General features: G+C 35.6%; 1 long non-coding RNA gene across 1 annotated transcript in view; it reads left to right on the forward strand.

Moving 5' to 3' along the window:
* LOC139362522 (uncharacterized) overlaps nucleotides 1-492 on the forward strand; it is a 12,448-nt gene extending 11,956 nt beyond the window's left edge. Inside the window, exon 3 of the long non-coding RNA XR_011621632.1 lies at nucleotides 331-492. This is a non-coding gene — a long non-coding RNA (uncharacterized lncRNA). The remainder of the gene's footprint in view (nucleotides 1-330) is intronic.
* The last annotated feature ends 71,597 nt before the right edge of the window (nucleotides 493-72,089 follow it).

The raw sequence follows: 72,089 nt of genomic DNA on the forward strand, positions 1-72,089 counted from the left end.
AGTGTGTCATGTATTTTTAGATATTTCTCAACATGAAGTTTTACATAACTGTCTGCAAATAGCTAATTTTACTATGAGCTATAGAATTTATTAAATATTAGATAAGTAAATATTTGGAAAAAATATCTACTTTGTAGTAGAGAAAAAAAATAAATATGCTCTGCTTACTCTGGTCATTTATGTTTTCCTCCTCCTAAAGTTAAAGAATAGCTCCAGCCAATTAACATACATATATGTGTTCATTCACTGGACAGATTTTATGTGTTTTTATGTTTTAGCACATAGACATGGTAACTAGTAATCCATAATTCTTGACTTCTTCCCTAATAGGTTTCTGAATCAGTTGCCGGAGTAGGAGTCTTACTTTCACCCTTCTACCACTTTCAGCCTTACCAGATGGCCTGGCTGACAGCAACAGCCATGCTTTTGTCTCATAAACAGCATGATGTCTAAGGTGCAACCAAATAAGATAAGGTTCTTAGAACACGTCGTATGGGGGTGAGTCTCAGTGAAACTTATAACATAAAATGATAAAATTTCTGTTTTTGTGTGTGTGCATGTTTGTGTGCATATGTATGTGATAGAAAACGCAGTGGAAGTGCTTAAAATACAAAAATCAGATTTACATTCTTCCAGCTTTTCCAGAGAAGGCAAGTATCTAAAACAAGCAAGTCATTTAAATTCTTTGGCTTTATCACCCCAGAATTCTGTATACTTTCAAACCATTCCTTATTTAACTTAAGCCCCAGGGATTAGAAGACTGCCAAAAAGCACTATATTTCTGGCACATGGACCTAGGATAATTCCCCAAATGTAGAATGCATTTCAAATTGTTTATTGTAAACATGAAGATATCGAAACTCAATTCACTGTAAAACAAATTGAAATCCAGTGCATTTGAAGGTAAGCATTGTAGTTTCCGCTGTAGCAGTCAACTGGTTGGAGTGAACAAAATTATAATGAGCATATCAGAAACAGTAGATTCTTCCTCTTTTCTATTGGCCATCAACAGCACATATTCAACAGAGCCTTCTGTTCTAGTGAAAAGGTCAATCATTTCCATTTGTTGAATATTCAAATGAATACATTATCGTAAGTCCTCTCTGAAAGTTAAATAAAGATGAATATAGATATAGTCTTCCCTCAGAACTCATTCTAGGTAATAAGGAGAGAGCAAAACATAATTGTGACTTTTACAATGTCATAGAGAGTTAATATATTATATATTTTGGGGAGCTTTAGCTTTTGGTTGTTCACTAGTGATGGGTTAGATCATAGGTAAATGAGAATATTTCTGGAAAATTATTGTAATACCTTGCTCCTTAGAAGTCTCATGACTACAGAGATTAATCACCAACAAAGCAACCAAACGCACACCAAATCATTTTTTCACTGTTTTAATGCTTTGTTGTATCTCTGTAGTTGCTAGTGAGAGTACATCCAATTCACACAAGCTAGGTTAATAACAAGATTCACTTTCCTACTTACCTAAGAAGTGTAGATGTTAAAATTTTTTAAAAGTAGAGCTGATTCTTTGCTCAAGTAATAAGTGGGGTCGTTTTTTTTATTTGTACTAATTTATGGGGTACATGTGAAATTTTGTTACCTCCATATGATGCATGGTGATCAAGTCCGGGTATTTAGGGTATCTGTCACCTGAGCACAAGACATTTTTGTTAACTGTAATCACCTTACTTTGTTATCCATCACTGAATTTATTCCTTCTATCTAACTGTATGTTTGTATCTTTAACACATTTCTCTTCCTCATTCTCACCACTCACCCTTCCAGTCTCTGTTCTTTACCTTTCTACTCTCTTAACTCCATGTGATCAAAGTTTTTAGCTCCCACATATAAATGAGAACATGCAATATTTGTCTTTTCGAAGGTGGCTTATTTCATTTAACATAACGACCTCCAGTGTGGCCGGGCACAGTGACTCACGCCTATAATCCCAACACTTTCAGAGGCTGAGGTGGGCGGATCACTTGAGGTTGGGAGTTCGTGATCAGCCTGACCAACATAAAGAAACACCGTCTCCACTAAAAATACAAAATTAGGCAGGCATGGTGGTGCATGCCTGTAATCCCAGCTACTCGGGAAGCTGAGGCAGCAGAATTGCTTGAACCTGGGAGGAGGAGGTTGTAATGAGCCGAGATCGCGCCATTGCACTCCAGCCTGGTCAACAAGAGTAAAACTCTGTCTCAAAACAAACAAACAAACAAATAAAAAAACCAAAAACCACAATGACCTCTAGTCTCATGCATGTTGCTGCAAATGACATAACTGGAATCAGTTTTCCTGATCTCCTAACATTTCTGTTCAACTGATTTTGTTCTCAGATTCTATAAGATAGCCTCCATTTTATATACCTTAGTGTATCCAGTAAAACAAACAAACAATACAAACAAACAAAAACCTTTCTTTTCTTTTCTGGAAGCTTCAAGAAAGGTTTTTAGATTCATTTTGATTGGAACAACTTCGGCCACATGTCCTTCTGAATGTTTCTTTAGCAGAAAGCCAAAGTCATGTTGGCCCAGGCTTGCAATGATGGCCCATCCCTGGAGCCTTTTCCCTTTAACCACATGGACTGAAAGTGAGAGAGAAAGACACAAACCATCAAATGAAAATTAGATATTTTCATTATAAGAAAGTAGATATTGGGTAGTTAACTATTGGGTAGAAAACCGGTATGTACACTTATAATAATAAAAGTAAAGAATCACTTTAAACCCACACTTTTTGGCTGACCACATTAACATATACCCTCCTATATATAAAACTGAAACTTCAGTCCAAAAGGATTTACAATAATAACATCTAGTCATAATGTCCAGCTTCAAATCCAGGCTGTATGGGTAATATTCAACTGATATGTAAATCTTCAATATCTGATAACTTACACTTAAATTATATATTTATTCAGCTATAAAATGTCATAGCCCAACGTTTAAAAAAAACAAAGAATAACTTTTAGGTAACTTTGAGAGAAGACATTGAAAAGCATCACATTATTGTTATTAATTCATAGCACACAATATCCTAGAATATAGAAGAGAAGGGTCTTTCTATGTAGCAATGAACTAAGTTTTATTTCAGTGCTGTTGTTTTGTTTTGTATTTTGTATCACCTGCACTTTCCTATTTGTGTTTGCCAATCTTGAACATATTTGAGATAAAAATACAGAAGGGACTTGGCGCAGTGGCTTACACTTGGAATCCTAGCATTCATGAGGCCAAAGTGGGTGGATTGCTTGAACTCAAGAGTTCAAGATCAGCCTGGGCAGCACGGCAAAACCTTGTCCCTACAAATAATACAAAAATTATTTGGGCATCGTGCTGTGTACCTGTAGTGCCAGTTACTCAGAAGGCTGAGGTGGGAGAATCACTTGAGCCGGAGAGGTGGAGGTTGCAGTGAGCCATGATTGTGCCATTACACTCCAGCAGGGGTGACAGGGTGAGAACTTTTCTCAAAATAATAATAATAATAATAATAATATTAAAAATACAGGTCTTCCATTATGCAAAGTGCAATCCTTTGCAGTGGATACCTTATAAGCACTGTGGAGGTGGGCAGATAAAGAGTAGCCTAAGGATTTTTCAGTATAGATATTTTGTAGGCAACAAATATGACTTCATTAAGCATTTGTCAAAAATGTTTTTAATAACTTTTAAGACAATTTTTAAAAGTTGTTCTTTATAATTTTCCTACTCTATTTGTGTTTATTTATATTCAAAGTCTGTTAAGCAATGTGGGAGAACTTGCCTACTTGTGCTTACTCCTTGGGTCAAGTTTTGTCTTAAAAGTTGTGTCTCTGGGCCGGGCGCGGTGGCTCAAGCCTGTAATCCCAGCACTTTGGGAGGCCGAGACGGGCGGATCACGAGGTCAGGAAATCGAGACCATCCTGGCTAACACGGTGAAACCCCGTCTCTACTAAAAACTACAGAAAACTAGCCGGGCGAGGTGGCGGGCGCCTGTAGTCCCAGCTACTCGGGAGGCTGAGGCAGGAGAATGGCGCGAACCCGGGAGGTGGAGCTTGCAGTGAGCCGAGATCCGGCCACTGCACTCCAGCCCGGGCAACAGAGCGAGACTCCGTCTCAAAAAAAAAAAAAAAAAAAAAAAAAAAAGTTCTGTCTCTGATCAACAGGCCTCTGTGCTCTGTTTATCCCCTTAGGATCCTAAGTGGATCTGCTTAGCCACAGTCTCATAGAGAATTCAAGAAAATAACTTGACAGGGAAGGCACTAACTGTATCCTTCCTACAAAGTGAAGCACAGAATATGTAATTTCCCATGGCTTGTCCTTTAATAAAATTAGCTTGGTTGCCAGTATTGGTCTTCTCCAACCCCACCAGTTTCCAGGTTAGCTGAATTAAAATAATCTTGAATTAAAGAATACAGGACGAAATGGCCTCTTCTTGTTTAATTTTCTCTAGACTTTGAGAAAGGTTTTTTTTTTTTTTTTTTTTTTTTTTTTTTTTTTTTTTTTTTTTAGCTCCGTTCATGTAGAAAACTGAATTTGAGACAAAAATTAAGATGAAAATATTTAATTGTAGAAGTGCAAGTCCAAAACAGTAAGAATGATGAAAATCAGGGGGAAGGCAAAAGAAGGAAAATTACACTCTTTCTCCAACACTACCCCCACCCCTTTTTCCTGTAAATTACTTTTAGTTTTTATACTTCAACAAGATGATTTCAAAAACTGAATTTTTTCCTTTTTTTTTTTTTTTTGAGACAGAGTCTTGCTCTGTCTCCCAGGCTGGCGTGTAATGGTGGAATATCTGCTCACCGCAACCTCTGCCTCCTGGTTTCAAGCAATTCTCCTGCCTCAGCCTCCTGAATAGCTAGGATTACAGGTGCCCGCCCCCATGCCTGGCTAATTTTGTTTTGTATTTTCAGTAGAGACGGGATTTCACCGTGTTGGCCAGGCTGATCTCATAACTTCACCCTCCTCAGCCTCCCAAGGTGCTGGGATAACAGGGGTGAGCCACCACACCTGGCCTAAAAATGAAATTTTTCCTAAGGCCATTTTATAGAAGATTCATTTTTTATGTATATAGTTATTATGTTATTTTAATTATTACTTATTTTATTATGTGTATACGCAAAGTCTATAACAAATCAAAAATTATTTTAATGATGATAATGACAAGAATAAACAGTTCATTTTTAGAAAGAACAGCTTAATAATAACTTACAAGTTTAAAATATAAAGGCTAGAAGATGGTTTAGAGTGGTCTTTTATTTCATTTTCGATTTGGTTATCATCAGTGCTACCTTAGGTGGTCCTTTCCTCGCTTTCTCAATGCTTTATGCTACTTTATTTCTTTTTAGTTCTGCTTCCTCCATTGATGAGGGGAGTTGCAAGAATCTGTGGTCATCTGAATATTTACCTTCCACAGTCTCAAACTAAAATACTCTAAGAAATCTTTTGATCTATAAATATTAACTACCTCTTAAAACATTACTCCTGTGTTCTGTTCTGTTTAAACACTTTTTTTTTTTTTTCCTGAATTATGAAGACTTTTATAATCAATCCTTGGGTTATTTCAGATTTTTGCAAGACTGTTTTAATAGTTTGTTATAGATGATGGTTGATTTTATAGGGGTAGTGACAGTGTAGAGGAAAACAAGTTGAAAATTTAAGATTGATTTGAGGTGTAGAATTGATAGGACTACATAATAAAATAGGCAATTTTAATGAATGAAGAAAAAATAATTTAACCACAGATAATGGTACTTCATGTAATTTCCTATGATTAATCTAACACACACACACACACACACACACACACACACACACACACACAGATCCATTATTCAAATTCTTGATTCTAAAATGTTCAGGTTAAATTAATATAGCTTTGAGTATTTCATGTTTATTAATATTATCCTACAATTTCACAATTATTTATTAACATTTTGAAATTTATTAAGAAATGAATGTTTTAGATGTTTTAGAGAATGACATTATCCAGTTTGACCAAAAATTCATATATTAGGGGATAATGATAAACCTCTAAATTAATACTTATAAGGAAGATATATGATTTGTTTCTCTAAACAGTTAACTTTAAAAAAAATTCTCAATAATATTTTCAATCTGTACAACCTCTATTGTACAACCTACATTTTTGTTGCTTTTTATAAAATTGGTGTCCAAAGTAAATTCTTTAATATATTATTACTAGTATAAGGAAAGATAGTAACTGTATGCATTCATATTTATAGAAATTCTTGTACTTTTGTGTTACTTTTCTTCCAATAGATATTCTTCTTTTATTTTCATCATTTATTTGTCTTATTATAATTTCTAAAAACATTACATGGTAACTCTAGTAATAGTAGGCTTTTTATCTATATTTTTCTGTTTAATAAGAATACTTCAGGCATTTTCTTATTTTTTGCTATAATCCCTCTCTATGTCATGACAACTCTTAGGTGAGCTTTGTATAAACAATATGGCTCCCCAAAGCACAAACTACTATTTTGAAGAACATTATTCAAATAAATTTCCTCTCATTCGAATGCAGGCATTTGAAATAATTCTAAATATTCTCTCTCAGAAATAGTCCCTGCTATTTCTTAGTCTCACTTCCCAAGTGTAGTTTGGCCAATGTTTCCAAAGCATTTAACACAACAGATTCTGTATCTGATGACACCAGAACGTAGAGCAATTTGTCTAGAAGTCCAGTCCATTTCAGGCCACACAGATCCTTCAGATTACTGTCTGGGAAGGAAAAAAAAAAATAAGGGAGGAGAATGGAGACTATAAACCACCCAAGTGTGGTAATTTATGTGATAGAGAAGAGTATGTTTACAGACTCCATGAGATATATTTCGAGATGTGTTGACGGAACATGGTTTGGCTGAGGGGATTGAAGGAATAGTAGCAGAGCAAACGGAATTATTTATGAGATCACAGAAAGTGGTTGTTCATTTACAAAGTCCAAAAACCTAAAGCAAATAATACAAAATCTCAGATGTAATAATAATGATGCCTTTGAGTGGAACAAGAGAAATGTCTGGTGACTAATTTACAGAAATGTAAACTTCAACTTTATCAAAATCATCAGAAATTATTGAAATAATCACTTATGGGATACACATAATTCGTAGGGAGAAGATTCTTTCCATGTATGAAGGCACCTAGATAGAGAAAAGGTTGATTTTATGCTTAGCAATATTATTTTTGTTGTTTAAAAATGACATGATTAGTGAATTTCTATAGAAATCATGAAAGAATTGCAAAAAGGTATTCCCTTTTTTATAAGTAAAATCCTTATACTATTTAATTTCATATCTTTGTGAATTTTGTTATTTTTAACCGCTATGTGCCAAGCTCCTATTTTTGTTTAGTCTATAATAAGAAAAATATTTTTCTTTTATTATTTAAAAGAAGAGGATGTTTAAATGGAGAGAAGTAATATGTTCAAGGTGCTATTGCACCAGTAACATTTTCAAGATCATGGAACAAGATGTACAAATAAGAGAAAATACTTTGAAAATTTTCTGAGGTTTAAAAGACAATGGGAACATATGAAAACAAATCAAGTGTGATACAATTTTAATTGAAGAAAGATACCAAATTCAAAACAATTAGAATTACTGCACAATTAAAATTTTCTTTCAGTGTTTATTTTTGTACTCCATATAATGACAATGGTGAATCCATTTTTTTTTGAAGCTTAAACTTACACAATTTGTTGAACATATTCAGGTTAAAATGAAAGAAAAAACAGAAAAAATGCATACAGTATGGAATATTTATTTAGACAGAGAAAATAGGCCATAGTCATAAATTTCAAAAGCTGACACAGCACAAACAATAAAATAGAGAAAAATAAGAAAATATATTATCTGATATAGTATACAATAATTTTCTATATTTTTTTCTATTATTCTTTTATTGTCTTTGAGGTAATATTTTATAATAATATTTCTATAGAGAAAATAGTAAGCCTTTTTTCATCTTCTGTTAGTTGTTCAAAAGTTGTTTTATTATTGATAACTTTTAAACATGTCATTCATCTTCAAACTTACTTTATTTGTACTGATTTATTATTTTTAGAGAGGAGTCTCATTCTATCACTCATCCAGGGTGGAGTACAAAAGTCCAGTGATAATTTACTGCAGCATCAATCTCTCCTGGGCTCCAGTGATCCTCCCACTTCAGCCTCCTGAGTAGCTGTGATCACAGGTGCACACCAGTATGCCTGACTTTCTCTCTCTCCCTTCCTTCCTTCCTTCCTTCCTTCCTTCCTTCCTTCCTTCCTTCCTTCCTTCCTTCCTTCCTTCCTTCCTTCCTTCCTTCCTTTCTTCTTTCTTTCTTTCTTTCTTTCTTTCTTTTTCTTTCTTTCTTTCTTTCTTTCTTTCTTTCTTTCTTTCTTTCTTTCTTTCTTTCTTTCTTTCTTTCTTTCTCTCTCTCTCTCTTTCTTTCTCTCTCTCTCTCTCTTTCTTTCTTTGTCTCTCTCTCTCTCTCTCTTTCTTTCTTTCAGACAGGGTCTTTCTCTATTGCTAAGGCTGGTCTTGAATTCCTGGCCTCAAGCAATCTTTAAACTTGCTGTTAATGAACAGGTGACATAAACATCTGTTTATAATGATGTGACAGATTTACTCTGCCACCTTATACAACTAAAAATAGCAGAAAAATATATGAAATAAGAGTTTTCAGACACTTCAAATCAGGTAGTAAAAATAAATCCTGAAAGTAGAAAAGTGCATGAGGTTAGCTCTGAAGTATAACCAGTGCATTACTTGGAGAGAATGTTTAGCCTCAGCAAAGGAAACCTCCTGAGTTGTGGAGACAATTCAAAATTGGGAAGAATAGTGAAGAGAGAAAGTATACACAGAGAACGTGGATTGATTCTTTTGGTGAATACTGAGCAATGTATACTTGTAAATACAAAACACAACAAAAAATACCTAAGTTTAAGGCAGTCACTCCCACAAACAGTAGAACAAAATTTCAAAAGCTCAGCAAGACTTGAAATAGAGCAGAAAAACCTTCTAATATACTCCAAATCATGACACGTATACAGAAGCATTCTGCCATGGTAATGAGGCCGATTTATACCCAATCCAAATGTCCCTGGGATTTTAAGAATAACAGTGGTTAAAAATATACATAGAAAGGATCAAGTTGTTTTCAAGTAAATTAACTGTATCACAGAAAAATGTAAAAAATACTTAAAGAAATACTAGCCTCATTCATATACCTAGCATCTATGTAGAGTTTACAACATATAATGTTCAATCATCAAACATGCAAAGAAGCAGAAAAATTATGCCTATCTGGGATGTAAATCAGCATATAATCCTAGACCCAGAAATAATACAGAAAACAGAATTATTTGGCAAGGTAATTATACCAGATATTTTAAAAGAATTCAATATTAAAGAAGGTATAGAAGATAATTAGAATGTCAAGGAAACATCTGGAAGCACAGAAAATGACATACCAAACGTGGATAAAAATATAATGTTAGAGAATTTTTTAAAACCCAGAATGGTATTTACAGCAATTTATATATCACCTACAGATAGAAAGAATTCAAAATGAAGTAAGGAAAATAAGACAGAATAAATTGAACTGTGTTCTGTCAATGTACTGTAGGTCAATATCAAGTACTTCTAATGTTTTTGGGATTCAAATCTCAGAAAGAGAAGTTCAGGGAGTGGGGGCAGTGGAAATCTATAATAAGAAATGATGGCAAATAATTTTCTTTTTTTTAACTTTTCTTTATTTTTAAACTTTTAAGTCCAGGAGTAAAAGTGCAGATTTGTTACATAGGTAAACATGTGTCATGGGCAGTTTGTTGTACAGATTAGTCCATCACTCAGGTATTAAGCCTAGTACCCATTAGTTTTCCTGATCCTCCCCCTCCTCCCACTCTTCACCCTCCAAAGGCGCCAGAGTGTGTTGTTCCCTTCTATGTTTCCAGCCATTATGGAAGATAGTGTGGTGATTCCTCAAAGACCTAAAGACCAAAATACCATTCAACTCAGTTGGGTATATACCCAAAGGAATACAAATCATTCTCTTATAAAGGCACATGAACATGTATGTTTATTGCGACACTATTCACAATAGCAAAGACATGGAATCAACCCGAATGCCCATCAATGATAGACTGAAAAAGTAATTTTCAAAATTTGATAAAAACTCTAAACCCACAGAACCAAAAACTTCAATAAACAACAAACACAAGAAACATGACAAAAATCCCAAGAACATTAGATTAAAACAATTTAAAACTAATGATAGAAATCTTACAAAAGAGAGAATTCACAAATTTAAAAGAACAGAGATAAGAAAGAGACATTATATAGAATAAAGATACATATTCAAAAGAACAAAGAATGATGATGGAAATATTTTTGGAAATGATGAATCATAATGCTGCAGAGCAACATCCTTATAATTCTGGAAGAAAAATGCCAACCTAGAATGTTATACTCAGTATAGTATCTTCCCTACAAATAACAACTGAAAAAAAAATCATTACCAGCAAACCAGCATTCTGAGGAAAATTATAGGAATTGCTTCAGGTAAAAAAAAATTGATACTAGATTAAAATCTGGATCTACATAAAAAATGAAGATTACTGAATATAAAAAATATATGAGTAAATATAACCTAACCAAGGAGGTAAAAGACTTCCACAAGGAAATCTACAAAACACTGCTGAAAGAAATCAGCCAACAGAAACAAATAGAAACACATCTCATGCTCATGGATGAGTAGAATCAATATTGTGAAAATGACCATACTGCCAAAAGCAATCTACAAATTTAATGCAATTTCCATCAAAATGCCACCATCATTCTTCACAGAACTGGTAAAAACAATCCTAAAACGTATGTGGAATAAAAAAGAGCCCACATAGCCAAAGCAAGAATAAGCAAAAAGAAGAAATCTGGAGGCATTACATTACCTGATTTCAAATAATACTGTAAGACCATAGTCACTAAAACAAGGTACTGGCATAAAAATAGACACATAGGACAATGGAACAGATTAGAGAATCCAGAAATAAACCCTAATAACTACAGTCAACTGATCTTCGACAAGGCAAACAAAAACATAAAAGTGGGAAAAAGACACCCTATTCAACAAATGGTGTTGGGATAATTGGCAAGCCACGTGCAGAAGAATAAAACTGTGTCCTTATCTCTCACTTTATGCAAAAATCACCTCAAGAGGGATCAGAATTTAAATCCAAGACCTGAAACTATAAAAATTCTAGAAGATAACATTGGAAAAATCCTTGTGGACATTGGATTAGTCAAGGATTTCATGACCAAGAACCCAAAAAGCAAATGCAATAAAAACCAATGATAAATAGCTGGGACTTAACTTAAGAGCTTTTGCATGGCAAAAAGAACAGTCAGCAGAGTGAGCAGATAAGCCACAGAGTGGGAGAAAATCTTCACAATCTCTACATCTTACAAAGGACTAATATCCAGAATCTACAATGATTTCAAACAAACTAGAAAAAAAAAAATTCCATCCAAAAGTGGGTTAAGGACATGAATAGACAATTCTCAAAAGAAGATATACAAATGGCCAACAAACATGAAAAAATGCTAATGATCAGGGAAGTGAAAATCAAAACCACAATGCCAGACCGCTTTACTCCTGCAAGAATGGCCATAGTTAAAAAAAATAAAAAAATAATAGATGTTGGCATAGATGTGGTGAACACAGAACAATTCTGCACTGCTGGTGGGAATGTCAATTAGTCCAACCACTATGGAAAACAGTTTGGAAATTCCTTAAAGAACTAAAGTAGAACTACCATTTGATCCAGCAATCCTACTACTGGGTATCTAACCAGAGGAAAACAAGTCACTATACATAAAGGGTAGTTGTATACACGTTTATAGCAGCGAAATTTGCAATTGCAAAAATGTGGAACTAACCCAAATGCCCATCAATCAATGCATGGATAAAGAAACTGTGGTATATATACACAATGGAATACTACTTACCCATAAAAAGGAATGAATTAATGGCATTCACCGCAACCTGGATGAGATTGGAGACTACTGTTCTAATTGAAGTACCTCAGAAATGGAAAACCAAACATTATGTTCTCACTCAGAAGTGAGAGCTCAGCTATGAGGATGTAAAGGCATAAGAATGACACAATGGACTTTTGAGACTCATGGGAAATAGGTGAGAAGGGGTTGAGGGATAAAAGACTACAAATTGAGTACAGTGTATACTGCTTAGGTGATGGGTGCACTGAAATCTCACATATCACCGCTAAAGAACTTATGTAACCAAATACCACCAGATCCCCAATAACCTATGGAAATAAAAAACAAAAGAGTGATCCATATCATAAAAATAATTATAAATATGAATATGTTCATCAGCGTTTATAAATAACAGTAAAAATGAAAAAAACTCAATTTTTAAATTATACTTTAAGTTTTGGGTTACATGTGTAGAATGTGCAGTTTTGTTACATAGGTATACATGTGCCATGGTGGTTTGCTGCACCCATCAACCTGTCACCTACATTAGGTATTTCTTCTAATGTTATCCCTCCACTACCCTCCCAACCCCCAGCAGGCACCAGTGTGTGATGTTCCCCTCCCTGCGTCCATGTGTTCTCATTGTTCAACTCCCACTTATGAGTGAGGACATGTGGTGTTAGGTTTTCTGATCTTGTGATAGTTTGCTGAGAATGATGGTTTCCAGCTTCATCTATGTCCCTGCGAAGGACATGAACTCATCCTTTCTTATGGCTGCATAGTATTCCATGGTGTATATGTGCCAAATTTTCTGTCTAGTTCATCTGTCTAATATTGACAGTGGGGTATTAAAACCTCCCACTATTATTGTGTGGGAGTATAAGTCTCTTTGTACGTCTCTAAGAACTTGCTTTATGAATCTGAGTGCTCCTGTATTGGGTGCAAATATATTTAGGATAATTAGTTCTTCTTGCTGCATTGATCCCTTTACCATTACATAATGCCCTTTTTTGTCTTTTTTGATCTTCGTTGGTTTAAAGTCTGAAAAAAACCTCAATTTTTAACAATAAAAAGATAACATTACCCATTAAATCTAAACTGTATAGAGACATGGAAAAGTATATATAAATTTAAAACAAAGAACAGAAAATTATAGGTGTGAAATTATAACTTTTTTAAAATGTAAAAGTGCATATGAATTAAAAAGCAGTAGGTTCAAAAAAAAAAAAAAAGAATAAATACCAGAATAGAAGATTTAAATTCAAACATATCAATACACAGAGATAGTAAATGGTTTAAACACTCAGATTAAAAGGCAGGGACTGTCAGTTTGGATTAAAAGAATTTAAAAAATAACAACAAAAGATGCACAGCCATATCCTGTCTAGAAATAAAGTATCTTTTATTTTCCCATAGAAAGAGCCAACCAGTTTAAAAGTAAAATAATGGAAAATATTATACCATGCTAATTCTAATTGAAATAAAAGTTTGGCTACATACAAGGCAAATTCCAGATCAAGAAATGGAGATAACAAAGGTCATTTTGGCTGGGCGCTGTGGCTCACGCCTGTAATCTCAGCACTTTGTGAGGCCGAGGCCAGCAGATGATGAGGTCAGGAGTTTAAGACCAGCCTGGCTAACGTAGTAAAACCCCATCTCTACTAAAAATACAGAAAATTAGCCAGTTGTAATGGTGGGTGCCTGTAATCTCAGGTACTTAGCAGGAGGCAGGAAAATCGCTTGAACCCGGGAGGTGGAGGTTGCAGTGAGCTGAGATCACACCATTGCACTCCAGCCTGGGTGACAGTGCGAGACTCTGTCTTTTTTTTTTTAAAAAAAAAAAAGGAAGAAAGCTCATTTTATACTGAACTAGGGGTCAATTTACCAAGTGAACATGCAATTATAACAATTGATGCATCTAATCATGAAGTTTCAAACCATATGAAGAAAAAGTGAATCAAAAGGAAGGATAGGATACAAAAGAAATCCCAAATTTATAGTTGTGTAGGTTTCAGCACCTCCTTTCAATAATTGATAGAGCAAGTACATATAAAAATTAAGGATATAAAAGATTTGAAAGAATTATATTTAGAAAGTGGGCTATAGATGCTCCTGGACTTATGATGGGGTTATGTCTTGATTAATCCATCATAAGTGAAAAATATTGTAAGTCAAAAAATGCATTTAATACATCTAACCTGTATAACATCATGGCCAACTGTATCATAAATATCCTCAGAAAAATTACATCAGCTTACAGTTGGGCAAAATTATCTAACAAAAAGCCTATTTATAATAAAATATTGACTGTCTCATGTAATTTACTGAATGTTGCACTGAAGTTTGGTTTCTACTGATGCATTTCACTTTCACACTCTCATAAAGTCAAAAAGTTGAACCATTGTAAGTCTGAGGTCATCTGTAAAAGATCTTTAGAAAATGTTCATCTAAACACAGCCAAATATTTATTACTTTTCAAGTGCATACAAAGCATTAACCAAAATAGATCATAATCTGGATGAGAAAATACATGACAATAATTATAGAAGTTTTTATACTATTACAAATGTGTTTCTTGGCTATGATTAAATTATAAATCTAGAAGAGAAAGAGATAAGACATCTCGTAAACATTTTGAAATAAACTAACACCTTTGTGTACAGCCTATGTGTTATAGAAGAAATAAGAAAAATAAAGCATTATGAACTAAAGAATAAAATAAAAACAGGATATATGAAATTATGTGAGATGCATGATAGTGCTTAGAATAAAACTTATAGTACTGAAATACATTGAAAAGGAAAAAAAATATATCAATGGTTTAAGTTTTCCCCAAAGAAAGTGCAAATAGAGTAGCAAAATAAATCAAGAGGAGTATATAAAAATGATAAGAAAAACAAAGGTCAGTATCATTGACAATGAAATTTAGGAAAATCAATAAAATTAAAAGTTATTTCTTAATAAGTTAAATAAAAATGAAAACTTCTTTCCAGGCCAATTGAGATAAAAATGGCAGTCAAAGATTATGAATATCATGAATACAAGAGAAGGCATCACCACATGTTATATACATATATGTGTGTATATATATACACACATTTATATTACATATATATATATAATTGCCTCAAATTTTTAAAATGTCTGCTCTTAAAAAAGGGAATGTTAAGTTAATTAAAACACTGAACATGGATTTGGATAAGACATTTCAAAAATATATTTGATAAAGTATTTACATCTAGAATATATAATTTTCAAGCTTGATTATATAAAAACAAATAATTAAAAAAACATAGGGAAAGCATTCAATCATTCAATTTACCAAGAAAGTATCAAGATAAAGAAATAAGTAAAAGCAGCCTAATTTACAATGTCTACAAAAAATTTAAACATGCCTGGGAATAAATGTAAACAAATAGGTGAAAGATCTCTACAATGAAAACTACAAAACATCAATGAAAAAAATTGAAGGAACAAAAAAAGACATCAAATTCTCATGGATTAGAAGAATTACCATTGTTAAAATTACCATATTACTTAAAGTAGTCTAAAGATTCAATGTAATCCTTATAAAATATAAATGGCATTCCTCACAGAAAGAGAGAAAAAAAAAATCCTAGCATTCATATGGAACTACAAAAGACCCTAATCAGCCAAAGCAATTTTGAGGGCAAAAAAAAAAGCTGCAGTTAGCTACCTAACTTCAAAATATACTACAGAGGCATAGTAACCAAAATAGCATGGTACTGGCATTAAAACAGACAAATAGACCAGTGAAACACAATGGAGAACCCAGAAACAGATTCATATAATTACAGCCAATTGTTTTTTGTCAAAGTTGCTAAGACCATGCAATGGGGAAAGACACCCCCTTCAATAAACGGTGCTAGGAAAATTGGATATTTGTATGCAAATGAATGAAACTAGATACCTCTTTATCGTCATACACAAGAATCAACTCAAAATGGATTAAAACCTTAAAAGTAATCACCCAAACTATAAAACTCCCAGAAGAAAATAGGAGAAATGCTTCAAAAAGTCAATCTTGGTAAAAATGTTATAGCCAAGACTTCAAAATCACAGGCAACCAAATATAGATAAATGGGACTATATTAAATGAAAAAGCTTCTACCCAGAAAAGGACATAATCAACAGAGTGAAGAGATAACACATAGAATCGGAGAAAATATTTGCAAACTATTTATCTGTGAAGACTCATATGCAAGATATAAAAGAAACTCAAGTAACTCAATACAAAAAAACTAAAATAAAAAAATAAAAATACAAACAACCCCGTTAAAAAATGGGCAAAGGACATGAACACTTTTCAAAAGAAGACATACATATGGCCAACAATCATATGAACAAAACCTCAACATCACTGATCATTAGAGAAATGCAAATCAAAACAACAATGAGATACTATCTCATACCACTCAGAATGGCTATCATTAAAAACTGTAAAAACAACAGATGCTTGAGAGGTTGCAGAGGAAAAAGAATGTTGTATACTGTTGATGAGAGTATAGATTCATTCAACCATTGAGAAAGACAGTGTGGCATTTCTTCAAAGACCTAAAGAAAGAAATACCATTCAACCCAGAAATCCCATTACTGGGTAAATACCCAGAGGAATGTAAATTATTCTATTATAAAGACACATGCATGCATATATTCACTGCAGCACTATTCACTATAGCAAAGACATGGAATCAACCTAAATGCCTATCAGTGATAGAACTGATTAAAGAAACTATAGTACATATATATCATGGACTACTATGCAGTCATAAAAATGAAGGGAGATCATGTCCTTTGTGGAGACATGGATGGAGCTGGAGGCCATTATCCTTAGCAAACTAATTCAGGAATAGAAAATCAAATACTGCATGACTCACTTATAAGTGGGAGTTAAATGGTGAGAACACATGGACACATAGAGAGGAAAAACACCACTGGGGTCTTTGGAGGGTGGAGGGTGCGAGCAAGGAGAGGATCAGGAAAAATAACTAATGGGTACTAGGCTGAATACCTGGCTGATGAAATAATCTGTACAACAAACTCACATGACACAAGTTTACCTATGTAACAAATCAGCACATGTGCCCCTGCACTTAAAATAAAAGTGCAAAAAGTCATAAGAAATCATAAAAAAACCCACAAACTCTCCAAAAAAAAATCTAATAAAAGAGTGGGCAAAGAGTGAAATGTCTAAAGAGACATTTCTCAAGAGAAGACATACAAATGGCCAATATGTATCTGAAAAAAATTTGTCATCAATAATCATCAAGGAAATGCAAATCAAAGCCTCAATGAAATAGCTCACCTCAGTTAAAATGGCTATTATAAAGAAGACAGAAAATAATTAATGTTGGCAACAGTACAGAGAAAAGGGAACTCACACTGTAGATGGGAATGTAAATTAGTACAGCCGTATAAAAGAAAGTGTGAAGATTTCTCAAAAGATTAACAATAGAGTTACCATTTGATCTAGCAATCCCACTACTAGATATTTATCCAGAGAAAAAGAAATCAGTGTGTCAAATGGTCATCTGTAACCCTATATTTAATACAGTGCTATTCACAATAGCTAAGATATGGGATTAACCCAGATTTCCATCAACAGATAAATGAAAATGTGTATATATAATATATAATAAACATATATACATATATTATATATACCAAATAAATAAATACACACACATACACACATTGATATGGTTTGGCTGTGTCCTCACCCCATTCTCAACTTGAATTGTATCTCCTAGAATTCCCACATATTGTAGGAGGGACCCAGTGGGAGGTAATTGAATCATGGGGGTCAGTCTTTCCCATGCTATTCTTGCGATAGTGAATGTCACACGAGATATGATAGGTTTATCAGGGGTTTTCACTTTTCTTCCTCATTTTCTCCTGCTGCTGCCATGATTCTGAGGCCTCCCCAGCCATGTAGAACTGTAAGTCCAATTAAACCTCTTTTTCTTCCCAGACTTGAGTATGTCTTTATCAGCAAAGTAAATATGGACCAATACTACCAATTGGTGCCAGTAGAGTGGGGCACTCTGGAAAAGATACCCAAAAATTCAGAAGTGACTTTGGTACTGGGTAACAAGCAGAGGTTGAAATAGTTTGGAGGGCTCAGAAGAAGACAGGAAAATGTGGGAAAGGTTGGAACTTCCTACATAATTATTGAATAGCTTTGCCCAAAAGTCTGATAGTGATATGGACAATAAGGGCCAGACTGAGGTGGTCTCAGATGGAGGTGAGGAACTTATTAAGAATTGGAGCAGGCCGGGCGTGGTGGCTCACGCCTGTAATCCCAGCACTTTGGGAGGCCGAGGCGGGCGGATCACAAGGTCAGGAGATCGAGACCACAGTGAAACCCCGTCTCTACTAAAAATACAAAAAATTAGCCGGGCGCGGTTGTGGGCGCCTGTAGTCCCAGCTACTCGGGAGGCTGAGGCAGGAGAATGGCGTGAACCCGGGAGGCGGAGCTTGCAGTGAGCCGAGATCGCACCACTGCACTCCAGCCTGGGCTGGGCGACAGAGCGAGACTCCGTCTCAAAAAAAAAAAAAAAAAAAAAAAAAAAGAATTGGAGCAAAGGTGACTCTTGTCATGTTTACGTAAAGAGACTGGCGGCATTTTGCCTATGCCCTAGAGATTTGTGGAACTTTGAACTCGAGAGAGATGATTTAGGGTATCTGGCAGAAGAAATTTCTAAGTAACAAAGCATTCAAGAGGTGACTTGGGTACTGTTAAAGAAATTCCGTTTTATAGGGGAAGCAGGGTATAAAAGTTTGGAAAATCTGCAGCCTATTTGATAGAAAAACCCATTTTCTGAGGAGAAATTTAAGCTGGCTTCAGAAATTTGTATAAGTAGCAAGGAGCCAAATGTGAATTCCTAAGACCACGGGGAAAATGTCTCCAAGCCACGTCAGAGACCTTCATGGAAGCCCTGCCTGTCACAGGCCCAGAGGCCCAGGAGGAAAAACTAATTTTGTGGGCCAGGATCAGGGTTCCTGTGCTGTGTGCAGCCTGAGGACTGGATGCCTTGTGTCCCAGCTGCTCCAGCTGTGGCTGAAAGGGGCCAATGTCCACTCAGGCTGGCTTCAGAGGGTGGAAGCCCCAAGCCTTGACAGCTTCCACATGGTGTTGAGCCTGAGGGTACACAGAAGTCAAGATATAAGGTTGGGAATCTCTGCCTAGATTTCAGCAGATGTATGGAAATGCCTGGATGCCCAGGCAAAAGTTTGCTGCAGGGGCAGGATCCTCACGGAGAACCTCTTCTAGGGCAGTGTGGAAGGGAAATGTGAGGTTGAATACCCCACATAGTGTCCCTACTGCAGCACTGCCTAGTGGAGCCGTGAAAAGAAGACAACCATCCTTCAGACCCCAGAATGGCACATCCCCCGACAGCTTGCAACCTGCACCTGGAAAAGCTTCAGACACTCAAAGCCAGCCCGTTAAAGCAGCCAGGAGGGAGACTGTATCCTGCAAAGCCACAGGGGTGGAGCTGCCCAAGACTGTGGGAACCTACCTCTTGCATCAGTGTGACCTGAATGTGAGACCTGGAGAAAATGGAGATCATTTTGGAGCTTTAAAATTTGACTGCCCCACTGGATTTTGGACTTGCATGGGCCCTGTAACTCCTTTTTTTGGGGGGCCAATTTCTCCTATTTGAAATGGCTGTATTTACCCAACACTTGTACTCCCATTGTGTCTAGGAAGTAACTAGCTTGTTTTTGATTTTACAGGCTCATAGGTGGAAGAGACTTGCATTGTCTCAGATGAGACTTTGGACTTCAGACTTTTGGGTTAATGCAGAAATGAGTTAAGACTTAGGGGGACTGCTGGGAAGGCAGTACCCCAGGGAGAGGTAATTGAATCATGAGGGCCGGTCTTCCCTGTGGTATTCTCGTGATAGTGAATAAGTCTCACCAGATCTGATGGGTTTATCAGGGGTTTCCTCTATTGCTTCTTCCTAATTTTCTCTTGCTGCTACCACAGAAGCAGCGACTTTCGTCTCCCACCATGATTCTGAGGTCTCTCCAACTCTGTGAAACCTCCTTTTCTTCCCAGTCTCAGGTATGTCTTTATTAGCAGCATGAATACCGACTAATACACACACACACACACACACACACACACACACACACACACACACACACATATATATATCTGAGACACAGAAAGAGAAATAGCACATATTTTCACTAAAAATTAAAAAAATAAAACTTGAGCTCATGAAAGTACAGAATAAAATTGTGGGTTTTAGTAGCTGGGGAGGGTAAAGGGAGGGAACAATGGGGAGAAGTTGTGTAACAAATACCAAGTTTTAGGGGGTTAGAAAGAAAGAAGTTCAGTTGTTCTGCATCCCTGTAGGGTGAATATAATTAACTAAAATTTGTTGTGTGTTCTTAAAACTTAAAGGAGAGAATTTTAAATGTTCACAACACAAAGAAATAACAAAGGTTTGAGGTGACGGATATGCTAATTACCCTGATTTGATTTGATTAGTACACATTGTGTACATATATCAAAATATCACCCTGTGTTCCATAAATGTGTACAATTAATACATACCAAGTAAAAATAAAAGGAAAGAAAATGTTCTCAACATCCTTAGTCCCTAAGGACATGCATGTTAAATCGCAATTCTATACCGCTGCATAGCTACTGGAAGGGAAAACCAACAAAACAAAGCAAATACCTGCAAATACAGATGCTAGTGAAGATGTGAATTCAATATTCATATACGATTGATGGGGATGCAAACTGATGCAGCCTCTTTAAAATGCATTTTGGAAGTTTCTTACCAAGTTAAACATATACTTATCACCTGAACTATCAATTCCACAGCAAGCTGTTTACGTAAGATAATTGAAAATATGTTTACCCAAAAACTTCTGTGTAAATGTTTGTGTGTGTTTGTGTGTGTGTGATAAATATGGAAAAGAAAAGAATGAACAAGAAACAAATCAATTGCAGACATGAATTTGGCATGAAGAAAGGGGTTGACAACAATGGGATATCAAGAAATATTTTGTTGTGATAGAAGGTTCTGTATCTTTATTTTTGCTTTGTGTACACGACTCTATATGCTAGGGAAAATTCATAGAACTGTAGGGGTACATTAGGTGAATTTTATATTATGTAAATTAAACCTCAATAGAGTTATTTTACATAAAAAATAATGTCTCAATTTTCCAAACATATATTTCCCAAAAGTTTTTCTTTAATCTAGAAAACACACAAATATATGTTTATATAACATGATAATTATGGCATAGGATTTAGTAATTATTTTAGGGTTTACAGTGTAAGTCTTAATGATCATATTCAATGTTCAGATAATATTGCATCACTTCATATATCGGAAAAGTATACAACAGTATGTGTCCATCTCCCTTTACCTGGCATTTGTTTTTTGCCATACATTTCCCTTCTACATATGGTCATGTATCTGTTGGGTAGATATCTGAAAATGATATGGTTGAGCTACAGTGCACATATATGTTTACCTTTTTAAGAAACTTACAAATTATTTTCCAAATGAACTGTACCATGTTACATTCTCATGAGAGGTATGTGTAAGTTCTAATTGCTCCAAATATTCACCAAAATGTGATATGGTCAGTGTTGTTGTTATTTAATTTGAGCTTTCGAGTCAATATGTGACCATTATGGAATATTCTGCATTTTCCTAATCTATAGTAATGTTCAGCGTCTTCTCATATTGATTTTGCCATCGAAGATAAGACTATTAGGATTAATAGTGAATTTGGCATCATCATTACATGCAACACTGGTATAAAATTTACATTCTATGTACCAACAAAAGCACAAACAATAAAAGACAAACTATGACAGACTTCATGTCTAGTCATTAAATATAAACAAGAAAACATAAGAAAACAAATGAATGCTACTTCATAACTAAGACAGTGATATATATCTTAAACAGAATACTAATAGTGCTATTTATAATAAAAATGTGTTGAAATAAATTAAGAACTGATTTTCATCAAGTAATAGAAATAAAAGCTTAAAGTACAAACCACATGAGAGATGTTTTCATAATGTATCTAACATATAAGTACTATATTTAGTATATTTTTTAAACTCCCACAAATCAGTAAGTCAGAGGAAACACAAGAGAAACATTTGCTAAGGATACGATCTTTTAAAAGCTTTTTGCATAAAATCATATTCAAGTGGCTGAATAACATGAAAAGTCACTCTGTATAGACATCAAAGAAATGCAATTAAAACTTCATTTGCTAACACTACACACCCACCAACCTGACTAAATTAAAAAAAAGACGGTAAATTCAAATGTTGTTGATGATGTATACAAATTTAAATTCTCATATACTGCTGGTGAGATCATAAATTCTTCAAATAGCTGTTGGCCTGTATCTAGTAAAGATGGACATGTGCACACTCTATAGTCTGGAAATTAAAATCCAGGTATATACTCAAAGAAATTTCCAAAGTAAAAATTGAAAAATCTGGTAAAATATCAAATCTTCATAGCAACATTACATGTAATAATAAAAAAGCTATCAACAATATATTAGAAAATTAAATTATGGCACATCTATCTAGAATATAATGATATATCACAAATGGAATGGAAAATTCACTATGTGCAGCAACAGAATTGAATTTCATAAACATAATAATAAGTAAAAGAAGCCAGACACAAAACTACATTTTATGATCCCATTTGTATGAAGAGTACAATCAGGTAAACTAATCTATGTTAGAAATCAGAATAGTGATTATCCTAGTGCCTGGTGGTGAGAGAGGGAGGTACTCAAAAAGGAGGCACTTGAGGGATAGAAACATTCTTTTCTTAATCATGGTATGATTACATGAGTGTGTTCAATAAGAAAAATTTGTTTTCTTCTTCTGCTTCTCCTCTTCCACTGTCTTTATCTTCTGTTAGCTAAAATGCAATATTGTGTGCTGTGTACAAGGAAACGCAATTTGGATTTCTTACAGAGTATTTGGATCTTAGGCACATTATCTAGGGGTTGATTAGTTGGGCTGTAGAAGGACTCTTTGCTAATCCCTTGGGATATCAGCTGTGATTGATTGTCTTTTGATGTAATTTAGTTCCTTCGCAGAACCACGAGTTTGATTAGTGACTCAACATCCACATGTGAATATTTGAGTGAGGGGAATCATTTTAAAGCTCTCAATTATTATCAGCATTGTTCGGCTATCTAGGATTAAATTTCTTCTTTGTCAAATGTGCTATTCCAGGTAGTACATTGAAAAGTAGTTCCATTATAAACCAAAATTATACCAGACTCTGTGCGTATGAAGTACTGTACTAAGGCTTTTAGTTATTTATTGAATAAGTAAATATCTGGTATAAAAATCATTTTTCATCACTACATTTCAAAATTATTGAATTTTTTGAACAAAGTATTATAGGCAATTAAAAAATTACAGAAATCCAGATAAGCAAGATAAATTATATGTCCTCTATTACACGGAAATCTCTCTTAAAACTCTATTTCATACTGGATTTGCAGAAATGTACACATTTCAGTATCATCCTTTATTACTCTCTGAAGTGCTCCTAGAAATTGATTGATTTTGAGCATCTATTAAATTTAATAAATAAAAAATATTGAGAGAAATACTGCTGTGGTAAGGAAATTTCCTATCTATATACCCATTAACTTGAGTTATGGAGTAATGGACTTTAGTTGGGTTCAAAGGCAAATCAATGTCATGCAGAATGGCGTAATAAAATTGTGCCCCATAAAGTTCTTGAATATTAGCCAAATCACAAAATATTTGGCAGAATTCCTAGAGTTTTCTTACAGTATATTGCCTCAGAATTTTTAAAAATGCTCATAAGCACATTTAATGTACATGTTGCCAGTAAACTAGGAAGCTATAATAGTGTTTCCTTATTCTGATAGAAGCTAATCGCTATATACTCTAGTAGTTCAAAATGTTTAAATCAGAAAATAAGTGTAATTTTTTAGAAAACTAAATTATTTTTATCAAGAGAATGCACTAATCTCTTATATTAACGGAATAGAAAGTATTGGGGTCTAGAGTATATGTATAGAAAGAGAAAATAAGGGGTTGAATCACTACTGAGGGACTAGAGAATGTCTAAGTATTTCTTCCAGGCAGAAGACCACATACAGTTCTTATGGTCTGGTCTGAGAAGTTTGAATGGGATGTGGGAGTTATCCAGAGCAGTGAGTAGACTGAGACTGAAAAGAAAAGATAATTGAAAATTCAATGGGAGGACGTAAATTGTTAAACTAAAGAGGAGGATTAAAGTGAAGTGAAACCTTGGAGCATGTGAGGTAGATATTTAGACGTTGTGTCCAAATTTCAGAAGTATATAGGGCAGGAAGATACATATGAGTAGAAGACTCTCGATGGCATATAAATTAAGGATATTAAACAAAAACTGTAAATAATTTTGGACAGGACGAGGGCAGGTATTTCTTAGCTATATCTGAGTTTTTCAGCCATAACTCTTTGATAAATAATTGGAAGTTAATACAATAAGCATATATTGCTTATTTTCTATTCATATTTAGTGAATCATCTTACTTTTCTATTAATGAGTAGTACAGGAGAAGCTATAATTAAAGAAACGTTCACTGTCCTCATGAAATGCAAAAGATAAGCTTTCTGACCGAGAGCCACAAATGTCATTATTGTGATGGCTCCAGTGCCCAGAACATACATACTTGTCAAGTGACACAGTGCTCACCCTTTAAGAATGGTGCTCTTATAAAATATACTTCAATCAGAATATGATATATGTTGCCTTAATACAACTACTCTAGAAAGTATTACATGTCAGTATTTAATAATGGTGTTTCAGTTTTTTATAGTGGAAAATGCATTATTTCTGTTTTCACAACCTTGCAGTTTCTTGTGAGGAAAGGATTATTTTTGTGTGCAGAGCAATTTTGATATTAGATAGTAAAAAGTTTCCAGATGGGTGAATCAATATGAAAAAGCTGGAGAAATAGATGAAGCTTCTTTAGTAAATGCTTAATTATTTATTGAACTCAGGACTCTAACTCATCTCTACCATGAAAATGAACTGAGATACAACCTCCTTAAAATATCAAAATAAAGTATATGTTTTGAAAGAAAAAATAAGAAAATCTGCTTTTACCATTACAGGAAGATGTTTAGCCCTAGAAAATATTTTCAGGAATTATCAAGATAGACGTGGTCGATCTCAACTAAATTTCTAGTTAAGGGAAAGGTAATGGCTGAATAGAAGCCTTTACTTACTGTCCCCCATCCCCTAAACAGGAACATCAAATTTGACATCTAGACAAAAAAGCAACTTCATAAGAATCAAAAATCAGGTGAGCAGTGACAATCCTGGTTTTAACTTCATATCACTGAGAGAAGCACTGGAGAGATTAGGAAAGACAGTCTTGAATTGCTGACACTACCCCTTCTCCATGTCCTGGCAGTGGATGTGTGGCATGAAGAGGGAATCTCAGCTGTTTGGGGAGGAAGGGAGCAATGCCTGTGTGACTATGCATTGAACTCACTGCTACCCTATCATAGTAGAAGGCCAAACCAGATGAATTCACCTGACATCCACCCACAGAAGGAGTATTTAGACTACCCCAAGCCAAAGGGGAATCACCCATCTCAGTGGTTGAGTTTTATTCCAGAAAGCCTTGTTATCATAGGCTAAAGGGCTGTGGGGTTCTAAATAAACTTAAAAGACAGTCTAAATCACAAGGACTGCAATTCTTAGTCAACTTCTAGTGCTGTGCTGGGCTCAGAGCCAGTGGACATAGAGGACATGCGACCTAGTGAGACGCCAGTCAGGGAGGCTAAGAGAGTGCTTGCATCACCCCTCCACCCAACCCCAGGCAACACAGCTTGCAGCATTGAAAAAAAATGACTTAGCATCTGCTTGAGTAGCGGTGAGGGAAGAGTAAAGAGAGTTTTGTCGTGAATCTTCGATACCCGCTTAGCCACAGTGAGAGAAAGCACTAGGAAGAGTCTTGAGGCCCTTGTTCTAGGCCCTAGTTTCTGGATGACATTTCTAGACACACTCTAGGCTACAAGGGAACTCGCTGTCTTGAAGGAAAAACCCAGTACAGACAGGATTTATTACCTGCTGACTAAAGAGCCCTCTGGCCCTGAATAATCAGCAGTAATACCCAGATAGTACACTATAGGCTTTGGGTGAGACTCTGAGACATGCTAGGTTTAGGTGAGACTCAGTACCTTCCCTGCAATGCTGGCTAAGGTGAGAGAACTCCATCTGCTTGAGAAAAGCAGAGAGAAAAGTAAAGAGGATTTTTTGCACCTTAGGTACCACCTTGGCCACAGCACCAAATGTGTTCTTGCAGCACTTAATTCCAGGCCTTGTCTCTTGAATGGCATTTCTGGACCTACATTGGGCCAGAGGGGATCCCACTTCCCTGAAGGGGGGAGATTCAAGCCTGGCAGCATTCACCATAAGCTGACTTAAATGCCCTTGGGCATTAAGGAAACATCAGGGGTAGCCTGGCAGTACTCCCTATGGTCCTGCTGTTGTGGCAGTCATGGGGGAGGCTCCTCTGCCTTTGGAAAGGGGATAGAAGAGTGGGAAAAACTTTTCCTTGTGATTCGAGTGTCAGCTTAGCCACAGTAGTATAAAGCACCCTGTGAATTTCTAAGACTTTTGACACCAGGCCCTTGCTCCAGCACAGCATCTCTGGACCTGCTTAGGGCCTGGGGAAACTTGCCACCACCAAGGGAAGAACACACGCTTGGCTGGCTTCACCACATGCTGACTGCAGAGCTTGAGGGCCTTGAGTATGCATAGATGACAGCCACGGAGTGATTACAGTGGGCCTTGGGTGATCCCAACTGCTGTGCTAGCTTCAGGTCTGACCCCACACATTACCAGTGGTAGTGGTTAAAGGGGTGTTTGTGTTACCATACCCTCTGCTCCAGGTGGCTCAGCAGATAGAGAGAGATTGAGAGAAAGACTCTTTTTGTTTAGGAGAAAATAAGGGAAGGGAATAAGAGTATCTGCCTGGTAAACAATTATTTTGAATCTTATTCAATATCACAAAGGCAATACCTCTATTAGTCCACAAAAACAACAGTGTTACTGGGCTTGAGGTATCGTCTAATGAAGATAAGGCACAGATCCTGATATGGTTTGGTTCTGTTTCCCCGTTAAAATCTCCTGTTGAATTGTAATTCCCAGTGTGGAGAAGGGGACTAGTGGGAGATGATCGCTGTTTTTGTGATAGAGATCTGATGAGATCTGGTTGTTTGAAAGTGTGCAACACTTCACCCTTCTCTCTCTTTTTCTCCTGCAACAGTCATGTAGGATATACTGGCTTCCCCTTCCACAATGATTATAAGTTTCCAAAGGCCTCTCCAGCCATGTTTTCTGTACAGCTTGTGGAACTGTAAGTCAAATAAATCTCTTTTCTTCAAGAATTGTCCAGTGTCAGACATGTCTTTATACTAGTGTGAGAATGGACGAATACAGATCACACCCAAATCTCTTTGAATGCACGGGAAGCCTTTCCAAGAAAGAAGGGTACGAATAAGCCCAATCTGCAAAAACTATAGTCAATACCTAACTCTTAAATGCCCAGACAACAACAAACATCCACCAGCATCAAGAAAATTCAGGAAAACATGACCTCACCAAATGAAATACATAAGGAAACAAGGACCAATTCTGGAGACATAAAGATATACAACCTTTCAGACAGAGAATTCAAAATAGCTGTGTTGAGAAAATACAATGAAACTCAAGATAACACAGAGATGGAATTCGGAATCCTATCACATACATTTTTAAATGAGATTAAAGTAATTAAACAGAAATTAGCAGAAATTCTAAAGTTGAAAAGTGCAGTTGACAGTACTGAAGAATGCATCGAAGTCCTCAAATAGCAGAATGGATCAAGCAGAAAAAGAATTAGTGGGCTTGAAAACAGTCTGTTTGAAAATACATAGTCAAGGAGAAAAAAGAAAAAAACAAAAATAAAACACACCTACAGGATCTCAAAAACAGCATGGAAAAGGACAAATCTAGCAGTTATTAGCCTTAAAGAGGAGGTAGCGAAAGAGACAGGGGCAGAAAGTTTATTCAAAGCTTTATTTAACATTCTTTCATTTTGACCTTGGAAAATCTGATGATTATGTATCTTGGGGATAATCTTCTTGTGTAGAGTCTGCTAGGAGTTCTCTGCATTTCCTGAATTTTACTGTTGGCCTCTCTAGCAAAGTTGGGGAAGTTTTCATAGACAATACTGTAAAATATGTTTTTCAAGTTGTTTGCTTTCTCCCCCTCCCTTTCAGGGATGCCAATGATTTGTAGGTTTGATCTCTTTACAAAATTCCATACTTCTTGGAGGTTTTGTTCATTCCTTTTTATTCTTATTTTCTTTAAATTCAAAATTTCTTTATTTCTGTCTGAATGTTTAGTTCAAAGAGCCAGTCTTCAAATTCTGAGATTCATTCCCCAGTTTGATCTGTTCTGCTGTTAAAACTTGTAATTGCATTGTGGAATTCTTGTATTGTGTTGTTCAGCTCTGTCAGATCTGTTAGGCTCGTTTTTATACTGACTATTTTGTCTTCAGCTCCTGTACTGCTTTTTTTGTAATTTTCAGTTTCCTTGGATTGAATTTTTTTAATCCTCCTGAATCTTGATTATTTTTGTTTCTATCCATATTCTAAAGTCTATTTCTATCATTCCAGCCACCTCAGCCTGGTAAAGAACTCTTGTTGGAAAACTGGTATGGTAATTTAGAAGACATATGACACTCTTGACGTTTGAGTTACCAGAGTTATTGTGTTTGTTCTTTCTCGTCTTAGCGTGTGGGTGTGCCTGTAACCAATGAAAAAAATGTGGTACATATACACCATAGAATACTATGCAGTCATAAAAAAGAATGAGATCATGTCCTTTGTGGGAACATGGATGAAGCTGGAGGCTACTATTCTTATCAAATGTACACAGGAAAAGAAAACAAAATATTGCATGTTCTTACTTATAAATTGAAGCTAAATGATGAAAACCTATGAATACAAAAAAGGAAATAACAGATACTGGGGTCTACTTGATGGAGGAGGCTGGGAAGAGGGAGAGAAGAAGGATAAATAACTATTGAGCACTGGGCTTAATACCTGGGTGATGAAAGAATTCGTAGAACAACATGAGTTTACCTATGTAACAAAATCTCACATGTACCCCTGAACCTAAAACAAAAGTTTAAAAAAGAGAGAAAAAAGCATTGATTAAAGAAGTTAAAGAAGGCCGGGCGCGGTGGCTCAAGCCTGTAATCCCAGCACTTTGGGAGGCCAAGACGGGTGGATCACGAGGTCAGGAGATCGAGACCATCCTGGCTAACACGGTGAAACCCCGTCTCTACTAAAAATACAAAAAACTAGCCAGGCGGTGGCGGGTGCCTGTAGTCCCAGCTACTCAGGAGGCTGAGGCAGGAGAATGGCGTAAACCCGGGAGGCAGAGCTTGCAGTGAGCTGAGATCCGGCCACTGCACTCCAGCCTGGGCGACAGAGTGACACTCCGTCTCAAAAAAAAAAAAAAAAAAAAAAAAAAAAAAAGAAGTTAAAGAAGACACCAAAAATGGAAAGCTATTCCATGTTCATGGATTGAAAAAAATCAATATTGTTAAAATGTCTGAACTACTCAAAGCAGTGTACTGATTCAATGCAATCTCTATAAAAATACCAACAACATTCTTCACAGAAATTGAGCTATCCTAAAATTTGTATGGGGTACAAAAAACCCAGAAGAGCCCTAGATATCCTGAGCAAAAAGAACAAAACTGGAGGAATCACATTACCTGACTTCAAATTATAGTACAGAGCTATAGTAACCAAAACAGCATGGTACTTACATGAAAACAGACACACCGACTAAAGAATAGAGAACTAAGAAACAAATTCATCCATCTACAGTAAACTCATTTTTTTTTTACAAAGATGCCATAAACATATATTGGAGAAGGAACAGTTTTTTCAATAAATAGTGCTGGAAAAACTAGATGTTCATATGTGGTAGAATGAAACCTAGACTCCTCTGTTTTGCCATATACAAAAATCAAATAAAAATGGATTAAGAACTTAGATCTAAGACCTAAAACTATGAAATTACTAAACAGAAACATTGGCAAAACTCTCTAGGACATTGGACTTGGCTAAGGTTTCTTGGTAATACCCCCTGTAGCACAGGCAACCAGCAAAAATGGACACATGGGATCATATGAAGTTAAAAGCTTTCTGCAAAACAAAGGAAACTATCCACAAAGTGAAAAGACAACTCATAGAATGGGAGCAAATATCTGCAAACTACCTATCTGAAAGAGATTAATAAGCACAATATATAAGAAGCTCAAACAATTCAATAGCAAAAAATCTAATAATCCAATTATAAAAAGGGCAAAGGACCTGAGTATACATTTCTCAAAAGAAGACATGCAAATGGCAAACAGATATATGAAACGGTGCACAATTTCATTGATCATCAGAGAAATACAAATAAAAACTACAATTAGATATCATCTTACACCAGTTAAAATGGCATATATTCAAAAGACAGGCAACAACAAATGGTAGCAAGGGTGTGGAGAAAGTGGAAAACTTGTACACTGTTGGTGGAAATGTAAATTACTGCATCCACTATGGAGAACAGTTTCGAGGTTTTTCAGAAAGCTAAAAATAGAGCTACCATACTATCCAGCTATCCTGCTGCTAGGTGTATATCCAAAAGCAAGTAAATCAACATACTGAAAATATATCTGTACTACTATGTTTACTGAAACACTTCACAGTAGGCAAGATTTGAAAGCAACCTGTGTTCAGCAGAATGGATAAAGAAAATGTGGTACTTATAAACAATAGAGTACTATTCAGCCATAAAATAGAACAGGATCCATTCACATGCAATAACATGTATGTAACTGGAGGTCATTAGGTTAAGGGAAATAAGCCATGCACAGAAAGACAAACTTCATATGTTCTTGCTTATTTGTGTGAGCTAAAAAATAAAACAGTTAATCTAATAGAGATAGACAGTAGAATAATAGTTACCAGAGGTTGGGAAGGGTAGTGCAAGAATGGGAGAGAAGTGGGTATGGTTAATGGGCATAAACAATATAGTTCACGAAAATACAAAGAATAAAAAAAAAGACAGTATTTGATAGCACAACAGTGTGACTGTAGTCAATAATAATTAAATAGTATATTTTAACATGACTAAGTGTTTACAACTTGATAGATTATAACACAAAGGATTAATACTTGAGGTGATAGATACCCCATTTACCATGATGTGATTACTAGGCATTGCATGTGTGTATCAATATATCTCCTGTACTCCATGAATATATGCACCTACTATGTACCCAGAAAATTAAAAATTAAAAGTTAAATGGATTTTTTACAAAATAATAAAAATATTGCAATTCTAGTTAAAGCCATATCAAAATAATCTAAAAATAAAAATACTATTAAATTAAGCTTTAATAGTAGCTTAATGAATCTTGTAGAGTTATACCTAACAAAGTAAGGAGATGTGGATCAAGATCAGCATAGAACTCTCTGTTAGTTCCCTTTCGTGTTGTACAGAAAAGAATAATAAAAATATTTATAAGGGAGTTTTCTGTGTCCAGACACTCCTTTTAAACCAAATATATACAAATCTTCCAAACATCCTATATCGACCAATATAAAAAATGAATCCATTTCTCATAGAAGTAATTTTAATTACAAATAAAAAGTAATAACTTTACACTAGAGAAACCTGGGAGACCTTACCTTGTCATCAAAGTGATCAAAGTTAGCGTTACCATACATGAGACAAATAGACTATAAACCCTGATACGGTGCACTAAGAACACAGATTTACTTTTGTAGTATTCCTGCCCAAAATACGTAACTTTTCACCTTAAAGATCCATAATGCTAAAATACACTACATCATTAATGATTAATAATTAATAATTTATAATAAATACCCTACTTTACACCATTAATACTCCCCTTATATGATTTGGCTCTGTATCCCACCCAAATCTCACCTGGAATTGTTATCCCCATGTTTTGCATTTTCCCGCTTCTGTTCTTGTGACAGTGAGGATCTTCTCACAAGGTTTGGTGGTTTTAAAAGTGGCAGTTTCCCTGTGCACTCTCTCTCCTGTGGCCTTGTGAAGAAGGCACTTGCTTCTCCTTCATCTTTAGTTGTGACTGTACTTTTCTGGGGCCTCCCCAGCCAAGCAGAACTGTGAGTCAGTTAAATCGCTTTTATTTATAAATTACATAGCCTCAGGTAGTAGCTTTATAGCAGTGTGAAAATGGACTAGTACATTTCCCCTTATTGCAAGATTTTGCTTTTGTGGTTTCAGTTTTCCACCATCAACTGTGTTCTGAAAATGGATTAGTACAGTACATAAAATAAGACATTTTGAGATACAGAGAGACAGAGAGAGAGAGATCAAATTCACGTTAACTTTTACTAAAACATATTGTTATAATTGTTCTAGTTTATTAATATTGTTAACTGTGACTAATTTATAAGTTTAAGTTTATTACAGTTATATATGTATTGGAAAAAATATAAGATATATGGAGTTCAGTATCATCTGTGGTTTCAGGCATCCTTTTGGGTGTCTTGGAAAGTATTCCTTGTGGATAAGAATCCCAGGATGTTTGTTTGTACTTTATAAATTGCTTTCTGAAAGCAACTCAGTGAAGGATCAATAAAATAAAGTGAAATATACATCGGTAACAATGAGATAATCTAGACCTAAAAAGGTAGTCTGTAATTTTTAAAATTCAAATACAGTTTTGAATCACCTACCTAACTTCTACGCAATCTTATCACAATTGGATAAACATACACAAAAGATGTCAAAAGATTTCAACAGTGCCCCAGTTTAAGAATCCTCTGACCCAATTAACTTAAGCAAAAACCAGAGTAAGTTTTTTTTTTTATGGGACTGGCATCAATACAAAGGGGTTCAGTCTCTACAGGAGATCAAGAGAAACATTGGGAAATTGAACTGCAGATAGATATTGAGAGAAATATATTAAATTATTTCTATTGAGTGAACTTCAGAGTAATATTTGTACTAAAAAAATTAGGACTCAAGATATACATATTTAATAATACAAACAAACAAGTATCAAACTTGGAAATCTTTATTGAATCTTCTATACTAAGCATATAATTCAAAATGAAACATTTTGGCTATATTATATTTTGATAACATCAGTTAACTTTTTTTTATAATGTTTTAAGTTCTAGGGTACATGTGCACAATGTGCAGGTTTGTTACATATGTATACATGTACCATGTTGGTGTGCTGCACCCATTAACTCGTCATTTACATTAGGTATATCTCCTAATGCTATCCCTCCCCTCTCCCCCTACACAACAGGCCCGGGTGTGTGATGTTCCCCTTCCTGTGTCCAAGTGTTCTCGTTGTTCAATTCCCACCTATGGGTGAGAACATGTGGTGTTTTTTTGTTGTTGTTTTTTGGGTTTTTTTTGTCCTTGTGATAGTTTGCGGAGAATGATGGTTTCTAGCTTCATCCATGTCCCTACAAAGGACATGAACTCATCCTTTTTTATGGCTGCTTAGTATTCCATGGTGTGTATGTGCCACATTTTCTTAATCCAGTCTATCATTGATGGACATTTGAGTTGGTTCCAAGTTTTTGCTATTGTGAATAGTGCCACAATAAACATATGTGTGCATGTGTCTTTATAGCAGCATGATTTATAATCCTTTGGGTATATACCCAGTAATGGGATGACTGGGTCAAATGGTATTTCTACTTCTAGATCCTTGAGGAATCACCACACTGTCTTCCACAACGGTTGAACTAGTTTACAGTCCCACCAACAGTGTAAAAGCGTTCCTATTTCTCCACATGCTCTCGAGCACCTATTGTTTCCTGACTTTTTAATGATCACCATTCTAACTGGTGTGAAATGGTATCTCATTGTGGTTTTTATTTGCATTTGTATGATGGCCAGTGATGATGAGCATTTTTTTATTTCTCTGTTGGCTGCATAAATGTCTTCTTTTGAGAAGTGTCTGTTCATATCCTTCACCCACTTTTTCATGGGGTTGTTTTTTTTTTATTGTAAATTTGTTTGAGTTCTTTGTAGATTCTGGGTATTAGTCCATTGTCAGATGAGTAGATTGCAAAAATTTTCTCCCATTCTGTAGGTTGCCTGTTCACTCTGATGGTAGTTTCTTTTGCTGTGCAGAAGCTCTTTAGTTTAATTAGATCCCATTTGTCTATTTTGGCTTTTGTTGCCATTGCTTTTGGTGTTTTAGACATGAAGTCCTTGCTCATGCCTATGTCTTGAATGGTATTGCCTAGGTTTTCTTCTAGGGTTTTTACGGTTTAAGGTCTAACATTTAAGTCTTTGATCCCTCTTGAATTAATTTTTGTATAAGGTGTAAGGAAGGGATCTAGTTTCAGCTTTCTACATATGGCTAGCCAGTTTTCCCAGCACCATTTATTAAATAGGGAATCCTTTCCCTATTTCTTGTTTATGTCAGGTTTGTCAAAGATCAGATGGTTGTAGATGTGTAGTATTATTTCTGAGGGCTCTGTTCTGTTCTATTGGTCTAGGTCTCTGTTTTGGTTCCAATACCATGCTATTTTGGTTACTGTAGCCTTGTAGTATAGTTTGAAGTTAGGTAGTGTGATTAATTCAGCTTTGTTCTTTTGTCTTAGGATTGACTTGGCAATGTGGGCTCCTTTTTGGTTCCATATGAACTTTAAAGTAGTTTTTCCAATTCTGTGAAGAAAGTCATTGGTAGCTTGATGGTGATGGCATTGAATCTATAAATTACCTTGGGCAGTATGGCCATTTTCACGATATTGACTGTTTGTATCCATGAGCATGGAATGTTCTTCCATTTATGTCCTCTTTTATTTCGTTGAGCAGTGGTTTGCAGTTCTCCTTGAAGAGGTCCTTCATATCCCTTGTAAGTTAGTTTCCTAGCAATTTTATTCTCTTTGAAGCAATTGTGAATGGGAGTTCACTCATGATTTGGCTCTCTGTCTGTCTGTTATTGGTGTATAAGAATGCTTGTGATTTTTGCACATTGATTTTGTATCCTGAGACTTTGCTGAAGTTGCTTACCAGCTTAACGAGATTTTGGGCTGAGACAATGGGATTTTCTAAATATACAATCATGTCATCTGCAAATAGGGACAATTTGACTTCCTCTTTTCCTAATTGAATACCCTTTATTTCTTTCTCCTGCCTGATTGCCCTAGCCAGAACTTCCAACACTATGTTGAATAGGAGTGGTGAGAGAGGGCATCCCTTCCTTTTTTAATCTGGCTAAAAGCATCCCTTTTCAAAGGGAATGCTTCCAGTTTTTGCCCATTCAGTATGATATTAGCTCTGGGTTTGTCATAAATAGCTCTTATTATTTTGAGATAAGTCCCATCAATACCGAATTTATTGAGAGTTTTTAGCATGAAGGGCTGTTTAATTTTGTCAAAGGCCTTTTCTGCATCTATTGAGATAATCATGTAGTTTTTGTCTTTGGTTCTGTTTATATGCTGGATTACATTTATTGATTTGCATATTCCCAGGGATGAAGCCCACTTGATCATGGCAGACAAGCTTTTTGATGTTCTGTGGGATTCGGTTTGCCAGTATTTTATTGAGGATATTTGCATTGATGTTCATCAGGGATAATGGTCTAAAATTCTTTTTTTTTTTTTTTTTGTTGTTGTTGTTGTTGTTGTTGTTGTTGTGTCTCTGCCGGGCTTTGGTATCAGGATGATGCTGGCCTCATAAAATGAGTTAGAGAGGTTTCCCTCTTTTCCTATTGATTGGAATAGTTTCAGAAGGAATGGTACCAGCTCCTCCTTGTACCTCTGGTATAATTTGGCTGTGAATGCGTCTAGTTCTGGATTTTTTTGGTTGGTAGGCTCGTACTTATTGCCTCAATTTCAGAGCCTGTTATTGGTCTATTCAGGGATTCAACTTCTTCCTGGTTTAGTCTTGGGAAGGTGTATGTGCCCAGGAATTTACCCATTTCTTCTAGATTTTCTAGTTTATTTGCATTGAGGTGTTTATAGTATTCTCTGATGGTAGTTTGTATTTCTGTGGGATCGGTGGTGATATCCCCTTTATCATTTTTTAATGTGTCTATTTGATTATTCTCTCTTGTCTTCTTTATTAGTCTTGCTAGTGGTTTACAAAAAAAATTGACACCCTAACATCACAATTAAAAGAACTAGAGAAGCAAGAGCAAACACATTCAAAAGCTAGCCAAAGGCAAGAAATAACTAAGATCAGAGCAGAACTGAAGGAGATAGAGACACAAAAAAACCCTTCAAAAAATCAGTGAATCCAGGGGCTGGGTTTTTTTGAAAAGATCAACATCAGTTAATTTTTGCTGCTCAATTTTATGCTTTTTTCTATGACATTTAAGGACAAGAAATCATCCTTATTCACCTTGAAGTCCTCATGGTGGCCTAGCACAGTTAAGTATTTACTATTTTCCAATGAATGAGGAATTGAAATGAATTGAACATCTATTATCAAGTCCATTAAAAATAAGTTTAGCACTTTTTCTGTTTATAAGTGTAATAGGGAAATGTATAAGATCATGGAGTATGGAATCACACTGCTATTGAATTTGCAGTGTAAACATATGTGAACATACTGTTTTTTGTATGTAAATTTTGTATCCTTCAACTTTTCTGAATTTGGTTGTCAGTTCTAATAGATATTGTTAGAGTCTTTAGGTTTTTCAAAATATAAGATCATATCACCTGCAAATAAAGATAATTTGGTTACCTTATTTCCAATTTGAATGCCTTTTATTTCTTTATCTTGTCTGATTGCTTTAGCTAGGACTTCCATTAATATGTTTACTAACAGTAGTAAATGTGGGTACCCTTGTTGTGATCCAGATCTCAGAGGCAGGCTTTCAATTTTTTCACATTCAGTATGATACTTGTTGTGGGTCTGTTGTATATGACTTTTATTGTGTTGCATTACGTTCTTTCTCTACCCCATTTCTTTTCAGGAGAAGTTTATCACAAAGGGATGCTGAACCTGACCAAATGCTGTTTCAGCATCAGTTGAAATGATCATATTGTTTTTGTCCTTATTTCTGTTGACAGTTTGCTCTATTTTGGATATGTCTTTGCCTGATTTGATATTAGGCTAATAATCGTCTTGTAGAATGATATTGAAAATACTACAATACTACCTCCTAGTCTACTTCTTTCTTTCTTTCTTTTTCTTTTTTTGTAATAGTTTCAGGAGGATTGGCATCAGTTATTCTTTAAATGTTGAGTAAAATTCAGCTGTGAAGAAAATAAGTCCTGGGCCTTTCTATTGTAGAAGACATTTTATTACAACTTTGATTTTGTTACTTGTTCATGGTTCAATCTTAGTAGGTTGTGTGTTTTCAGGAATTTCCCCATTTGTTGTAGGTTTTGTAGTTTATTGGCATATATATGGCCATAGTGATCTCCAATGATCCTTTGAATTTCTGTGATATCAGTTGTGACGTCTCCTTTTTCATCTCTGATTTTATTTATTTGGCTATTTGGATGTTCTGTCTTTTTTTTTTTTTTTCCTTTTTTAATCTGGCTAAAAGTTTCTCAATTTTGTTTATCTTTTCAACAAACAAATTTTCAATTTTATTTGTTGCAGCTTTGTCTTTGTTTCAATTTTACTTATTTTTGCTCAGATCTTTATCATTTCTTTCCTTCTACTAATGTTGAGTTTCGTTTCCTCTTGCTTTTCTAGCTCTTTAAGATGCATCATTAGGTTGTTCGAGGTTTTTTTTTTTTCCTTAATTTTTTGTTGTTCTTTTCCAAGGGCTATACAGTAGCAACTGAGGTCTTTGATTTAAGATATTCCTTGTTTTCTAATATAGGAACTAAATACTATAAATTTTCCTTTAGCTACAACTTTAGAATCATCGCTAAAATTCAGTTCGTTTCTCATTTTCATTTTCTCTTCTAAAAATTCTTTCACATTTTTGTTTAGATTTCTTCTTTTACCCATGGGTTATTTAGAAGTTTACTAATTTATAATTATTCAGAGTATTTCTAGATAGCTTTATGTTATTTATTTCTCATTTAATTGTGAACACAGAAATACTTTGCATTCATTAAATGCTTTTAATTATATGGAGACTTGTTTTATGGCTCAGAGAATTATCTATATTTGTCCCCTGTATGCTTAAAAAATATATTTTCCTTTCATAAGTGGCATGTGCAGGAATATCAATTAGGTCAACTTGGTGGATACTGCTGTTCAAATATACATATATACTTATCCTGATTTTCTGTGTACTTGTTCTAACAATTATAGAGCTATAGATACTGAATTTTTCACAAAATTAAACATTTCCTTACATGGTTTATTATTTATGTAAGTTCTTGCTTCAAAAACTTTAAACGAAGTTTAAAATTTAGTTACGAGGTACATAATCATAATTTTTATGTTGTACGTATCCATGTCTTTATCATTCAAAACTGATCATCCCTATTTCTGGCAACATTCTTTTCATTAAAATCTATTTTGTCTAATATTAACATAGTCCTTCTAACTTATTTTCAGTTAGTGTTAGTGCGGTATGCTTTTTCCATTATTTTAATTTGAATCTATTTCCTTCTTTAGATTTGAAGTGTGTTTCTTGCAGTTAACAGATAGATCATTTTGGTTTTTTGTTTTAATCTCATCTGACTTCTACCTTTAATTGCAGAAATTTGACCAATCACATCTAATGTTATTATTAACATGTGTGAAATCAATATCAATATATTGGTATTTGTTCTCTATTTGCCTCATCTGTTTCTTTTTTTTTTTTTTTTTTTTGGTAATTTTTCCTTTTTATGTCTTCTGCTAGGGTAATTGAATATTCATTATAATTCTAATTTATTTCCTTTGTTGGCTTATTAGCTATAATTATTAATTTTATTATTTTAACAATTTCTTTAAGGACTTTTATGCCCTAATTTATTACATTATAATTTCAAGAGATAATATACCACTTCACATATAAGAACTTTACTTAGTATATTTTGATTTTTCATCTTCTGAATTTTGTACCATTGATGTTACACATATTTGTATATTTTCATAACACCAAGTTACATTGTTATATTTTTGCTTATTCATCTGTATTTAAAATGAATTTTAATATTAAGAAAAAATCTTGTGTGTTTACCCCTGTATTTACCATCTCCTCTGCTCATCACTCATATATATAGAAATATATTCAATCTACTATTAGGTTATCTTTGCCTAAAGATATTTCTTTAACATTTAACGCAGCTCAGGTCTGATAGTGATTACTTTTGTTACCTTTTCTGGATCTAAGAATGTATGTTATCTTTGTTTCTGAAATATATTTTTGCTGAACATGTGTTTCTAGGTTGACAGGCTGTTTTCTTTCTTTTAGTGGTTGAAATTATTTGGTCTAGTCTCTTCTTTTTCATTGATTCCTGCAATAATTTTACTGTAATATTGTTTTTCCCTGACTTGATGTTTCCCTTGCTTAGAGTTCAATAAACCTCTTGGATTTGTAAGTTAATCATGTTTTTCTGTTTTAAAAAATGTTTAAACGTAGTATTTCTTGTAACCACTTCCTATTTCTAATAATAAATATCTAAAATATTTGGATATACTTTTTTTTGTAACCACTCCCTTTTTCTAGTTTTATAAATATTAAGCTGATTGAAGTATTTCATGATTCACTGATATCCTGGGTATTTTTGTTTGTTTGTTTGCTTGTTTATTTGTTTTGAGACAGAGTTTCACTCTTGTTGCCCAGGCTGGAGTGCAATGATGTGATCTTGGCTCACTGCAACCTCCGCCTCCAGGGTTCAAGAGATTCTCCTGCCTCAGCCTCCCAAGTAGCTGGGATTACAGGTGCCCGCCACCATGGCCGGCTAAGTTTTTGTATTTTTAGTAGAGATAGGTTTTCACCATGTTGGCCAGGCTGGTCTCAAACCCCTGGCCTCAAGTGATCCACCCGTCTCAGCCTCCCAAAGTGCTGGGATTACAAGCGTGAGCTAGTGCGCCCAGCCGATGTCCTGTTCTTTTTATTCACCCGTTTTCCATATGTGTGTATGTGTATGTATATTATTGTTATGGTGTAAAGTTCACTAATCTTTTCTTTGGAAATATATACTCTTCTATTAATTCCATCTATTGTATCCTTTATCAGACATATTGTATTCTTTATAACTGGAAGTCTTTTTTTATATCTCCCACATCTCTCTAATTATTGAACCTATGGAATGAAGATATAATCATCTTTTTAATGTACTTGCCTACAAAATCTAACATCCAAGTAAGTTCTGTATTGGTTTCAATTGACTGATGTATTGCCTTATTAACTGTATTTTTCTGGCTTTTCTAGGCCTAGTTTTTGTTGTTGTTGTTGTTGTTGTTGTTTGTTTTATTGTATGCCAGACATTATCAATAAAATGTAGTTGTATACTTGTTATTTTGATATTCCTAAAAATGTTTATTTAAAAATTATGTATTTTCATTACTTGTAAATTATTTAACCCTATAGGTTATGGTTTTTAAGATTTGTTGGGTAGGGCTGGAATAGCCCTCAAATTAGGGAGAATTATTCTCCAACACTGAGTGCAAAAATAATGATCTTAGATTCTTTAGTTGGGAAACTACCTCTCTACTTATTCCTAGTTGCTCAAAAGAGAGGTGACAAACATTTTATATTAGTAATTGGATTATTATAAATTCATAATTTATATTAGTAATTGGATTATTACTAACATACAAATCTTGTGTTTGCTTATTTATTTTGCACTATTGGCTAACAACAACATAAGGGAATTATTACTTTAAAATCATCATTATGGAATAAACAATTTCTGCTTTCTAAGAAAGAATTATTGTGGAAGTCTCTTTAATGGTTTTATTTAGTCTGTATTTAATCACAAAATTAATTATTGGTTCAATTTTACCTGGCTGATTCAATAACACTGTCATTGACTACATTTAGAAATGGATGAAACTAATTAAATTTAGTGATATTATGATGTATTCTGTAATTGTTTAAAACATATTTTGAAGAATAATTCATAACATGAGAAAATGCTATCTTTTAAGTATAAAGGTAAGGCAGTGAAATAGGATATTATATCACCATGCATTGCCAAACATTCTTACTAATGCATGTTCCACATTTCAGTATCCCAGATACAGATATGTCATATTTACAGTAGTATCACAGTCAATAACCTTAATTGTCACTGACTTGCTTATCAGAAAATACACACTTTGAGTAAACTTTCTCCCTATTTATTCTCTTTATGGGTTCCTTACACAAAGAGAGTCATGAATGATTCCAGATGCTGACTGTCATTCTTCTGTTTTTCTGCCCTCATATTGGATACGCTTCTCTACCATGTTATGAGAGCATTCTCATAACAATGTTGATTCCCTAAAGATTGTTCATTTATCTCTTGCATAAGCTTCAGCTTTCTCAGAACTCATAACTTTCAGTGAGAATTGGGGAAGCTGGATTGATGGAAGAGTAAGCCTGTCTCTCTGTTATTTCTCAGGAGGCATTACAACTGATACCACAGAAACACCAAGGATCATTAGAGACTATTATGAACAACTATAGGCAAAACAAATTGGAACAGCTGGAAGAAGTGGATAAATTCCTGATATATACCATCAACCAAGATTGAACCAAGAAGAAATAGAAAACCTTAACACACCAATTATGAATAAAGAGATTGAATCATTTAAAAAAAGTCTCCCATAAAAGAAAAACCTAGGACCTGATGGCTTCACAAATTAATTTTACCAAACTTTTCAAGAAGAGTTAATACCAATTCTCAAATCCAGAAAATTGAAGAGGAAATAATTCTTCTGAATGCATTCTCCAAAGCCATCATTATCCTGATGCCAAAACCAGACAAGGACAAAACAAAAATGGGAAACTATGGGCCAATGTCCTTAATGAACATAGATGCAAATATTTGCAACAACATGCTAGTAAACCATATGTTTGACATCTGGGCACACCATAGCCCAGTCAAGTTGACACACAAAATTTATCATCACACTCTGTATCTGAAAACACTAGTATTTCTTCTGGCACTCAACCAATGCTGTCCAGCTGGCCCTATTCCTCCCAAATCCCTAGTTAAGTACACTTTGGCCTCTCTCCTTCTGGATGGGTTTGCTGTTGTATAAATCCAGAGCATCAGAAAGATTTACATGTATGAACTACAGTTGCTAAGAGACGTCAAGTGCTCTTCAAAACAACTCATGGGTCTATGAAGATTAAGGGATATATAATAACAACTGGATCCTGATTCTTCCTTTATAGCAAAGAAGTTTCTAAGTTTTCAGTGGCTGTTAGAGGTCCCGTCATCCTGCCAAATGAATCCATACTCATACTCAAGGGAATAGTATACAAATGAAACAAAATAAAACACATGACATTAAGTGTGTAGCTGTCTATGTCTATGCCAAGTCTGGAAGATAATGTACTATTACAATGATGGAATAACTTTGATTTTCTTCTTTGCAGTGTTCTGTATCTTCTACATTGTTTATGTATAAAATTAGATAAGGTCTTTTCTGTATGCAGTATTCAAAGTCTAGACACATAAATATGTGTATCATAGTTCTTAAGCATGAACATTCTGAAGTTTCATGCCTGGGATCAAATTCTGGCTTCATCATTTAAAAGATACCAGGAAAGTTTCTTATTATCTCCAAACTGAGATGATTCCTCTATTAAGGGAGATCATTGTAAGCATCCCATACACATGTTGTGAGGATTAAATTAAAAAAACAAAACAAAACATGTAAGACACTCAGTGAAGTACCTGGCAAAAAGTTATGACAAAGAAGAGGTTAATTATTATAATCACTACAATGACCAGTAACATGCTGATATATTTGTACAGCAATTAATGAGGTTGATGGTTCTCCAAGTATTTTGTATACATTAATATACTTAATCCTTCTTTTAAAACTATTAAAATAATTGGCACTCTTATTCTTTCTATTTTACATTTGAAGAAACTGAGGCACAGAGTGGTTGACTTGCTCAAGGTCATAAAAACAGAAGTTGGAACATACTGTTTTTTGTATGTTAATTTTGTATCCTTCAGCTTTCCTGAGTTTCACTATTTCTATTTGCAGTGAAAAATACAAAAGAAAAATTAAAAAATAATCCCATTTACAATAGCCACACATCAAATTAAATGCCTAGGAATAAACTTAACCAAAAAAGTAGTTTTCTACAATAAAAGCTATAAAGCATTGACATGGTTTGGCTTTGTCCACTTCCAAATTTCACCTAGAATTATAGCTCCTCTAATTCCCATGTTTCATGGGAGGAACCCAGTGGGAGGTAACTGAATCATGGGGGTAGGCTTTTTTCTGTGCTGTCCTCATGATAGTGAGTAAGTCTTATGAGATTTGACAGTTTTATAAAGGGCAGTTCCCCTGAACATGCTGGTTTGCTTTCCCATGTAACACGTGCCTTTGCTCCTCTTTCACCTTCTGCCATGATTGTGAGGCCTTCCCTGCCATGTGGAACTGTGAGTCCATTAAACATCTTTTTCTTTATAAACTACCCAGTCTCAGCTATGGTTTTATTGGCAGCGTGAAAACAGATGAATAGAGCAATTAGGTACCGAGAGTGGGGTGCTGCTATAAAGATACCTGAAAATGTGGAAGCAACTTTGCAACTGGGTAACAGGCAGAGATTGAACAGTTTGGAGGGCTCAGAAGAAGACGGGAAAATGTGGGAAAGTCTGGAACTTCCTAGAGACATGGAGGGCTCAGAAGAAAGGAAGATGTGGGAAAGTTTGGAACTTCCTACAGACTTGATGAATAGCTTTGACCAAAATGCTGATAGAGTCTAGGCTGATGTGGTCTCAAATGGAGACGAAGAAATTCTTGGGAACTGGAGCGAAAGTCACTCTTGCTATTAAAGGGACTGGGAGCATTTTTCCCCTGCCCTAAAGGTCTGTGGAACATTGAGCTTGAGAGATATTTTTTAGGGTATCTGGCAGAATAAATTTCTAAGTGGCAAAGTATTTAAAAAAAAAAAAAAGCCGAGTTTAAAAGTTTGAAAAATTTACAGGCTGACAATGCAGTATAAAAAAAGAAAAAATCATTTTCCGGGGAATAATTCAAGCCTGCTGCAGAAATTTGCATAAGTAATGAGAAGCCAAATGTTAATCACCAATACAGTAGGGAAAATATCTTCAGGGCATGTCAGAGACCTTCCCGGCAGCACCTCCCATCACAGGCCTGAAGCCTAGAAGGGAAAAATAATTTTCTGGGCCAGGCCAGGGCCTTCCTCCTGTGTGCAGCCTAGGGATTTTGTGCTCTATGTCCCAGCCACTCCAGCCATGGCTGAAAGTGGCCAACATGCAATCAGACTATGGCTTCAAAGGGTGCAAGCCCCAAGCCTTGGCAGCTTCCATGTGGTGTTGGTTCTGTGCATGTGCAGAAGACAAGGACTGAGAAGACAAGCATCTATCCTTTGCCTAGATTTCACAGTATGTATGCAAATGCCTGGCTGTCCATGCGGGGTGTGCTGCAGGAGCTAAGCCCTCATGGAACCTCTACTAGGGCAGTGCCAAAGGAAAATGTGGGTTGGAGACCCCCACAGAGTCTCCACTGGGGAACTGCCTAGTGGAGCTGTGAGAAGAGAGTCACCATCTTCCAGAACCCAGAATGGTAGATCTACCAACATCTTGCACCATGTGCATGGGAAAGCCACAGATACTCAGTGCCAGCCTATGAAAGCAGCCAGAAGGGCAGCTGTATCCTGGAAAGCCACAGGGGTGAGGCTGTCCAAGGACATGGGAACCCATTACTTGCATCAGCATGAGCTGGATGTGAGACATAGAGTCAAAGGAGATCATTTAGGAGCTTTAAGATTTGACTGCCCCACTGGATTTCAGACTTGCACGGGGCCTGAAGCCCCTTCATTTGGCCAATTTTTCCCATTTGGAATGGGTGTATTTATGCAATATCTGTACCCCCCATTGTATCTAGGAAGCAAGTAACTTGCTTTTGATTTAACAGGCTCATAGGCAGAAGGACTTGCCTTGTCTCAGATGAGAATTTGGACTGCGAACTTTTGAGTTAATGCTGAAATGAGTTAAGACATTGGGGGACTGTTGGGAAGGCATGATTGGTTTTGAAATGTGAGGATATGAGATTTGGGAGGGGCCAAAAGTGGAATGATATGGTTTGGCTGTTTCCCTACCCAAATCTCATCTTGAATTTTAGCTCCTATAATCCCCACATGTCCTGAGAGGGACCTGGTGGGTCGTAACTGAATCATTGGGGTGTGTTTTTCCTGTGCTGTTCTCATGATAGTAAATAAGTCTATGAGATCTTATCATTTTACAAAGGGCAGTTCCCCTGCACATGCTCCCTTGCCTGCCACCATGTAAGACATGCCTTTGCTCCCCCTTTGCCTTCCAACATGATTGTGAGGCCTCCTCAGGCATGTGGAACTGTGAGTCCATTAAACCTATATTTGTTTGTAAATTACCTAGTCTTGGATATTTCTTCACAGTAGTATGAAATGGACAAGTACAAACATTGCTGTAAAAAACTGAAGAGAACACCAAAACATGGAAAGGTACTCTATGTTCATGGATGGAAATAATCAATATTGCTAAAATGTTCATACTACTTAAAGAAATCTGTAGATTCAATTCAATCCCTATCAAAGTGCCCAAGACATTCTTCACAGAACTGAAATAAAAACTATCCTAAAATATATATGGAACCACAAAAGACCAGAAGTGCCAAAGCCATCCTAAGCAAAAAGACAAAACTGCAGGAATCACATTACCTGAATTCATGTTATGCTACAGAGCAATAGTAACCAAAACAGCACGGTAGTGGCAGAAAATAAAAAGCCACAGTCATATAGACCAAGGGTATAGAATGGAGAACCCAGAAACAAATCCATACATCTACAGTGAACTAAATTTTGACAAAGATGTCATGAATATACAACGAGGAAAGGACAGTTTCTTTAGTAAATGGTGCTGCAATAACTGGATATCTATATGCAGGAGAATGAAACTAATCCCCTGTCTCTTGCCATATACAAAAATCAAATCAAAATGGATTGGAGACAAATCTAATACTTCAAACTATGAAACTACCCCAAGAAAATATTGGGGAAAATCTCCAGGACTTTGGTGTGGGCAAATGTTTCCAAAGCAATAGCCACAAGCACAGGCAATCAAAGCAAAAATGCATAACTAGAATCACATCAAGTTTAAAAGCTTCTGTAAAGCAAAGATACAATAAACAAAGTAAAAAGACAACCCACAGAATGGGAGCAAATATTTGCAAACTGCCTATCTCACAAGGGATTCATAACAAGACTATATAAGGAGTTCAAACAACTCTTTATGAAAAAAATAAAATAATCCAATTAAAAAGTAAGGAAAAGATCAGAATAGACATTTCTCAAAGTAAGACATACAAATGGCAAACAGTCATATGAAAAGGTGCTCAACATCATTGATCATCAGAGAAATGCAAATCAAATTACAGTGAGATATTATCTCACCCCAGTTAAAATGGTTTTTATCCAAAAGACAGGGAATAACAAATGCTGGCAAGGATGTGGAGAAAATGGAATGCTTAAACATTGCTGGTAGAAACGTAAATTAGTACAACCACTATGAAGAACAGCTTGAAGCTTTCTTAAAAAACTAAAAATAGAGGTACCCCATAATCCAACAATTCCACTACGATGTGCATACTCAAAAGAAAGGGAATCAGTATGTCAAAGAGATAGCTGCACTTCCATGTTTGTTGCAGTATTGTTCATAACAGCCAAAATTTGGAAGCAACCTAAGTATCCATCAACAGATGAATGGACAAATGAAACGTGGTTCATTTACACAACAGAGTATTATGCAGACATAAGAAAGAATAAGATCCTGTTATTTGCAACGAAATGGATGGAACTGGTGATCATTATGTTAAGTGAAATAATCTAGGCAGAGAATGACACACTTTGCATGTTCTTACTTATTTGTGGGACTTAAACAATTAAACAACTGATCTCATGGAGATAGAAAGTAGAAGGATGGTTACCAGAGGCTGGGAAGGGTAATGCGGGAGGAGGGATGAGTGATGATGGGTAATGTGTGCAAAATATAGTTAGAATGAACAAAATTTAGTATTTGATAACACAGTAATAATTTTTCTACATTTTTAAATAACCCAGAGCGCAATTGGATTGTTTGTAACAAAAAGAAGGGAAAAATGCTTGAGGTGATTAATTTCTCATTTACTGGGATGTGATTATTGCATATTGTGTATCTGTATCAAAATATCTCATGTACCCTATAAATATATACAGTTATTATGTACCCACAAAAATTAAACATTTAAAAAATAAATAAATAAGAAAAGGCTTCAGTAATGAGCCCTTTGTTATTCCAATCTTTAGAGATTGGTCACTGAAGAATTTCCTAAAATGAAACTGAGACATTTCCAGTGAGTTAGGTGAAAAACTGAGACCATACAGTAGCATCAGGTAACACATGACAATTCCGAAATGAGAAAGAGAATATCATGCTGTGTAATGTTTGTAATGCTCCTAAGAACATAAAGGAAAAATCAAAGTAGGTCAAGTCAGAGATTCTTTTCTAACATACCAACCAAACAAAAACACACACAAAAAAAGAAGAAAAAAAAAGATCTATTGCATTTTTGGGCTTAGAAACCCAACAGGAGTATTTTTTTTTTTAACTTTATTTTAGGTTCAGGTGTGTGTGTGTGTGTGTGTGTGTGTGTGTGTGTGTGTGTTATATAGGTAAATTGTAGGTCCTACAGGTTTGGTGTTCAGATTATTTTGTCACCTAGGTGATAAGTATAATATCCCACAGGTAGTTTTTCAATCCAATAGGAGTATCTTTAAGAGAGAATGCAAGGTTTGAAAAAAATGGAGTCAGGTGGAGGAAATAAATTTCTATGTTTTGCTATGGATAAAGGAAGAAAGGTAAACATTTGATTGGATTGGAATGTGGTAGGAAGGGATAAGTTTTTAGCTTGAATTCCCTTATACCCTGTTTTATGCTGATATGAAACATGCAATTGAATGGGAGAAATCAGTCATGTTTATCTAAAAATAATCAGTATCTGATTTTAACATATTTCACCCCCCAAAATTTATTACCCTTTACAAACAGCTCCATTTCCCATTTTAAGCTTTGATATTACCTTACTTAGTTCTCCACACATATTGGACTTTAGTATTTTTTAATATTATTATTTAGTTGTTATTACTTCTGGTATTGGATAATTTGCTCTTGAATTGTTATTATATCTGTTTTCTCAAATATATTGTCTAGTAATTTTCTCAGATATGAATTATATGTGCTAACCTTTATGAGACATGCTTTATCAAACAAAATTTTATTTTGCCCTTGGTTATTTGTTAGTTCATCAGGCTACAAAAGTTTGGATTATAAATAACTTCCTTTCAGAACAGTGAGCATATTTTGCTTCATCCGTAGCTGTAATGAATTTTTTAATCCTTTCCAGTTTAAAAATACTATCATCATTCACCTAGATGTTGTGTCTTGATTACTTAGTCCACTTAGTGCTTAGTTGAAACTATTTTTTTTTCATTTTTCCAATTGTGATTTCTTTTACTCTCTTCTATTTTTTTTTTTCTGGTAGCTCCTATTATAAAAATATATTGGAACTTCTCTACCCCCATATCAATGCCCCATATTCCCTGAGCTTTTTTTTCTTACTTTTCATGTGTTGACTTTCACATTACAAATTATTAATAAGTAGAACTGTCTATTGCAAATGGCAAGAAAATCACTCAAACTTTCTCAATCTAAAAGGGAATTTATGGGCTCATCTAGATGGAAAATTAAGAGTACTGCTGACTGCAGATTAACCTGATGCAGTTTCAAAATCCCAGGTGTTGGTTCTTACAGTGTCTTATCTCATCTAAGTTTTTCTGTGATGCCTTCCTCAGAAAAGATTTATCCTTTCCTCAAGAGGGCAGCAGTAGCAGTTCCCCAGCTCCCACTTCCCTAGACTCAGAGGAACTGAGAGAGGAGAGGTGGATTTTCAAAAGAAAGTAAAGATGTTGTTATCACAAGGAATGGACAGAGGGTAGGAATTCTGCTTTGAAAAATAACAAATAAATAACAACTACAGAATGCACACCATAATTTGAAAGAATTCTTGAGCCTACTAATTGTTATATTTAGCTCTTCCCATTTTGTTATTTAGCTCTCATCACTACCTCTGATGTGGCAGTAGCTAGCCTCTGGTTTAGAGGTCTTCCCCGTATTCCTAAATATGTCAGCCAGTCAGCCAGTTCTGTGTCTCTTTCCCTATGTCTCACACCAACCCCCTCTGCTTGGGAGTCGACAGCTCTACTACCCTGGTTGACATTGCTAACAAAATGTTGATTTGCTTGTCAGATTCTGCAGCGACACTTCACACATTCACCCAAATGTTAACTTAGCTGGCAACTCTAGCAAATCATATTCATTATCTTTTGCATTATTCTGTTTGTGATCATTTGGAGTTATGGTTTCCTCTTTCATTCAAATCTACGTATCTTTTCATATAAATATAACTTATTTTCTATATCTCTCAGTCTTGGGTTTGGAGTAATATGAAGAGGCTATAATTCCATATGCCAGTCTATCTTCACCTTTTGCTTCCATACACATCACTAAAAGAAACCCCATATTCTATTATTACCCATTCTGGCCACTATTACTCTCCAAAAAATACTGTGGATTTTCTTGATTTTCTTTTATCAAAATGAAACTTCTCTTCTTAAATATTAAGTGGTATGTATGTTACTAATTTTGAAACACTATTTTTCAGGATATCATTCAGTTTATTGCCTCCTCTTACCATGTTTGCTCCTTTACATACATGTGCTTTACTTTGAATATGACTGTCATTTATGTTGTAGGCTAAAATTAATTATGTTGGACATTTGAAATTATAGTAAAGATCAATACATGTTATTGTTAGATTTAAACTGATATGATTACAGGTTTTCAGGAAAGTAGTTTTACAACAAGGAAAATAATTTAGTTAAATAAACATAAATAATTGAATGTTGTATGTTCTAACTTAATTATGTAATACATCTATGTATTAATAGTCATAGATGTCACAAAATAACTGCATGTAAATTGTTTTGGGAAAAGGGGAAATGTGTTTGTTCAATTGTTTTATAGCTGGCGTTTTGTATTCTTCCTATGCTTGTTCATCTTTAGAATTCCAGAACAGCTTTCATATCTAATATTGTGCTCCCATGGCAGGTGAGAGTTCAGTTTATTCACAGGCTACATTTGTATGGCTTTTAAAGCTCAGCTGGTATAATTTATAGTGTTCTACAGAATAGTTTCTCTCTTTATGTGTATAGTAGATGAATAGAAGGTACTTGTGAGGGAGACTTAATAATCATATGAAATTAAAAGCATGAGCAGCTCACAATACCATTGCAAGAAATTATACAATTAACATACACTGACTAATCCACTTTGGCAAATCATCAAAGGCCAATAAATAAATAGTATATTGTGCTATTTTAATGGAGATAGAAAATTTTGCAAAAGTTATTACTGCACTTATGTCCTTGTAGTTACAGCCACAACCACCAAAATATATAATTATGGAAAACTTTTTAGATTAAGGCTATTAGAATCTCAAATAAATTATTGACTCTTTTATTTACTGAAACTACTAGTTAATTCAGAATAAATACATTTCAGGAAGTAGTTTCTCCAAATCCCATGCGAAAAATAATTGAAGATTTAATTAACTGTAATTTCAATCTGGTGGTTAGATAACAGGAGATTTCAAAGCAGAGCAAAGCCTTGGGTTCATCTTCACGGCTTATGTATTCATTATAACAGGTATAAAACCATACCAGGTTTGCTCTCCTATGAGTGAAATAATCATGATTACCTGATTTTTGTAGGAGGTAAGCATCTTTGCGATCCATTTTTCACTGGACAAATACATTGTTCTTCTGTAAAAGACATGACAGTTATAAATGGCTCTTAGCTGTCTTTTAACATTTTACTATTTTGGCCTTAGGAAATCAAATCTGTCTGTTGATAAAGATAAGATTTTATAGAAATTATTTTTGAGAGCTTAGTAGTAGCAAATTCCCATTTGCCCAACTGAGATCACCAGACTTTTACTTAGTTTGAACAAAGTTGAATAAGCCCAGCAGGGCGCTGGACTAGAAGAGCAGTGTGAGAAGTACCTTGTTAATGTATCAGACAAATGACTTGGTCTATGATACAATAAGACACTCACATAAATTTTGCCTTTGTCGTGCCATATATATAGGCAATATAAAATGTGAACAATCTCATTACACGACTATTGTGATTACATGTCAGGAAACAACTAGTTTGAATATCTTCTTTCGATCTTCTGATTAAATTAACTAGAAGGTTTTGGAAAGGACAACTTAAAAGTAGCAGCATAATAACTTAAAATATATACCTTCTAAACACAAAAGGTAAATGATGAGCAATGGAAGGCAACAAAATCAAGGAACTGAATAAAAACAAAATTTTGTGAAACTTAATGGGGAAAAATACTGAGAAATAGAAAGAAGTACTGGAAAATAACATGTAAGTATGGACAATAATTCAGTTTGCTTGATAAACATCCTAGAAGAATGGATGAAAATGTCTAAGAATCTAAGTCCTTCTATGTGTTTACACAATTTAATGAAAATATGTTATTCCTAGAGAAAATAGTAGCAGTATATTACTATCAAATAGCATTCCATGAATGAAGAGCCAAGGGAAAAGAGAACAACCTGAATGTCTTCAGAATATTTTCAGAACTTTCATGGAAAAGAGATTAAAGACATAATGATCTAAAACCAATTAGTCCCTAACTAAAATTCATCTCTTCATTACGGGTTACTGAGAGACAATTATAGCTGATTTGACTATGAAATGGAACTCCTTGCAGTCTCTTTGAAATGTTTGTCAACACTTGAGAGTGAACTCCTCCCAAAAAACCATCTGCTTATAATTTACTTGAATTCCATTACCAGCAATTTGTACCAAATTTGTACAAGCGAGAGGATTTATGTGATTTTCCTAAGATATTGTAACTAATATTTCTTAAACAAATCATCTTTTAATGATTACCTTATTTTTATTGATTATATAGCTATGCCTTTTTATCTAGAAAATCAGCGTCATAGCACTATGAATTCATATTATAAATTCATGCCATGTTATGCAAAATGGTACATTATTTTCACTGCATGGTCCCCAGGTACATTTGAACTTTGTCAGCTGGTCCATTCTGAACCAGGATGGCAATCCCCCTACCCATCTCATACTCTCTTAGCCTTTGTCTGGCATTTCCATATCTGTATTGACTGAGACCTTCACTGATGGCCATTCCTCAAAACTGATCATGAAGAAGGAATATAAACACATTCAGAATATTAGAACTTCATTTAGTCCATTAAAAATGATAAACCATAACTAAATTCAATCCCTTGGAAGCCAGGAGATGCTGTCTACTTATGATGCAGAAGGAAGAAACATAAGATATTTGCTTGTCAGCACTGCCATATAAATGTCCTACAGACTAGTGGGCTTAAACAGCATAAGTACTTACTATTCTTTGGCTAGAATTCCAAAATCAAGGTGTTGATAGGGTTGAGAATTCTTCTGAGCACTATGAAAGAAGATTCTGTTTTAGGCCACTGTCCTTGGCTTGCAGATGACTGTCTTCTCCCTGTGTGAGTGTCTCTTCACTCTGTCTTTCCTCTATGTGTGTCTTTGTGTCTAAATTCCCTCTTTTGATAAAGACATCATACGTATTGGATTAGTGCCCATCCTAATGATCTCATTTTTAACTTGTTTACCTCTGTAAAGACCCTATCTCCAATTGAAGTCACTTTTTGACATACTGAGGGATAAGACATCAACATATGAATTTTGGGTGGAACACAATTCAACCCATAATAGATACCCTGAGCCTACATTGTACACAGGCTTGAGAAGTCCTACGAACTCAGGATAGTATCCTCCAGCATCCTGAATGATGGCAGAGAGTAGTTTTGTTTTGTTTTGTTTTGTTTAAGGAGAGAAAGAAAAAATGAGTAGAATAATCAACACTTAACCTATATGGTATTCCACTGAGTATTTTTTGAGGTTTCTCAAGTTGTTGCTGTTTGTAAGCTGCTACACTTCTGATCTTAGTCCTATCCAAACCTTCTTTATATGTCAGTGGGAAATCACAACAAAAAAGGAAGGGGGAAATGAAGCATCTCACACTCTGGCCTCTTGATATCCTACTGTCTTTCATGCAGGGATCAGGGAATAGTTTGCTCCTTTCTTATAGAACTAGAGTTTCACTCTTACAAAAAAGTGTACATATATTTGTGAGGCATACGTCTTAAAAATCTGACAACAGCATGGCATCTTCTTATGTGTGCATATACTTCTCTCATATTCAGAATTATTAAACACGAAAATATACAAAAGAACAAACAGAGGAACATGTAGAAAATTAAAAATGTGAAGGGAATAATATAATAAGTAAATACCCCGTCTTTCAGGGAGTACCTTTGTCCCATGATTATGCTATTCTTTGTTGAGGATGAGACTATATAATGAGACTGTATGACTTCTAATAATTCCTTTCTTGACTAAATACTATTTTCCCTAATCCTAAATTTGGAGGCTTTTTTTTTTCTGCATTTGAAGTTGGAGTCTATTATTCTCTATAAATATGTGTATGTGTACATGTGATTGTGTGCAAATGTTGGTATGAAAAGATGTCAAAAATATAATGAAATTTATTTTAGCATCTGCTATGGACAGATGCCATGCCCTAGAATAAGAGACAAAGAGGTGGTCACTGGCATCTCCAACAGAGAGTTTCTGAGTCTTGATGGGCAAAAAATTTTGAATCTCTTCAATTGCATTTTGCCTGCTGCTTCAAGACATTTGAACTGAGTGCTTCTTTCTAGAATCTTAATAAATTAATGATGATATACGTATTATTTGGATCATAATGAACAGTAGAATCCTACTTGCTGTAATATTTGTTAAATATATGTCAAACGCTGGGTTAAACCCAGGTCCAGAATATATCTCCAATCCTCCTTCAGACTTCTGGGGCTGGCATATAGACTTTGAAATGAATGTTCAATCAGCCTATGAAAACTTGTGCTATGTGTTTAAAGAGTTGAACATATTACTCTGAGTTCAGATTTCTTCCAGGAGGAAAAATAATTCAAGAAAATGTCATTTGACCTACCCAAACTTGCAAACCACTTCTCCCCACATCCAATCTTTCCCCAAATCCAATTTTCGCAAGGTCTCTATACTGATGTTTCTAAAATGCTAACATCTATCTCCTTAACATCGTTTTAGTCTCTGCATAGTCTTCTGATAAAGTCTCAGTTCTTGACATTTAAGATCCTTCATGATCTGAGCTCATGCCTTAAAAGCACTGGTCTTACATTCAACAATGTAGCCATCTCATACAACTAGAAAGATTCTGAATGATTCACTGTTTTTCTTTCCCAAGTATTTTTTTTTAATGTGGATTCTCTTCCTTGACTAAACTGTCCTCACTTATTTTTGTTTACACTCAATTTAAAACGTCCAAAAAGAGATATAATATATATCCATTAACTTGGGTGAGAACATAAAAGGCTATACATGTATTTTCCATAATTCACTTTAAGAGAATTATCACACAGCTATAATATATTTGAAAAGTTTTTTGACATCTGAAACAGTTAATGTTTTACTGTTCCAAAACAATACAGCCAAGTTTGAATTAAATTAATTTCTACTATGTTTATCAAATTTGCTAAAACTACAATAATTTAATTTTTAGTTTTTGGATATTCAGTATAGTCTCATTGGTATTTATTAAACGTTTTGTCTCTGGTGACTGTGTACTGAACATAGTCTTTTAATTATTATTAATTAGAACCATGGATATGAGGAATCAGTGTGTGTTCTACTAAGGCCAAGCTAAACCTTATTTATATAATCTTAAAAAACAAAAGAAAAGCATATATGAATAAAACATCATAGTTTAAAATGCTTGAGCTTTACTTCACCTCACTCTGAATGAAAATATATTAAATAAAAATTATATTTTTTCATTAGGGTAGACTCAGCAGGTCCCCTCTTAGGTTTTACTTAGCACTTGTCTATTACTAAATGTTGTTAAAAATATTTTTACCTTTCCTAAATAATGAGTAACTTACAGCTTTCATTAATTCACATAGATACTCCGTCCCCTATTTAATCATAGAAGAAAAATACTTTCAAAACAATGATATGCTAAGGCATTGGAAGAAGCAGTAATTTATGTATACATTTTCAAGAACACAGATCCAGTTGTGCTGCTGAATATCTAAAAGTTTTTTGGTCACCATATATAGTTGGAACTGAACAAATTTCAGAACACTAGTGTATCTCTTATGACAGGATGTATGGTACTAATGCACTGAAATTGTTGTAAGAAACAAGCCCAGGAAAAAAAAGACGGTCATGAATAAAGGTAAGTATTATTCATAAAGAGGTGAGGACTGAACTGTCCTGACAATATTTATGTTCGAAATAATTATATTTAGCATGTCTCCCGATTCTGATCATGGTTTTACTTTTATTATTTTATAAAGTATTGTGGCATTTGACAGATTCATTGGAAATGGTGTTTTCTGTCATTTTTGTTATATATTTGAAATCTAAGTTTGCTAATAAAGATACAAAGAATGAGCAGTCTAAAATAAAATAAAGACACAGAGGAAACTATCAAGTACTGGTGGGATTCACAATTCAACAATTTAAATGTAAATGTATTTCTAATTATACCTGACATTAATCTTAGGCCACCTAGAATGTATTCTGAGTGATTCAGCAAATATGAATGTAGTATCCTCATTTTCCACAGAAAATTTTCCTTTTTATTCATGTTACTTTGTGTTTTTGGTGAGTGTCAGTGATACTAATTCTATACAGTGTCGGGAGAATGTCTGTTCTTGTTTCCATTTGTTGTGGTTAATTTAGTAGAAAATAGCTAACCCCTTACGGTGTGCCATGTATTATACCTATTTGTTATTGTCCAATGTTTGAAAAAGTGCACCAGGCAAAAATAATTTAGTAACTGACAAACAGTGCCCAGATTCTCTCTCTGTGATAGTGTCAACTTAATTCACTTTCGTATTTCTCTGTGCAATAAATTTTAGCTTTCCCAAGTAGAGAAATATATACGTGCATATTTTTCCCTTAGACATACAGGACTTCCTAGGACAATACTTACACTGGCTACTTTAAAATGCAATTGTTAATTAAAGATCATTTATTCTGTATTCAATTTATACATTAAAAAAGAGAAATGAAAAACAAAAGGTTTTCATCATCACAGGGCCTTCAGGATGCTTGAAAAGGGTTGAGTGGGACTGACACTTTGATTTTAGGGTCAATATTCCACATTCTGACACTGAGAGAGGAAGCAGGGCCATTCTGTAATGAGGCCCTCAGGGTTTCAAAAGCCCTGTGTTCTATGATGGCAAGTGTGAACTCTCAGGTCCTTCAATACAAGGAGAGATCCTCGGGGTGAATTCAAAATGAAAGTTTTATCTGATAAAAATTCATACAGGAAGTAGAGGTAAAATCCATGAATTTCGCAGACAAGCTGGAAGGAAATTTAACTTCTTGCTTTTTTGGCTGATCTAAATTCAGCAAATCAGTTATTATGGGAGAAATGTCTGAGTTTAGGATTCTTCTTATTGGATAGACAAGAAAATATGGTTGGAGTATGAGAAACAGAAAGATTTGTGGAAGGTGTATATGAAAATTTGATGGCAGGAGACAGCAAGTCATTCGTCACTGTACTCATTTCCTAAGGCTGCTATAAAATACTAATTAGTGGGTGGATGCAAACGGCAGAATTTTGCTCTCTCGCAGTTCTGGAGGCTAGAAATCTGACATGAAGGGATGGGCAGGGCCATGCTCCCTCTCTGGAAGCTCTGAGGAAGAATTATTTGCTCTGCTAACTCCTGGTGGTTGCTGGTGATTCCTGGCATCCCTTGGCCTGTAGCTGCATCTGTCCAATTTCTGCTTCTGTCTTCATGTTGTTGTCAGTCCTCTGTGTCTGTGAATTTGAAAATTTTCCTCTCTTAATCAAGTACCAGTCATTGGATTTAGGGCCTACCCTCATCTAATATACCCTAATCTTACCTTGCTTGCCTCTCCAAGAACTTGTTTCCAAATAAGGTCACATTCACAGGTACTTGGGGTTAGAACGTGTGTTAGGGCAGCCAATTCAATCCACAAAATTAACTTTCTGACAATTGAATCAGAAAGGTAAACAATTATTTTGGAGAAATCATTTTGGGGGCTGGGAGAGTAGAATGAAGCAATATAAATGCTTCAAAGGATGCATTTATGAAAATAAGAAAAGTGTTTTTAAAAACCTAGAAGAATATTCAAAAATAATGATGCCTACTTTCATCTGGTAGAAAGAGACCTTCTATTAAAAAACCTAGTCCCAAAGCTATCTCTGCCACTAGCGACACTAGGATGAGACTTACTTTCCTTAAATTCAAAATAGGAAAAATGCAGGATTGTTGCAAAGATTAAGTGAAAAAAATAGTATAGAAACATTAGCCCCATCTTAGCATGAGGTATGTATGTAAACACCAGTTGAATCTGATTGTACAAAAGTGGATTATGTAGTTGTCCAGACTATCGAATCTAATCAGAAAATTTAAACGACTTGCATTGATGAAGGCATCTGCAAATGTGAATTGAAAGTTATTTTGCTGCTTCATGATTTAAATGAGAACTAGAAAGCAATATTTCCCTTAGTATATTGTATTAGCATTCTCTAGAGGGACACGATTCCTGGAATATATACACACACACACACACATATATATTTATCATATATATATATATGAAAACTAAGTTTGTTAAAAAGATACAAAGAATGACCAGTCTAAAATAAAATAAAGACACAGATATATGTGTGTGTATGCATATATATATATATTTGTTAAGTATTATCTCACATAATCACAAGGTCCCACAATAGGCCGTCCGAAAGCTGAGGAGCAAGGAGTGCCAGTCCGAGTTCCAGAACTAAAGAACTTGGAGTCTGATGTTCAAGGGCAGGAAGCATCCAGCGCGAGAGAAAGATATAGACAGGGAGGCTAGGCCAGTCTAACCTTTTCATGTTTTTCTGCCTGCTTTATATTTACTGGAAGCTGATTCGATTGTGTCCATTAGATTAAGGGTGGGTCTGCCTTCCCCAGTCCATTGACTCAAATGTTAATCTCCTTTGGCAACACTCTCACAGACACACCCAGATTTGATACTTTGCATCTTTCAATCCAAACAAGTTGACACTCAGTATTAACCATCACAAGTCCACCCTTTGTCAACCTGAACCCATACACATCTCCAGAGATCATACATTATCTTCAAATAAAGAAAACAATAAGGTCATAATTACACCTAACGTAATAGAGTTATCTTTCGTATAACCAGAAATGCACCAATCCCCAACCCAAATACTATTACATAAAGTTAACAATACTTCAATGTTGATGTGAAGTCAACAAATCTTATGTCACATGATAAAGGAAAAAGGAGAAAAAATGAAGATATTTTCTTCTTACAAGCACGAACATATTTTTAACAAAAGGAGGAGGAAATACTCATGACAATTACAGACATTGAGTCTGCAGCTGGTCACGTGGTTGTAGCTGATATTGATGACTACCTTCTGCTTTCCCATTGTGTATTCCCTTTGCCTTCAGCAAAGCACCTCAGCAAAGCACCTGGAGGAGTGACCCAAACCTTCATTCCCGAAGGGTGTGGGCCATTTGTAGTCCTGCCTGGATTGGGTTGTTGTAGTTTCCCATTGACCTTAATCACAGGACAGATTCCCTAATGGATCTCCTGTATTCCATGCACATTCTTCTTTACCTCTGTTGTGTAGTAGTAGACTGATTTCATCCTGATAGTCCAGGTCAATTACCCCAGCCAACACTGTACCTCCCTTCTTAGCTCATTGACTTACAGACAGGAGGAGCCCAAAGTGTCCAGGTGGCAATCTTAACTTCCAGTTTAATGGGATCGTTGTTGTGTCTCCTGGTGGCAGAGTTTCTCCCTGTGGAACTAAGACCTCTAGGCCAGCAGAATGTAATGTCGCGGGAACAGGAAGCAAAAATTTTGCTAGTGGATCACTAAGGGTGATGGTGAGTGGTGCCACTTCCACTTCCACCTTTTGATTCCTGGACCTGTGAATCCCGGCTATGGAAGAAACAGCATCATATATTGGACACTGATTCAAAGCATTCACGGCCTTCTGGAGAACTTTGCCCCAGCCCTACAAAGTTTTGTCACCTAGTTGGTGTTGTAATTGTGACTTCAAAAGGCCATTCCACCATTCCATCAATCCAGCTACTTCAGGATCATAGGGTAAGACCAGTGAATTCCATGAGCATGAGCCCACTGCCACACTTCTTTTTGTTTGTTTTTGAGACGGAGTTTCACTTTTGTCACCCAGGCTGGAGTGCAATGGCACCATCTCAGCTCACTGCAACCTCTGCCTCCCAGGTTCTGCCTTAGCCTCCTGAGTAGCTGGGATTACAGGTGCCCACCACCATAAAATATAAAAAACAAAATTTTTGTACTTTTCGTAGAGACGGGTTTTGCCATGATGGCTATGCTGCTCTCAGACTCCTGACCTCAGGTTATCCGCCCACCTCGGCCTCCCAAAGTGCTGCTATTAGAGGCATGAGCCACTGCAGCTGGCCCACTGTCACACTTCTTTAGCCATAAAGAACAGTCTAAAATAAAATAAAGACACAAATGTGTGTGTGTGTGTGTGTGTGTATATATATATGTGAGTTTATTAAGTATTAACTCACATAATCACAAGATCCCAAAGGCAATGCTGTGTGGAATATCAAGATGGTGGGTAAGGCATTCTGTGAGTCCATGGATGGTAGTCTTGGCAGAAGCATTGTGTGCAGGATAGGCAAACCCATATCCGGAGTAAGTGCCTGTTCCAGAGAAGACAAACCTCTGCCCTTTCCATAATGGAAGAGGTCCAGTATAATCAATCTGCGACCAGGTAGCTAGCTGATCACCCTGAGGGATGGTGTCATAATAAGGGCTCAGTGTTGATCTCTGCTGTTAGCAAATTGGGCACTCAGCAGTGACCGTAGCTAGGTCAGCCATGGTGAGTGGAAGTCCATGTTGCTGAGCACATGTATAACCTCCATCCCTGCCAACATGGCCACTTTGTTTATGGGCCCATTGGGTGATGACAGGGGTGGCTGGGGAAAGAGCCTGAGTGGTGTCCACAGAACAGGTCATCCTTTTCACTTGATTATTAAAATCTTCCTCTGCTGCCATCACCCATTAGTGGGAACTCACATGGGATACAAATATCTTCACAGTTTTGACCACTCAGAGAGGTCCATCGCATACCTTTTCACGAAAATTCTTGTTCACCAATTTTCCAATCATGCTTCTTCCAAGTCCCTGACCATCCAGCCAAACCACTGGCTACAGCCCATCAATCAGTATACAGTCACACATTTGGCCATTCCTCCTTCCATGCACAGCGCACAACCAGATGCACTATTCGAAGTTCTGCCCACTGGGAAGATTTCCCTTCACTGCTGTGCTTCAGGGATGTCCCAGAAAGGGACTGTAGTGCTGTAGCTCTCCACTTTCGGGTGGCGCCTATATATAATATAGAACCATGTGTGAATCAGGCCCTAGTCTTCTCTTCCTCTGTCAACTGATAATAGGAAACTCCCCATGAGGTCATTGGTGCAGACTGTGGGAGAGAAAGCAGTGTGGCAGGAGTGGAAAACATGGGCATTAGAGCCACTTCTCCATGTAAGTTACTTGTGCCTTCAGGACCTGCTCGAGCCCGGTCATGTATATACCACTTCCATTTGATGATAGAATGCTGCTGTGTACAACCCACTTAATGGCTAGACGGGTCAGGAAGCATCCAGTCCATGATGGGCAGTTCAGGTCGCATGGTGACTTGATGACCCACAGTCAAATGTTTAGCTTTCATTAAAGCCCAGTAACAGGCTAAGAGCTGTTTCTTAAAAGGAGAGTAGTTATCTGCAGAAGATGGCAAGGCCTTGTTCCAAAATCCTAGAGGTCTCTGGTGTAATTCACCTATGGGGACCTGCCAAAGGCTCCAAACAGCATATTCCTATCTGTCACTGACACCTCAAGCACCATTTGATCTGCTGGATCTTATGGTCCAAGTGGCAAAGTAGCTTGCACGGCAGCCTGGACTTGCTGAAGAACCTTCTCCTATTCTGGACTCCATACAAAACTGGCAGCCTTTTGGGTCACTCAATAAGTCAGCCAGAGTAACATATCCAAATAAGGAATGTGTTGCCTCCAAAATCCAAATAGGCCCATCAGGCATTGTGCCTCTTCCTTGGTTGTCAGAGGGGCCAAATGCCACAACTTATCCTTCACCTTAGAAGGAGTATCTCAACAGGCCCCACACCACTGAACCCCTAGACATTTTACTGAGGTAGAAGGTCCCTGAATTTTAGTCAGATTTATTTCCTATCCTTTGGAAGCAAATGTCTCACCAGGAAGTCTAATGTGCTTGCTACTTCTTGCTCACTGGATCAAATAAGCATAATGTCATTAATGTAATGGACTAGTGTAATATCTTGCAGAAGTAAAAAGCTATCAAAGTCTCTCCAAATAAGATTATCACACAAAGCCAGAGAATTGATATACTCCTGAGTTAGGACAATAAAGGTACATATTACTGGCCTTGCCAGCTAAAGGCTAATTGCTTCTGGTGGGTCTTGTAAACAGGAATGGAAAAAAAAGCATTTGCCAAGTCAGTGGCTGCATATCAGGTACCAGGAGATGTGTTAACTTGCTCAAGCAATGAAATCACATCTAATACAACAGCTGCAATTGAAGTCACCATTTGGTTAAGCTTATGATAATCCACTGTGATTCTCTAAGATCCATCTGTCTTCTGCACAGCCCACATGGGAGGGTTGAATGGGCATGTTGTGGGAGTCACCAGCCCCACATCTTTCAAGTCCATGATGGTGGACTAATCACTGCAATCCCTCCAGGGAGGTGATATTGGTTGGATACCTCTTCTAGGTAGAGGCGGCTCTAATGGCTTCCATTTGGCCTTTCACACCATAATAGCCCTCACCCTAACAGTCAGGGAGCCATTGTGGGGGTTCTTCCAGCTGCTAAGTATGTCTATGCCAATTAAGCATTCAGGCATTGGGGAAATGACCACAGGATGAGTCCAGGGACCCACTGGACCCACTGTAAGTCAGACTTGAGCTAAAACTCCATTAATTACCTGTCCTCCATAAACCCCCACTTTAACTGGATGACTACAGTGATGTTTTGGGTCCCCTGGAATCAACATCGGCTCAGAGCCAGTGTCTATATTCCAGAAATGTCTGATCATTTCCCTTTGTCTAGTGTACAGTTACCCTGGTAAAAGGCAAGAGGTCTCTTTGGGGAAGGATGGCAAAAAGTCACTGCATAAATTGTTGGTAATGTAGTGGGGTCCTTCCTCAATGGGACCCAGTCTCTCCTTCATTCAAGTGGTTCTGGGTCTGTAATCTGGCTCAAGTTTGGAAATTGATTGAGGGGCTGTGATTCTCTGTTTTTATAATTCAAATTAGTTTTTTGTTCATTCAACCTAGAGGTTTTCTGCTTGTATAAATTAAGTAGAAATGCAGTAGGCTTCCTGTCAATTTCATTTCTAGTAACACCGTGATTCATTAGCCAATGCCAGAGTTCTACATGAGTCAGACTATTCTAATTGCCTCTTTGCCTCTGCTGTCCATTATGGTAGCTATGCTCACCTTGCCTTTGATGATTGAGTGCCCCTACTTGGCCTTACTTGCCACCTTGGGATCCAATTATTCCCGCTGTATTTTAATTTTGCAGTTGAGTGACTAGGGTTCCCATTGTTAGATCCAACATATACAGAAGAGCAATTACAGAGCTCTTCAAAGATGGAGGTGCTGCCCTCACAAAACTATTTCACAAGGCATTGGTCAAGGGTATATGTTCTGGACCCTCCAAGCTGGGATGAGTAGGTCTAAAGTGACTAATCTGCTCCACCATCCCAATCTCCCTAAGCCTTTGGATCCCTTCCTCTACATTAAACCAAAGGAGGCATTTCCAGCTCACTTGCAGCGGGCCATCTTTTAATCCATATTTCAGCTAACCAAGCAAATAAACTATTAGAACCTTTTGTTTTTTTAACTCCCTGAGCTGCAACATTAAACACAGAGTCCCTTCTTAGTGGGCCCACATCAATAAATTCAGCCTGATTCAACTCTATGTTCCTTTCACCATTATCCAACACCCTTAATATCCTGTTATTAATCCCCATGCCTGTTCTCCAGATTTCTGTTTATATAAACTAGAAAACTCAAGCAGTTATTTTTGAGTATAGCACACCTTCTCATGGGTCACACTCTCAACCTCATCTCTAGGGTCCCGCCGAGACTTTAGTCTAGTTACAGATCTAGAAGCAAACAGAGGTGTCGGGGGTGGCTCCTGAGGAGAATCAACATTACCTTGCCTGGCAACTGCCTCAGGGGAGGCCATCACTGTTGCCTCAGGCAGCACAGGTTTTATCTCCGCAGACAAAGGTGGAAAGGCTGACAGCAGCATGGGTCAGGGAGGGGATATTGCCACTACTGGGGATGGAGAATCTGTTTCTTCTGGAAAAAAGGTTCATTAGAGTTTACAAACTCAGTGTCCCCAACTTCATCAGCATCCTCCCATACATCCCCATTCCAAGTTTCAGGGTCCCATTCTTTTCCAATCAATGCCCTTACTTTAGCAGTAGACACCTGGCAAGGCTGTGCATGCAACTTTCACTGCAGGTCAGCCAATTGCATGATAAGAGCTTGTGTCTGTTTTTCCACAATTTCAGTTCTTTCTCTACAGGAGATTAGACTCTCACCTAGGGTAATCTTAGGAGATTTGAGGCTCAGTATCTGCTTCTTAAGCAAGGAGACAGAATCCCAGAGTTCATCATTTTATTTTATCACGTTGTCCACTGAACTTAGGCACAACCAACCAGCTTCATTATGTTCCTTGATTCTCTACATATGGTCATAGTTATTATGTATAGAGTCACTAAACTCCATGTCTCTCACAAGTGATGAATCAGGAGTGTCAAATGCATTTATTTTCCATAACTATATAAACAGATCATGCCAAGGATTATCAGTGTTCTCCATACTATTAAAAGTAAAGTCCTTAGCATTTTTGGGTCTAAGCAGCCAACTCCAGAAACTCCCCAACCAATGAAAGAACTTCATCCTTAATATCCTGTTCCTCTAGAACCACTTCTGGTATCAAAATCTATATTAGTCAAGGCTCTCTAGAGGGACATAATTAATGGAATATATATATGTGTATATATATATATATACACACACACACACACATATATATAAAGTTATATATATACACACACACATATATATATATTATACATAAAGGTAAGTTTATTAAGTATCAACTCATATGATCACAAGGTCCCACAATAGGCCATCTGCAGGCTGAGGATCAAGGAGAGCCAGTCTGAGTTTCAAAACTGAAGAACTTGGAGTTCAATATTTGAGGACAGGAAGAACCCAGCATGGGAGAATGATGTAGGCTGGGAGGCTAGGCCAGGCTAACCTTTTCACATTTTTCTGCCTGCTTTATATTCTCTGGAAGCTCATTAGATGGTGTCTACCAGATTACATATGGGTCTGCCTTCCCCAATCCACTGGCTCATATGTTAATCCCCTTTGGCAACACCCTCACAGACACACCCAGATTAATACTTTGCATCCTTCAATCCAATCAAGTTGACACTCAGTTTTAACCATCATGCATATATATTTAACATCAGGCTCTGTTAAGTGGTTTATGAAAGATTAGTAAGATCAATATTATAAATGCATGTAACTACTTATTTCAAATGTTTTAAGTGTGTTCTCTCCTCCAAAATATCCAGTCTTTTCTTCACTTCTTTTCTTTTATCCTCATACAATCTGATGCAAGAAACATACTAATATTATATTTTATAAAAATGTATGTAGAAAACAAATTTTTGTGTAAACAGAAAAGAAGAATATTTCTGCAAATAAGAAACAGAGAAGAAATAAACGGGGAGTAAATGTAATTGATTTGCAACAAAAAGGTGTTTGTGAATAGGGCAAATGGACAGTGAAGAGTATGACATTCCTCTGTGGACATTTTGCCTTCTGAATTATGTTAAAATTTTCCATATTTAAGAAGGAAAATTAAATACACAGAATGGAAAAAACTAAAACTGAATAGTAACATAACACAATAAATGATGTAGGCTGGGAGGCTAGACAAGGCTAACCTTTTCACATTTTATACACCCTTATATAAAATTGATAATTGTATCAAAGTAGAAAAAAAAAATCTCTGAATATGATATTCTGGAGAGTCTCAGCTGGAGATAGTCTAAGAATCAAAGGAACTTTGAAAACATCTTAAAGTTAGTTACCAAGTTTGTCACTGTTAGTAGAATTGGAGTAATAATTACAAAACTATTTTTGTGTATATTATCAATGAGCAAATAGGTTAGAAGATTTTCTTTTTAATCAGAGCTCTTACTGTGGAAATAAATAATAACATTTTTTTCTGATGTGGTGGATGAACAAAAATACTATCATATATGTAGATTCCCTGTCAAAAGTGTTTAATCTGAATATTCATCAGTAAACAATCATATAGCCCTAATTTATATTCACTCTGCAAAACATCCAGTCATGACACTCCAAACGTATCAGTGTTATGAAAGACAAAATAAAAATTGAGGAGACTTTCTGGAATAAAGGAGAATAGAGTCATGATAAATAAATGCAAAACATGACTTTGGATTCTGGATTAATTTCCAGAAATTTGATTCTGATCTATATGTAAGTACTAATAGTAATAAGGCTAAATTCCCAGAGGTGACAATTGTATTATGGTTATGAAGGAGCCTGTCCTTGTTCTTTAGAGATGCACACTAAGCATTTAGAAGTGATGAGTAATGATATCTGCAGCTAGCTATTATGTTTCAGTGTGACTGTGTATGTGTGTCTGTGATGGAGGAAGAAGGAGAAAAGAAGATAGAGGAAAAGGAGGTGGGAGAGAGAGAGAGAGAGAGAGAACAATAATTGGTGAATATAAGTGAAGGGAAGTTAGGATAATATTCTCTTTGCATGTACGTTCAGAACCAGTTTTATTCTAGCTTCATTATTTCTAGGAGAACCTATGATAAAAAAGAATCATAGGTAATTAGTAGTAGATGTAGTTTACATGAAGAAATTTGAAATGTTCCTTGGACATTGTAATGTAAATGCTATAGAAAAATTATGAAAAAAAATGAAATCTTCAAAGTACTGAGGCATCTCATCTTTTATAATTAGAATTTAACTGAAAAGAAAATGATTCCTCTGAAATTATGTCACAGAATAAATGAGCAACTGAAACATCATCTGGGAAATAGGTTAAGAGAAATTAAATGTCTTGATTTACCCAGAAAATTACACACAATCATAGTTTTACTATAAAAGGGGAAACATAAAGAAGAATCTGGAATTGTGCATTTCCAAAATTATAAATATTTGTGTCTCTAAATTGTTATGAAGGAGACACAAAAATATACTGACAGGAGAAAATCCCCACTCTTTCAGGGAGATTGAATTAGTCAATTAAATAGATTTGTTTTTTCTCTTATTTATATTAATCTCAAATTCATTTTCCATGCATTTCACAATCATTCACTACTCAAGCCAGACCCCAAAATAAACATAAAAGCAGTATCTGATATAGCAGAATGCTTATTTTGTAGCACATCGACATTAATAGCTACAATAATCAAATGTTGAAACAAAATTTTGAAAATAGGTGGAGATGGCAAACAAGGGATATCAATTTGAGTTAGTGGTAGGAGAGTTGCTTCTGTTCAGCTGCAACTCAGAATATTTCATAGCTTGTGGATGGACTCTAACCAATCTGGTAGACACGAGGGTCTTTAGGAACATGGCTATGCTGGCCCTTTAGAGAAATGGACTTAAACCTATGATTCGAGCCCATTCTCCTCGATAGAACAAGGCTTCTGAGTTGTCACTGGGGGAGCATGACAAAGCCTCTCTAACACATTAACACTAACAGAATAAATAAAATCTGTTCTGAGTGAAGGGTTTAAAAGGTCTTTGTAGAATTTCATAGCATTTTAGGAGTGTGAAATTGATGTCACCCTTTGTATATTCTTTATTTCACTCTCATTAACTGAATGCATTGGTCTAATTCAAATGATTGTGTTTCTTATGTTTCAACCTAAATTATTTATGTGAGTGAACAGAATATACATTATACAAAACTGCATTATACAATTCCATCAAGCAGACATTTTCTATGAACATGAAAGTAAATGACAACACCTAAAAATGGACTATGTTTTATCTACATTTCCTAACTTTTATATCCTTTTTTCCTATAATGGATTAATGAATGTTCACCACACACTGAACATTCAGTTGTTGAACATCCAGGTTTACTTGGGACTTCACAGTTTATGACTGCTTCCCAGTGCTCCATTCAATTAACATTCCTTTTCACTCTCAAAATTTTCTAATTTAGAGAATGATTTATATAACCACTCTACTAATATGCTCACATAGTCACTGTTCCCACTGGTTCAGCTATTAGTAAGAATATACCCATTTTATGCCAAACTAATTATATATTTATTCTAGTTATACTTACTGCAATCACATACTTCAATGAAAGCATGTATAAACTGGTCCATATGAATAAAGAAGGAAAGAATATTTATTCTAATGAAAATGGGGTTGAATAATTCATAAAACCTAATAATAATTTGCTAATAATTCTATCCAAGTAAGTATGAGTATGAAACTCTGAAATATATTTTAAATTTTGAAAATAAATACTTATGTCTGTATCAGATGGTGATTTCTGTATTTTTATATTTTATGTTTAAAAATATTTAAGGTGTGGGTATTTATTATTCACTGCTGAAAAATGCTTTTTAATTTAACCAGCCAATTTCCAATAACTACAAAATCAAAGGTCTATTTTATTTAAAATTGCTTACATTATTAGCATAGTTTAAAAATTATTAAATATCAGTCTGCTTCAAATTAAATCAAATAGCAAGATATGCTTGGTCCCTTTTCACTTTTTCAAATATTTTTCTTTGGTAGTAATGCAATCTTTCTTCCTTTTCCTCTTTTTTCTCTTCTGTCAAAAATAAATTTTAACACCTTGCTTTCTTGTAAGTCTATAAGTACTGGAACCTCCTAGGCTTGTTGCATTTTCTCTGCTAAGGTTTTATTTGGGAGTCTTTTGATGCCATGGCATTTTTATTTTGCTCGAATGCACTCAGCTCTCGCTTGCTATCCAGTCTCAATTTCTCAGCACTGAAGAAAAATTGGCTTCTACTTCCACACATCTTGGCTTACAGAGGAACAGAAAAATATTGCCAGCCACATTGCATTTGTTCCTCCTGTCATTTTCCAATAACTCTTCTTCTCAAAGAGAAAAGAATTCTGCCCCTGATTACATATATGAAATTACAGAATAGTTTATTTTTGAAATGCTGCCTATCACTGACATATTTCTGATGCAAGTTATTTGTAGTAAATTAAAAATATCAAACTTTATTTCTCTGTAGAAATTGTAAAACATCTTAGAGAGCAAAATTTTTGTTTCCAACAAAGTGAATGAGTGCTTTCTCCTCAGTTGTGCAACACTGTGAAATGGCAGCAAAAAATCAAATAAATAAGAAAAGTTATCCACAATTGTACTATGAATCATCAGGATTGTACTCAGTTGCAAGTAACTGGAAAAACTAACTTTCGTGGCTTAAATAAACTGGATTTTATGGTCTCACTCCCAGGAGCTATGAAAGATGCAGCTGCTGATCAGCCATCAATGATGCTCTTGCAGAGCAAGGCTTTTCTGTTTTGTATGCTATTCGATGACTGTGTGTGACCTCATCGTCACACAATGTCCTCGTAGGTCCATTTGTCATATACTGTTTTAAAAAACAGACTTTATATTTTAAAGTTGTTTTAAGCTCATAGAAAAATTGAGCGGAAGGTACAGAAATTTCCCATATACCCCTCACCACTACATGTGCATGGCCTCCCTCATTATTCATAATCCCCACAAGAGTAGTACATTTGTTAAAAGAGATAACATACATCAACATATCATTATTGACCAAAGTTCACAGTTTACATTAGCGTTCACTCTCAGTATTGTACAGTCTATGGCTTTGGACAAATGTATAATGGCAGGTATCCAGCATCATGGTTTCAAACAGAACATTTCTACCACCTTAAAAGTCCTCCGTGCTCTACTTACTTGATTCTTCCTCCCGCTAACCCTGGTCAACACTGAGCTTTTTACTCTTCCCATAGTTTCCTGTTTCCAGAATGTCATATAGTTAAAATCATTAGGGTTAATGTAGTTAATATCATATAATTAAAAGCATATCTATTCGATACCCTTTTTATATTGGCTTCTTTCACTTAGTAATATGCATTTAAATTTCCTTCATGTCTTTTTATGGCTTTGATATGGTTTGGCTGTGTCCCCGCTCAAATCTCATCTTGAGTTGTAGTTCTTATAATTTGGGAAATGGTGAGTGATAATTGAATCATGGGGACACGATTTCCCCCATGCTATTCTTATGATACTAAGTTCTCATGAGATCTGATGATTTCATTAGTGTCTTCCCCCTTCGCTTGGCTCTCATTCCTCTCCTTCTTGCCACCATGTGAGGAAGGATGTTTTCTCTTCCCCTTCTGACATGATTCTAAGTTTCCTGAGGACTCTCCAGCCATGCTGAACTCTGAGTTAATTAAACCTCATTCCTTTATAAATTAGCCCATCTAGGGAATGTCATTATTAGCAGCATGAGATAGCTCATATCTTTTTAGTGTTGAATAATATTCTATAGTCTGGATATACCATAGTTTATTGATTCACTTACCTATTGGTGGTTTCCAAGTTACTGCAATGATGTCTAAAAGTGCTATAATTGTAAACATCCTTGTACAGATTTTTGTGTGGACAGAAGTTTTCAACTGAAACATCAAGGAACACCATTGTTGGATCATGTAGTAAGAGAATGTTTAGTTTTGTGAGAAACTGTCAAACTATTTTCCAAAGTAGCTGTACCATTTTGCATTCCAACAAGCACTGAATGAGAGTTCAAGTTGCTCCATATCCTCACCAGTAATCAGTGTTGCCAATGTTCTAGATTTTGGTCATTCTCACATACGTGTAGTGGTATCTTGTTGGTGTTTTAAGTAGTATCACTATTATGTATCCCTGATGACATATAACATGGTTGTCATCTGTGTATCTTCTTTGGTGATGTTTCTGTTAATGTCCTTGACACATTTTTAATTGAGTTGTTTTCTTATTGCCAAGTTTTAAGGGTTCTTTGTATATTTTGAATATAATTCCTTTATCAGATGATTGCTTTGCAAGTATTTTTTCTCAATCTGTGGCTTGTCTTTTAATTCCTTTAAACAGCATCTTTTGCACAACAGAAACCTTTAATTTTAATGTATATTAATTTTAGTGTAAACATTTAAAACTCTTATCAATTCTTTATTTTCTGTATTATATCTTTTGTCTTTGGTATCGTATCTACAAAGACATTTCCAAACCTGATATTGTTTGGTTGTATCCCCACCCAAATCTCATCTTGAATTGTAACTCCCACAATTCTCACGTGTCATGGGAGGCATCCAGTGGGAGGTAGATGAATCATGGGGGTGGGTCTTTCTCGTGCTATTCTTGCAATGGTGAGTGGATCTCATGAGATCTGATGGTTTTAAAAAGTGGATTTCCCCAGCACAAACTCTGTCTCTCTTTGCCTGGGTCCATCCATGTAAGATGTGACTTGCCCCTCCTTACCTTCTGCCACGGTTGTGAGGCCTCCCCAGCCATGTGGAACTGTAAGTCCAATAAACCTCTTTCTTTTGTAAATTGCCCAGTCTTGGGTATGTCTTTATCAGCAGCATGAAAATGGACTAATACGAAACCCAAGGCCATCTAGTTTTTATCCTATATTATTTTCTAGCTGTTTTATAGTTTTATGTTTTATATTTAAGCCTATAATTCATCTTGAATTGATTTTTGTGAAAAGAAAAGTGTAAGGCTTGTGTTTAGACTTTTTTTTTTTTTTTTGCATGATGTTCAGCTGTCCCAGTACCATTTGCTGAAACAGCTATCTTTGGTCTGTTGTATTGCCTTTTCTGCTTTGTCAAAGGTCAGCTGACTATATTTATGTAGATCTACTTCCAGCCTGCCTATTCCATTCCATTGATCTATTTGTTTATTCTTGATAACAACCACACTATCCTGATTACTGTAGCTATATAGTAAATGTTCATGTCAGAAAGTGTCAGTCTTCCAACTGTGTCATTTTTCAATATCGTATTGACTATCTTGTCTTTTGTCTATCTGTATAAACTTTAGAATTAGTCCATTAATATCTACAAAATCATTACCTGAGGTTTTTATTTGGCCTGAATCTATAGATCAATTTAGGAAAAACTGGTATCTACACACTATGTCCCATTTTAAGGTAACAAAAAAGAGCAGGGGCAGTCATTTACATCTGTATATTTATTTTGAAAAAAAACTTTACTTTGAACTTATTGAAAAGCATTTTCACTCATATTCCATTGCTCAGAATTGTGCCATATTTCTACTCCTATATGCAAAAGGGAAGCTGAGAAATTGTGTATTTAACTTTCCAGCTCCCAGGTAGAAAATAAAAGGAGAAGTGTTATATTAGTATTGAGTGAGCCAATCTGCTGCACAAGGTCTTAATATATTTACATACAGGAAGTATTAAAATAATTTTTCCCAACAAAGTATTTTCTATCTCAGCGATACTCCTTA

Source organism: Macaca nemestrina, chromosome 4 (assembly GCF_043159975.1).
Source record: "Macaca nemestrina isolate mMacNem1 chromosome 4, mMacNem.hap1, whole genome shotgun sequence".
NCBI classification, from domain to species: Eukaryota; Metazoa; Chordata; class Mammalia; order Primates; family Cercopithecidae; genus Macaca; species Macaca nemestrina.